General features: G+C 39.3%; 1 long non-coding RNA gene across 1 annotated transcript; it reads right to left on the bottom strand.

The window, feature by feature from the left end:
• Positions 1-23,620: 23,620 nt before the first annotated feature.
• On the bottom strand, positions 23,621-52,751 carry LOC124790079. The gene is made up of 3 exons (XR_007016216.1): positions 52,627-52,751; positions 49,075-49,220; positions 23,621-23,710 (listed from the first exon to the last, which is right to left on the bottom strand). It is a non-coding gene; the product is annotated as an uncharacterized LOC124790079 (long non-coding RNA).
• Positions 52,752-56,319: the final 3,568 nt, after the last annotated feature.

The following is a 56,319-nucleotide window of genomic DNA, read 5'->3' as shown; positions in this document are numbered from 1 at the left end:
TGCACTCGTCATGTAAACAAAACACCGACAGACTTCACTGATGTCTTTGACGTCCAAAAGTAACTTCAAAACTGACTCCCTGCAGCATCGCTTTATATAGAATTTTAACAATAACTTCCGAAATAAAGATTATTAATTTGTACAATTTTGATTTACAAAACATAAAGAAACTGATGTTACAGCCGAATAAGGTATAAAATACAATATTCAATGACAATATTTTGTAGTAATATCTTTAGTTTTCCATAAGAAAATCATTCTGAACTTTAATTACAATAATGTCTCTCGTATTATTTTAGTTACGTAAAGTTTGGATTTGGTTACTAATATTCAATGGTAGTACAGAGCTCGTGCTTTATCCGATTACATACATAAAATGCACAAATAAGGCCTCAAATTCTGGAAACTGGAAAACTGAGAGGTGTAAACAATTGGAGAGGTAATTAGAAATGTAATTACAAAGAATTTTAATTACAGAGGAAGACATAAAAATAAATAACAAATGAAAATACATCACTTGGTAATAACTTCCAAGCGGTTTCTCAAGAGCATTGATTTTACAAGTTAACATCTCTGCAGTCTAGAGTTATTTATTGCTAAGGATTTATTACTTCAATTTCTTGATTAGTTACTTAATTTAGTATATGTACATAATTTTATCAATGACAACAATCCACTGATAATTACAACAACGCACGTCCTTCCAGAGCATTCCACATGCCTTCGCAATGAATATCAAGTTTTTTATCTAATAGGACAGAATGATATATATGAAGACAGACATACAAGGCATTAGGAAGCACTGAATTGTCCGATAACTATCCGGATGCATATTTAAAGAAAAGGTTGGTATTGGACATTTCATATGAATTTTGGGGAAGGCTGTATCATTATAACTTACAGTACAATTTGGAAACACTGCTTTACACTATGACTCGTGTGCACACCATCCAATCATGGGAGCATTGTCGAATGTGGAAACCAGGTGCAGTTGTAATTGTCAATGGCCATGGCTATGTGCTCTTGTGCTGCATTAATTCACTTGTTACTGGAATGAGTTTCGTGTTAGCTGGCAGTGAATGTATGTAAGGTGAAGTGTTGAAATTGAAGAATTGTGTTATTGTATATGGAGTACACATTTACAAAAATGCCCCACATCTGCAATAACTCGCCTGATAACTTTTGTTACATCAGTGATCTGATAAGGATGTAGACCTTCCTAAGTGTAAAGTCAAACTCTTGGTCTCACGACTACGGCATGAGAACTCCTCACTGACACAGTATATATAGTATCTCTCTCTCTCTCTCTCTCTCTCTCTCTCTCTCTGTGTGTGTGTGTGTGTGTGTGTGTGTGTGTGTGTGTGTTTTCTAGAATGGCAGAAAAAACTTTAGTGTCATTTCAGTACTGAAGGTGACATTACGTTATGCAGTGTCATTGACGGTTTGCTGGAAGACCTGAACATTACGTACAAACCAGGTGAGAGGGGAATCGCGATAGATGGCTCAAAAAGAAGCCTGGAGGCATAGTAATAAAGACCATCCATTGCTGTCACATGTGCTGCCTTAGGTAAAGAAAGTTATACCAATTTCAAATCTGTAGTAAATTTTGTTAATTAAAATGAGCATGAATGGTGTATGTGGAGATTTCAAAGACTTTGCAGTGCTGTTAGGTTTGCAAGTGGGTTTACACTAAATATTGCTGCTACCTGTGTGAGTGTGACAGTCACTCATGAGATGAAACGCTATTTGCGTCCAGGAACAGCTGCGGTGCCTGGGTAAAAAAATATTGCCAAAGAAACTCTAGTGAATCCAAACAAAAATGTTCCCCACCATTGCACTTTAAGTGCTTCCACCTTCACTGCACAGTGTCTGGGTCACAGTTTACTGTGCAAGCACCATGAAGCTGAGGGGTGGCATACAGACCATGTGCTCTTGTGAAGTGGGTGTGACAATGGAAACTGCCTCTCCCACCTCAAAGTGTTCCCCGAGCACTGTGGTGCATTCAGTGATGATCACAGTAGGCGGTTCCACATGGACACTTTTCATGGAACTGCAATACTAAGGACAGTGGACTACTGCTGTGTTGGCTTATTTCTGCTGGATGTTATAGAGAAATGCTCCAGGCACCACCCACAATGGGAAGGCAAAGAAACAGCTTGAATAACCGAGGTAAGTTCAGTTTGTGTGTGTGTGTGTGTGTGTGTGTGTGTGTGTGTGTGTGTAAACAAAGATGATGTAACTTACCAAACGAAAGTGCTGGCGTGTTGATAGACACACAAACAAACACAAACATACATACAAAATTCAAGCTTTCACAACCAACGGCTGCTTCCCAATGAATTTTAATTGTGGTATTCATATTAAGCACATCACAACCTATAAAGACTGTTTACTTTGTTTCCTGCAAAAAATTCCACTGTGGACCTGTGAAATAAGTAGTCATGCATGGTGGTGCATGCCAAAAGTTCATTAAAATAACGTAAAACCACAAGAACTGACACATTCTGCATGCCAACAAGACACCATTCAGGCAGGTAACGTAATGGAGGTGTTCTAATGTTGGAGATGCTTTCGTGAATGATTTGTCAGACATTGCTGATTTGTGCATATGTACATTTGTGCACAGGTGATATTTCACATATAGCAAGACAATGCAGCAGTGCTCACAGATTGTAACAAAATGATCTTGAGGAAGACTCCAGATCTCAAGGGACTGGAGTGGCATTGCAAGTCACCTTATATCAATCCTGTTTATCGCATTTAGGATACTATTAAGTGACCCGTGCATGTGTTGGACCCAGCTCCAACCTGTGTCGACAAGTTGTGACAGTGGATGGCTCCATAACCCAATTGCTAACATGTGGAATACATGTTACAGCTCTTATTGTAGCAAAATGGACAGCTAATAACTACTAGATATATTTCATCACATGGAAACATCTCCTTTTCTCTGCTATTAAGTGGATAAATCACCACTCACTGGACATAGCACCTCTAAAGTTTGCAAGTAGAGTAAAGTATTGATACTACAGCACTAAATTTAAATTTTCATTCTGCTACCTCTGCTGTAATGCTCAACAAGTTTAATGTTTTGTTATACTGTGAAACAGAAACTGGTGGCTGGAGGGGCAAGTGTAGAAGATTTTCTGCATGATTCTCCCAGTTGAGATCTTGTGGTACATCTCAATTGTCAGAAATCATAAGCCATTGAGCCTGCACGTATCAAGCTGAATCTGGCACATCAAACAGTATAGCCCACAAAACCACACATGTACGAAACAGACATTCACAATACTTTACATGGCACTCACTTGGAAATGACATGTTTACTTATATCTGCCAATAGAATATCACAGTAATGAGTTCCAGCCAGAAGAAAAAGTTAATTCTTTCAAACAATTTATTATGGTTACAGAGTCATATGTCAAGGAAAAGATTTGTATATGTGTTGTTGTGGTGGTCTTTCAGTCCAGAGACTGGTTTGATCCAGCTCTCCATGCTACTCTATCCTCTGTAAGCTTCATAATCTCGAAGTAACTACTGCATCCTACATCCTTCTGAACCTGTGTAGTATATTCATATTTTTGTCTCCCTCTATGATTTTTACCCTCCATGCTGGATGCTGCCCTCCAATACTGAATTGGTGAACCCTTGATTCCTCAGAACATGACCTACCAACCGATCCCTTCTTCTAGTCAAGTTGTGCCACAAATTCCTCTTCTCTCCAATACTATTCAGTACCTCTTTATTAGCTATGTGATCTACCTATCTAACCTTCGGCATTCTTCTGTAGCACCACATTTCGAAAGCTTCTATTCTCATCTTGTATAAACTATTTATCATCCATGTTTCACGCACACTGGACGACGGTTCAATCCCGCGTCCGGCCATCCTGATTTAGGTTTTCCGTGATTTCCCTTAATCGCTTCAGGCAAATGCTGTGATGGTTCCTTAGAAAGGGCGCGGCCGATTTCCTTCTCCATCCTTCTCTAATCCGAGCTTGTGCTCCGTCTCTAAAGACCTCGTTGCGATGGGACGTTAAACAGTACTCTCCTCCTCCTCCATGTTTCAGATCCATACATGGCTACACTCCATACAAATACTTTTAGAAAACACTTCCTGACACTTAAATCTATTCTCAATGTTAACAAATTTCTCTTCTTCAGAAATGCTTTTCATGCCCTTGCAGGTCTACATTTTATATCCTCTCTACTTTGACCATCATCAGTTATTTTGCTCCCCAAATAGCAAAACTCATCTACTACTTTAATTGTCTCATTTCCTAATATAATTCCCTCAGCATCAACTGATTTAATTCCATTCCATTAAAGACACTGTCTATTCTGTTCAACTGCTCTTCCAAGTCCTTTGCTGTCTCCGACAGAATTACAATGTCATTGGTAAACCTCTAAAGTTTTTATGTCTTCACCATGGGTTTTAATTCGTACTCCGAATTTCTCTTTTGTTTCCTTTACTGCTTGCTCAGTATACAGATTGAATAACATTGGGGATAGGCTACAACCCTGCCTCACTCCCTTCCCAACCACTGCTTCCCTTTCGTGCCCCTCGACTCTTATAACTGCCATCTGGTTTCTGTACAAATTGTAAATAGCCTTTCGGTCCCTGTATTTTACCCCGGCCACCTTCAGAATTTGAAAGAGAGTATTCCAGTGAGCATTGTCAAAAGCATTCTCAAAGTATACAAATGCTAGAAACGTAGGTTTGCCTTTGCTGAATCTATCTTCTAAGATAAGTCGTAGGGTCTGTGTTGCCTCACATATTCCAACATTTCTATGGAATCTGAACTGCTTTTCCCCAAGGTCGACTTCTACCAGTTTTTCCATTCGTCTGTAAAGAATTCGTGTCAGTATTTTGCAGCTGTGAGTTATTAAACTGATAGTTTGGTAATTTTCACACCTGTCAACACCTGCTTTCTTTAGGATTGGAATTATATATTCTTCTTGAAGTCTGAGGATATTTCACCTGTCTCATACATCTTGCTCACCAGGTGGTAGAGTTTCGTCAGGGCTGGTTCTCCCAAGGCTATCAGTAGTTCCAATGGAACTAATGGAAACAAGGTCCCAGGACTAGACAACACAACATTCCCATTTGTATGTATATTGTAGTGAAATAATAACATTCTTGAGCCTTTCCATATTTAATGTATTTGTGGAGGAATTATATGTTCTATTTTTAATGTGTTAATTTATAAAACTATTTTATTCAGATTTGTTTCCATCTGGAACTGTGTGCTCCACAATCATTTTAATAATATTCAAGATAGGATGAACAGCAGCTTTGGTTGTAAATTTGTATCACTTTAATACAACTTTAAATAGATTAAACATTTATGACAGATGCTGCCCTTCATCCTATCTTTAATACTACTTTAGTTTTTATTACATGAACATTCAAGCATATTAATTTTAACTTCAGTACCAAGAAGACGATATGTGTTCTTGCTCCCCACAAATAAAATTGACAAACATACCAATGCAAGAATCACGTGTCCAGCAGTTGTTATGCCACATTTTGATAAACTGCTGTGAGGAGGGAGTAAAGATGAAGACAGGAATGGGAGCAGAAATAAGGAACATTGCTGATAACTTTGAAGAGGAGGAGGAAAAGCAACAAGAAATATAATAAAAAATTCTTGGACTTTTTGCTGCATGAATTCTGAGTAAAACCTCAAGCTTTCAACAATTACCATCATTATCTTCGTCAGAGCAACTGACTGCCATGGCTGCTGCTGTGGTAAACTTGCACAGCCCATGGATGGCATCTGATTGATTGGTTTAAATTATAATGCTACAATAGATGGTGCCAACATCAGCACTGGGACACACACACACACACACACACACACACACACACACACACACACACACACCGAGAACCCACTTCCACGCACCACGTGGTCTTGCACATTCTAATTTAAACAGTTTATGGTGTCATAAGAGAATTCAGTATGTATAAGCCCGGATGAAAAATTTATTTCATCGAAAAGAATTTTGTTTTTACTTGCGAGGCTGTGCTCAGCAACTGCTGATTCCTTAAGTTCTTGATTTTTAATGTGCTGTTGACGTTCTGCACAGCAATCAGAATTGGTACTGAGGGACTGATCATTGTAGGTGCTTCCACACCAACAGGAAATATAAATCCCAGGGACCCTGAGGTCAAGACTGTTCTTTGCTGGGTACAGCATTTCTGGTATCCTCTTATGTGATCAAAAAAGAGATCATTCCTCATCTTCCTGTCTATTTCGTAGATGTATCACCACAGAAAGGAATGAGCACAACTGGTAGCTCATTGTTCAGTATTTTCACATTTCCTTTTCTTGGAGAGTAGCAATTTTATATCATTGCTCTGTAGCCATTCTTCCGGAAAATGTTCTTCAGACAATTAATTTTGGAATCCAAATGCTCCTCATCAGAAATAGTTTTTAGCTCTGTATATTACTATATGTAAAATGATTCTCAACTGTACAGGATGGTGCAACCTATGGGCACTGAGAAAAAAATGAGTGTGCATCGGCCTCTGGTACACAGAGTGTAACAGTTGCCCATCTGACTTCTGTTGCACCAACACATCTAAAAAATTGCAACTTTCCTTCTCTCTCATCTTGACAATAAGCTGGGTATTTGGATTTGTGATGTTCATTTGCTCAAGAGCTTTCACTCCATGTGGCCAGACTGTAGACTTTTCTTCAGCATAACCATAAAAAGAAGAAGGAGGAAATGAAGCCAAATTTAGTGCATGTTCCTTAGAATGTTTCATGAAAAAGTTGGCCACTGTTGGAGACAACGGAGGACCTATAAATATTCTGTCAATCATTTCATAAAATTAACAGCCATACAAGAAGTAGGTGGTCATCAGAGCATTTTAGAACAACTTTATAGTTTCAGGAGAAAGTGCTGTACCAAGTCTCAATGTGCCTTCCAAATGGACTTTTGAAAATAGAGAGATCAGATCAAGGCCGTCTAAAACTATCATTTGGACCAACTCAGATTTGATTTTCTCAATGAACATCTGGGAGTTTTTAATGTAATGTTCACAGCAGCCAACCAACAGAGTCATTAACTTGGTTAGATATTTGGTTAACCTCTAGGTGAAAGAACCAATATCACTAAAAATAGGTTTTAATGGCACACCCTTTTTTTTTTAATTTAGAAAATCTGTGCTGCCTGGGAGGTCTAAGAGCTCAAGCTTTGTGTTTTTCATGACATCATCTGGTAGACCAGAATTATTCAGCAGCTCCATCATTTTTCTGGCAGGATGGGGTCCCATTTTAGGTATTTGTGTTTATTGTCCTCCAGCAACAGTGACACTTTACTATGTGTTCAGAACATCATGGGCACATGAAAATTTGAGAACTTCAGAAATCAGCAGTTGCTGGGCACAGTATCACAAACAAACATAAAATTCTGTTTGGTGAAGCAAAATGTTTCTCAGACTTCTATATACTGGGCTTCTGTTATTAAAGAGGTGATAGAAATAAGAATGTGTGAGAACAACTTCAACTAGGACAGTGGATATAATTATAGCAGTGCGTGCAGTCGAGCTCTCAACACAGAGAAGAAACAGAGAAATTTGCTGAACTGTTTATGCTCCTACAGCAGTGGCAGTGTCACCAGTGCAGGTATTGACACCATCTATGACAGCACGACGACATAAGCCAACCGATCAGGAGAGGTCCGAGAACTATTTAAGTCTATCACAGCATCAGCAGCAGTAGTAGTACCAGCAGCAGATGATGATCGTAATAATTGAAAGCATGAGGTTCTAGTGAGAATTGATGTGTCAAGAAGCCTACCAACATTTCATTCAAGAATGTCATCATGAGAAACTTCGTTCTCAAGAAATTAATAGTGAATTAATTTTTTGTTTCTTCATTTTCTTGTTTTTCAGAACTAAGTGTTTCTGAAAATTCAGGATCCAAGGAATCATTTGAAAAAATGGCAATGCTTTCACAAAATGTTCTGAGACAACTTCATCCAGAAATTCTGCATAGTGTACACAATTGTCCCAGTCTTCCACAGTAACATTGTCAATGGCATCCTCAAGTAAACTCTGCAGATCTTTAATTCAGAATGTGAAATACCTGGATATGACTCATTTTGCTATTGCCCATATATTTTATATGGATTATACTGATACTGGTACTGCCCTAAGGGGGAAGTCTCAAAACCTCATGGCCCATTTCTGCTGCTAAGTAGAAATTAGTTGTGAAGGTTCTTGTAGTGTCTGAATTCCTCCATCTTCAGTTTCATACAGCAGTCTGAAATTGACATAGTTTTCCTTCCTAGCTACTGTGTAATTTCTTCTTTCTTTGTGTTGTGGAACTTTCTCTGCATTTTTTGAGTGACAACTGGCATTATCAGTGAGAATCATACACCCTCTCCTTTAAACCATGTAATAAATCTAAGAATCAATGTTTAAACACACATCACTATTCACCTCCTCACGATAACTGCCAGTTGTGCTGGATATGAATATTAGATTCGCACTTCTGAAGAAGACATATTCTGGTGATCCTACATGACAAGTCGTAAATAAGATTTCTTTGCCACTTACCACTTTCAAGCTGCCACTGCCCTTTGAATCACACCCAATGTACTAGGAGGTTATAATTAAAGTGCAGCTCCTTACAGAGGTCCAGTTGGGCTGCAATTATCATATAACAGTGAAACTTCATAGATATGCTAACTCATTAATATGTGACCGATTTACGATGGAAAAAAATTAGTTCCAATGTTGGCCACTGTGTGCAAATCTGGCACTTCACACTGTTTGTATGATCGTATGACATTCACAGCACCATTTGACAAACCATGAGGTTAGTGAACAGAATGTCTATTGAGAAGAGAGACAATGTGCTGTTAGTGAAACTGTTTTATGTAAATGGCAGCAGTTACAGTGCAGTATTGAAAGAGTTTCTCTGACTGAAAGGTTTTAGGAGAGGCCTGATTGGATTAAATTGTTTAAAAAAGATGATGATAAAATGTGAAAAGGCAGATGATCTTGGTGTTGCACCTGGAAGGGGAAGGCCTCCTATCATCCTACCAGGGTTGAAATTATTCATGAGGTTGCTGTTACTATAATTAATCATGCATGATGCGCCCCTGCTAGTGCTAGTGCTCGTGCTCGTGCTCATGCAGTGTCACAAGAATTGTCCATCGCATGGTCAACAGCACAGAAAGTTTTGCATTGTATTTTACACTAGTATTGGCACAAGATCAAGATTATACAGCATCTAAAACATCATGGTTTTGCTCTTTGTTTCCTGGTATGGATCAAAGTTGATGGCACGTGGCTGGGCATTACTCTACGGAGCAATGAAGCACATTTTACATTACAGGGTGCAGTGAATACACAAAATGCTGAATTTGGGGTACATTCAAACTATGTGTTGTGCATGAAAAGCCATTTCACTTGTTGTATGTGACCGTGTGATGTGGATTCACAAGCACCTTTTATTCTTCGCCCAGTTTTTTTAATTAATTTATTTTTAAATCAATGTTATGTCTTTCTCACTTGTTTTACCTTTCTTGTCCATGTCCCGTTCCTTATCCATTATGTATTGAAACATTTCTATACACCTTTCTTGCATTCAGAGTGCCAGATTTGCACCTAGTAGCCAAAATTGGAGCTAATTTTTTTCCAGCATAAATTGGTTCTGCATTAATGCATTAGCATGTCTACCAAGTTTCACTGCCATACAATAATTACTGCCCACATTGGACCTCCATGAGAAGCTTCATTTTCATTATACCCACCCGATACTTCCTGGCACGATTTTTATTGAGTCAGGTCTCATCAAGATGATAACATAGTGAAAATGATTATCTTCCTCAATGTTATGCCTCCCACCCCAGCCTCCTGAAAATTTGGTTAAGTATTGTATCTGTCCACCAGGTTTTTCCCTTCCACTGTTCCCTTTTTTGTATCTGAATCCCAAAGAATTAAGAATTCTGTCGATTAAATTGTGGCCCTGTGAAACTAATCTCCCACCTTTTGCCATGGCAGATATCAATATGACTATCAAATTCTAATACAGTATTATGAAAAAGGTTGTGAAAATCCTTCAAATTGCTGACAGTTTTTCATCACTAATCTTTCCTTGGTGACTGAAATTTCATTACTGGTCACAGGTTTCCATTCTCCATGCTTTTGGCCACATTCTGTGCCCTGTTTGAAGCGAATTGCCACACACGTATGCTGTTTGCAATCTCTCATGCCGACAAGATGTCTCTTCTGGATGGTATTTAAAGCTTCAGACAAATCTGTATCCATTTGACTCATTGTGCAATGTAACTGAGCCAACCTAATTCTTAAAAAAGAATACCAATAATGCACTACAAAAGTCAGAGGATGGAAAATCTAGGTTGGAATATCAACAGTACTATGAAAAAGACATATTGCTATCTACCTTAAAGATGACACGATGAGTTGCAGATGATACAATGAAAAGACTGTTGCACATCGAGCTTTCGGCCAAAGCCTTCTTCAGAAAAGAACACACACATTCACACAAGAAAGCACACCCATGCGCACACGAGCACTATTTCTGACCATTCTGGCCAGAATGCAGTGATGTCGTGCTGAACACTAGCAGCAATCCGGAGTAGGGTGGGGAAGGGGGAGGGATAGCAAGGGACGGGTGGGTGGAAAGGAGTCAGCAGTGCCTGGTGGATCACCCAGGGACTAGGTGGTAACTGGGCAAGGCTGTCGGGTGCAGTGTTGGGATTCTATGGAAAAGGGGGGGGGGGGAGATAAAGGAGAGCAACAGTGAAGGGGAAAAGAAAAGACCAGTGGGTGTGTTGGCAGAGAGCAGAGGACAATGAGGGTTGAGTGGATGTAAATTGGGAGAAGGGGGTAGAACTTAAAGGTCAGAAACTGTCGTATGGAGAGTGTGCGGACAGTAGGTAACTGGAGGTTGAGGCTGGGATGATTTCAGAAGAGGAGAATGTGTTTTAAGGATAACACCCACCTGCACAGTTCAGAAAAGCTGGTGGTGGAGGGGAGGGTCCAGATGGCCTGAGTTGTGAAGCAGCCATTGGAATCAAGCTTGATACCTTCAGCTGTACGTTGTGCCACAGGCTGGTCCACTTTGCCGTTGGCCACAGTTTGGTGGTACCATTCATCCTGGTAGAAGCTGGTTAGAAGTTGTACCAGTATAAAAAGCTCTGCAATCATGGCAGCAGAGGTGGTATTGACATAGCTGCTTTCACAGGTGACCAGGCCTCTGACGGGGTAGGATAAGCCTCTGACAGGATTGGAATAGAAAGCACTCGGTGAGTGAATTGGGCAGGTCGTGAAGCTGGGTCTTCCACAGAGAAATGGTCCCTGTGACAAGAGGTTGGTGTTGGGAGTGACATACAGATGGACGGGGATGCTGTGGAGGTTGGGTAGCAATGGGACACCACTTGAGGAGGAGTGGGATGGATCTTCGATAGGAAGTCCCTCATTTCAAGGCTTGACAATAGATAATTAAAGCCATGATGAAGGATGTGGTTCAGTTATTCCAGTCCGGTGTGGTATTGGTTACTGAAAGGGCTGAAATGACCTTCACAGCTGCTAGTTTCACTGTTGCCTTGTGCAGTAAGATTATTGTGTACATCTAGGTATTGGTATATTTCTGACATTCTCACGATTGTTTGTACCTTGTTTTGGTTCCTTTTCATCTTCAAGAGATCGTAGAGAAATCACATAAAATAATGCATGCACAGAGAAATATGGAAATTGTGGGGAAACAAAAGGAAGAAGGGTGATTGAGTGGGCTATTAAAGGCGGTTGTTAAGACAGACAGAGTGAAGTCAAGATACAAAGGAATATATCAATAACACACAAATGTAGGAAAATTAATGCATTTAGTTGATGGGAATAAAAACAGTTACCCCAATATTTAATACAATTTTATCTTAAGCATAACACTGAGGTAATAAGAACAAAGTATCCTCTACTGACTTACATCAATGAAATAGATAGAAATTATCCTCCAAAACCGAAGTAAATTTATAATCCATTTTTCACATATATTTACACTCATTTTAAGGACTTACACACTTTGTTACTTTTTCAGTCTTAATGTTGAAAAGGGAAGTATCCACTCACTGTGAATTTAGCAACTGGTATGGACCTTCTTGTATTGATACAACATAGTGTTCTTCCCTCTGGAAGGCCGATAATGAAGATACTAAGAGTGTCACTGTACTGACAATGAGTGATACCTTTGCAAACACCACCATAAGTGCAACACCTGTGAGGATGCTGCCAGCCATTGGTAGCAGGGCACCTAAGCGTGCTGCGACAGCAATTAGCAGTGGGAAGAGGAGTTGAATGCGGTGGCCCAGACGTGGCTGAGCTTGAGTGTTACCTATGTAAGAAACACAGTTTGGTTACTTAATTAACAGACAGTATTGAGAAAAGTGGCACAAGAGCTGACAGTGTGTAAAAAAGATGATATTCATTTTTCAACAACAAAAACCTGTTAATGCCGTGATGTGAAGATGTTCTCTTTGTGATTGTGTTTTGTCAGTACAATAAAGTATCTTTCTTGTCTTAAGGGCACACATATTCTCCACTTGTACCTAAAGCCCTTTCCAATCTTTTTTAATTAACTGATTGAGAACTTACACTCATGAATAATGCAGTTACAGATAGCTGCAGTACTGGGTAAGTGGCAGAAAGGGGAGGGGGGGGGGGGGAGGGAGGGACAGTCAGCATTATGATGGTCGCCTTCAGGTCCAGTGTAGTGGCTCTTGCAAGGTCAGTTAAGTGTATGACATAAAAATGAAATATTGACACATCTGATTAAATCTAGATAGTGTTAGAAGGCACTGGCCTTTTCATGTGTCACTGTGTCCAGGGTGTACTGCAAGTTCTAAATTAAGGAAAAATCACTATTTCCAGAGTCAGCATATTGATGACATACATCGTAATAGCAGATATAAGGGCTGCCAGGCAGCAAAGCAACAAGGGAACTGCCATAATATTCCAGAACAACCATGTCATTATAGGATAAAAATGCCATCAATTTACGTGTACCTCTGATTGCTACACACACAATGAACAGTAGTAGTACTGATGCAGAAAAAATGCCTTTGTACACTGAAAAATGGAAAATGTCTGGCCCAATTAATTGTGGTACATGCCAGTTTCAGGTTAGGAGCACAACATACAAAGCAGTTCATGCAGATGGCCAACGGAGTATAATTCGGAAGGTGAAGGCATTTTCATGTGAGCGTTCTATGAAAGAGATGAAAAGGGATGATGGTGTGGTTGCAGTCTGAAGCCTGATATGATGCAGCTCTCAGCTCTAATCAGCGCTGTGCAAGCCTCTTCATCTACCCATATTTAAAACAACCTACATCCACTTGAACCGGCTTACTTTACTCAAGCCTTGGTCTTCCTCTACAATTTTTACCCTTTCAAACTTCCCTCAATTTGTGGAATTCATTGATGCCTCAGGATGTGTCCTATCAACCAATCCCTTCTTTTATTCAAGTTGTGCCCTAAATTTCTTATCTCCTAAATCTGATTTAGCATCCCTTAATTAATTATTGGATCTACCAATCTTGTCTTATTTTATTGTATCACTGCATTTCAAAAGCTGCATTCTCTTCTTGTCCATATTTCTTTACTGCACAAGGCTACATTCCAAGTAGATATTACAGAAAGAGCTTCATAGCATGTAATTTTATATTAGATATTAAAATATTTGTCTTTTTCAGAAACACTTTTCTTGTTATTGCCTGTCTGTGTTTTATATCCTCTTGGCTCTGACTATTCACAATGTCACTTTGTTGCCATATTGTGACTGTTGGCATGTCTGTTAAATGTATTGTGTAAAAACTCATTTACTAGTTTTAGTGTCTCTCTTCTTACTATAATTCACACAGCATCACATGATTTAATTAACAGTACTCTATTACCCTTTGATACTATTGCTGTTACTCATTTCATTACCTCTTCTCAAATCACCATCCATTCCACTCAACTGATCTTCCTAGTCATTTGATGAATTACAATATCATCAGCAAACTTCAGAGTTTTAATTTTTTTCCAGTGTTCCATGCTTTCCTTTACATGGGGCATAGTATGCTACAACCCTATCACACTCCTTTCTTAACTACAGCTTCCCTTTCATGGCCATTAACTCTAGTAACTGCAGTCTGTTTTCTGAGCAAGTTGTTAACAATCTTTCACTCCCTGTAATTTCTCACCTACCTTCAGAATTTCAAGTAGTTTATTCCACTCAACATTGTCAAAAGCTTTTTTTAATCTACAAATGCTAGAACTGTAGGTCTGCTTTTATTCAGTCTATCTTCTAATGTAAGTTACAGGGTCATTTTTGCCTGTTATGTATCTGTGGGAACCAAACTGATCTTACCTGAGGGGAGCTTCTACCAATCTTTCTTTCTGTAAATGATTTGTGTTAATATTTTATGACCAAGACATGTTAAAGAGAGAGTTCAGTAATATTCACACCAGTCAGCACTTTCCTTCTTTGGAGCAAAAATATTACATTCTTCTTGAATGTCTGAGGGTGTTTAGTAAGTCTCATGTACCTTGCATTTGTGTTAATATTTTATGACCAAGACATGTTAAAGAGAGGGTTCAGTAATATTCACACCAGTCAGCACTTTCCTTCTTTGGAGCAAAAATATTACATTCTTCTTGAATGTCTGAGGGTGTTTAGTAAGTCTCATGTACCTTGCACTTGTGTTAATATTTTATGACCAAGACATGTTAAAGAGAGGGTTCAGTAATATTCACACCAGTCAGCACTTTCCTTCTTTGGAGCAAAAATATTTTTAGTAAGTCTCATGTGCCTTGCATACCAGTTGCATAGTAAATAGAAGTTTTGGTATGCCAGTTGGAATAGTTTTGTCATAACTAGTTCTCCCAAATATATTACTAATTCTGAAAGAATGTCATCTACTCCAGTGCCTTGTATCAAGTATGCCTTTCAGCGTTCTGTTGGATTACTCCCACCTCATCTTTATCTTCTTTCTCTTCTCTTTCCACAATATTATCATCAGTTACATTTCCTTTGTATGGCCCTTCCATATTCTTTTCACCCTTCCCTTCTTTGCTTAGTAGCAGCTTGCCATCTGAACTTGTAATATTCATATAAAGCTGCTTCCTAAGGTTTTCCTTAATTATACTTTATGTGGCATCTATCTTTCCCATGGTCATGCATGTTTGTACAGCTTTGTTTTTCTCCTCTAACTATTTGTGCGTTGTCACTTTACACCTCCTTTTGAATGTATTTTTAGGCATCTATATTCTCTTTTGACTGTTTTATTTGCTGCATTTTTATATTTTCTTTTTTTGCCAATTAAAATAAAAAATGATATATGTGTGTACTGGAACGAATCACAATGTATAATGTTTCCAATCTTACATCATTAATTTATTCACATCACACAATGAGCCATTAGTGCTCAACATCAAAGTGTACAAATCACTTAAATATTATTCATGTTAATAATACTATTAACTGGGTTATTGCTAATTTATTGAGTTACCAAGGTCTTCATTAGGTCCAGAAAATGTCTTCCTACATAGAAATAGAAAGAAAAGTATGGTATACTTCTTGCAAATGTCATGTAAACATTTTAATGATACTATGCCAGTAAGTTGCTGCAAATGTGTCCACTTGATACTGTGCTGGTCAAGCATCTATCCTTGTATTTGTAGCACTTTTCTACATTGTTTTAAGTGATGGTTCATTTTCCATAATATTCTAAAGTGAGGTTAAGAAAACACAGCAAACTAATGCATAGCAACTCTAAAAGTGTGCTCCTTACAGATAATCAGCATGTTATATTTGCACAAGCCATCACATTACATATTTTTGCAAGTTGTCCAATGCTCCATTTGAAACTCTCAATAACTAGTGGTTATTTCAATTTATCCAGGTCCTATCTTCTTCATTTCCTACCTTCCTATAATTTCTTCAGCTTTAGTGTGTGGGAAATTAAAAATTAGAATCCATGCTTCTACTAAAAAGAGATCTTTGGTGCCATTGCTAGCGGGACTTTTTGTAGCTGGTTTGCAAATTTATATTGTGTAACAGTCCATGTTGCATTTGCTATTGAAAGTAGAACTTTCTCTTCAATTTGAAACCTTACCCACTCTTATTGTGGGACAAAAGAAAACAACATATAAGCTGTAGTTCATAACCAATAAATTATGGCCAGACTACAAGCATCTACCACTGAAAATTTTTTGCAGTTTAAAATCTAGTTTAGTAATCTCTGTTATATCATTATAAAATCTATCTGGAACTTTCTGGTGTCTCTAGGTCTCTTCCACACATACAGTCTTATTTCATGTTTCTTGAAACACATGTTAACAATGATTGATTTGTGCTCTGTGCAAAATTCTACCAGACAACCTCCTTTCTAATTTTTCCTCTAATTCCATGTTCTGCTACTATTTTTCCTTTTCCACTATTGAATTCCAGCCTCCCATAACAATTTAATTTTCGTCTGCCTTAATGATCTGAATAATTTCTTGTGTCTCATCATATGTTCTTTCATCTGTGGAACCAGCAGGCACACAAATGTTCACTACTGTGGTGGGAGTTGGTGTTGTGTCTGTCTTGACTACAGTAATGTGTTCATTATGCTATTTGTAGTAGCCCAACTGCATTCCTGATTTTAATACTAGTTCTACTCATGGTCACAGCAGAGCCTCATGTCTAATGCTAGCCTGGCTTGGCCCAGTGTTGAAGCATCCATCACTATCCATGTGGTATTCAATTTGTTAACAATGTTTTCCACTTCATCATGGTACACATATCATGGAAATAAAACACAGAAACTGGGTGGAGAACTACAGTGCTGCAATGTGTCAAGAGTCATGGAAATTAAACTATCTGGCAAATTAAAACTGTGTGCCGGACTTGGATTTGAACCCAGGACCTTTGCCTTTTGCGAGCAAGTGCTCTGATAACTGAGCTACCCTACTAAGCCTCACAACCCATCCTTACAGCGTTACTTTTGCCAGTATCTCATTTTTTTAGTCACAGAAATGTAGTTTTATGCAATATTTTTCATTCAAAAATCATAATTGGTATTCTTGAACAGCAGCCCTTGTTCAAATACTCATGATGTAGACAACTAATTTACCCAACCCCAAATGGTGATTCCTATCACTTTGCTTTGTGTATTTCTCTGTGCAAGTGGCTGACATGACAGGAATTAAAGCAATAGTTGTATGCTCCTGAAATACCATCTAGCAAAAATACTACTTTAAAAAGAGCATGGTTTATTGAATTATGATATTAATCTTCATTTTAGTAGCTACATCTTCATCTACATGACTACTCTGCAATTCACAACTAAGTGCCTAACAGAGCTGGATATTTAAAAAAGTATTGTACGTGCAATTAAAAAAAGCTCTCAGAATGGAAACTAAATTTACTATGAATGTTCTTCTGAACAATATAGATACTTTAAATAGGGAGCAACTAATGAAATGTAATCTTAGTGATTTTTCAAATTTGTGGATATTTCCAATTTTCTGCCCTATGTCTACATCCTTAGTCTGTGAACCACTCTGATGTGCATGGCAAAGGGTACTTCCCATTGTACCAGTTGTTAGGGCTTCTTCCCATTCCATTTCTGTATGAAGTGTGAGAAGAATGACTGCTTCAACGCCCCTATGTGTGCTGTAATTAATCGGTTGTCCTCATGATCCCTATGAGAGTGGTACATAAGGGGTTGAAGTACATTCATAGAATTATCTTAAAATTTAAAACTGGTTCTTGAAACTTCGTAAGTGGGCTGTCTCCGGATAGTTTGCATCATTTTCAGGTGTCTGCCACTAGAGTTTTGTCAACATCTTTGTGACACTCCCATGGGTCAAACTAACCTGTGACCATTCATGTTGTCCTTCAGTGTGTACATTCGATATCCCCTGTAACTCCTGTCTCTTAAAGAGTCCCACACACTTGAGCAGTATTCTAGGATAGCCCATCAGATGATTTGTAACTAATCTCCTTTGTAGACTAATTGCATTTCCCTAGTATTTTACCAATAAACCAGGGTCTGTCTCCACCTGTTTTACTTACAACTGAGCATATGTAATTGTTCCATTTCATATCCCTACAATGTGTTACATCCAGGTATTTGTATGAGTTGAGTAATTCCAACTGTGACTTGTTGATACTGTAGTAATAGGGTTTACTTATTATGTTTTGTGTGGTGTATAGTTTTACATTTCTGAACATTTAAAGCAGGATGCCAGTGTTTGGACCACTTTTAAATCTCATAGAGACCTGACTGAATATTTGCACAGCTTTTTTTAGGTAGTGCTTCATTATAGATAACTGCATCATCTGCAAAAAGTATGAGGTTGCTTTTAATATTGTCTGTGAGGTCATTGATATACAACATGAGCAAAGGGTCCTGACACACTTCCACTGGACACATCCAAAGTTATTTCTGCATCTGTAGAAGACTTCTCATTGAAGAGAACATACTGCATCCTCTCTACCAAAAAATCCTAAAGCCAGTCATAAATTTAACTTGATTCCCAATAGGACCATACTTTTGATAATGAGTGTAAATGTGGTACTGAAACATATGGTTTTCGGAAATTAGGAAATACTGCATCTACTTTACTGCCTCGAGCCATGCCATTTGGGATGTCATGTAAGAAAAGTGCATTTTTGAAACCTATGCTGGTTGTCATGGAGGAGGTCATTCTGTCCAAGAGACCTCATTATGTTTGTGTTCAGAACATGTTCTAAGATTCAACAACAAATGGATGTCAAGGAGATTGGATGGTAGTTTTTTGGATTATTTCTGATACTTTTCTTGACAGGTGTTATGTGCTTTTCTTCAGTGACAGAGCACAGTTTTTTGTTTGAAGGATATATTGTAGATTGCAGGTAAAAGAGTAACTATCTCCTCTGCAAATTCACAATAGAATGTACTAAGAATTCCATCTGACTGTGAAGATTCATTCAATTTCATCTGTTTCTCAACTTCACAAACAATAATATTTATGTCACTCATCTTTCCAGTAGTGCGAGAATTAAACTGGGGCAATACCCCTGGATTTTCATTTGTAAAGCATCATTTGAAGGCAGTTATTCAAGGACTTCTCTGTCATAATAGGAATCTCCATTCTGGACTCTAGACAATGATTTGAAGTCTGTGTGAGTCTAAAACAGAGGCTTCTCTGGTTCTGTGTCAAGATTGCATGTAGAGTCCTTGGCCTATGCTGCACAGTTGAGACTTATGAAGTGCCCAGATAGGTCAGGTGTGTGCTACACACCAGAACTGGCCACTCAGATAGTAGAGTATGTGTGCAATGCATATGGGTTAAAAAGGATTGGACTAAATTCCAAGAGATCTAAAAGAAAAACCAGTATGAGGTAAACCAATATTTCAATATACCACATAGTAAATCCAGAGTGTGAGAATCTCAAAATATTAGTTGTTAACTGCCAAAGTACTCTCAGTAAAGTCTTAGAACTATTGTCTCTCATAGAAAGGACTTGTCCTTACAACTCACTAGGAATTGAACTGAGAGTTGGTTGGAACCCGAAGTAAAAGGTAAGGAAATTTTCGACAACACATGGGAGTATATTGGATAGATAGATCAGACTCTCCAGGAAGATAAGTGTTTATAGTGACAAGAAGAAACATTACTTCTAGGAAGGTCCAAAATGATTCCAACTAAAAACTAATATGAATAAGAGTAGCTTGTGTCGGTAGACTTATGAGGGTAGTTTGAAAGGTTCTCAGAATGGAATAGAAACAAATGACTTACCTCAGTGGAATTTTTTTTATATTAGTGTAGTATTGTCTGATAACTGTTCGACCAGTGGGTAGATAATCTGTCAGCAGAATCTCTTTTGTATCCCAGAAAACAGATGCAATGACCTTTCCAGCAGACCATACTGCCTTTGTTTCCTTTGTTGGTGGTGAATCAATATTTTCCACTGCTTTAACTGTTGCATTGTCTTTGGGGTATAGTAGTAGACTCAAGTTTCATTTGTGGTCACAAACTGGTGAAAAAAATCTTGTTGGTTGCTCTGAAAATGGGTCAAATACTATTCTGATGTGTTTCTGACTGTATGTTGAGAGTTGCAACACCCATCTAGCAAATAATTTTCCCATATCTAATTCCACCACCCAAAATTTTAATATGCCCATTCAGATGACATCCCTACAGCGTCAGCAATTTCTTGTGCTTTCAGTCAGTGATCCTCCATGACCATTTTATGCTCCTCTGCAATAATTTCTGGGATAGTCATACATTTTGGCCAACCACTGTGTTGACTGTCATCTAAGCTGTCCTGACTAAATTTAAATTCATTTGCCTACTTTCCATCAGTTGAATATGAAGGAGCAGAGTATTCTGAAAATTGGCACAAAGTACTTAATCACTGTTCAAAGTTTGATTTTTTTATTTATTTATTATTTTTCTTTTCCATTTTCACAAATTGCTATATGGGAACAACAATAGAGACACATCTGCACCACAGATCTGTACACAGACCACTGACATGTTCCATGATTAATCATAAAGGATGACCAGTTATTATGCTAGTGCTGAAATTTGGAGGTTCTGTGAACTTTTCAAACTACCCTTTAAAATTAATCATTGGATGTTTTTTTTTATCAGTCACCAGATTAAGAAACATTGGTCACATAGTCATTCAAAGGTAGCCTAAACTCAACAGCATGGAAATAGCCTGAATATATGGTAACAGTAGGTGGTGATTTTACCCTGTCCAGTATTGACTGAGAAAATTATACATACATTACCAGTGGCAAGGACAGTTCTAGTTACAAACAGAACCAGTCTTTTTGATAGTGCCACCAGTGAGAGAGGGATTAAGGTTTGTGTTTGGTCGAATTGTTAATGTGTCACTCTCAACTTATTTGAGGGATGAACTGAGAAAATTTAGTTCAGATTTGGCAAGTGCAGAACAGCTGCAGTTAAAGCTGAAAGGCATTAGAAGCTACAACCTTGAGAAGTATGTTCCAAGTAGAGTAATAAAAGATGACAAACACCCACACGGATTTAATGATACTATTCATATATTGTTGCAAAAATAGAGGCTACTAGACTGTTACTGCAAAAGAGACTAGGAGGAGAGCTTTCTCGGATATGGGACAAATCAAGTTAAAAATTAACAGGCATAATCAATTACTGCTGGCTACTTCTGTAAACTCTTATCTACTCTCATTGATAATTGTGGCAATTGCCTTATATGTTAAGCAAAAATGAAAAACAGCTACTTTCAGGAGGAGAAGGCACCACTGTTCCTCCTATACATTTAGCTGCTGTTTTCATGTAATACTTTGAACAAACAATGGAAAATCCAGGAACAAAGCATTTTAGCTTTATAAGACCATTATTAGCTGTCTACAGACCAGAAAACTTGGGATATAACTGATACAAATATTACATTCCAGTCTCCAAGCATTCAGATATATTGTGTGGGTGACAAATGAGGTATTACTCTGCTTTGTATTTAAATATGTGGAGATTTTCTGGTGTCTGTTGGTAATCTGTTATAGAATTTTGCCCTAAAATATAAAAATCCATTCTGAACTCTACAGAGGGAAATTGTTTCTATTTCTAGTACTGTGGTTGTGAATTGCTGAGTTCATCCTAAATTCGTTCTTGGTATTAATCACAAATACCATTATGGAATATATGTATTGGCATCTAAGGGCAAGAATCCTTAGGTTCTTGAAGAGGCTGGCACCTCAGATGGAGATAGCAGATGTGCAGGATATGAATGCAGAAGGGGTAATGGCAGGTGTAGAGGCTTGTGACACATGGGCACTGGAGCCAGTGAGGCATGGCAGACAATGGAAGAATGGAGTAGAATGTGCTGAGTGGGTGACTCAGGCAGGTTTTCCAGCTTGGTCTTCCACAGAAATATGACCTCTCTGGCAAGGAGTTCGGAGGTGGAGTGGCATAGGCATGCACTAGGATGTAGTGTAGGTTGGGTGATCAACAGAATACCACTTTAGGAGTGGTGGGAAGTATCATGTGTATGTTCCTCATTTCTGAGCATGATGACAAAAAATCAAAGCTCTAACAAAGGATGTAGTTCAGCTGCTCCAGTCCAGGGTGACACTGAGTGATGAGGGGGGTGCTCCTTTGTAGCTGCTTCTTGTGTGTGGTGGGAGGATGAAGGATGCACGAAGATATGGCACAAGAAATCTGTTTGCAGGCCAGGTTTTTGGGGGTAATGTCTGCCTGTGAAGGCCTCTGTGAGACCTTCAACATACTGGGCAAGGGAATTTTTTGTCACTGCGGATATGCTGTCCATGAGTGGCCAGACTGTGTGGGAGCAAGTTTTTGGTGTGGTAGGGTTGACAGCTGTCGAAATATAGTTACTGTTGGTGGTTAGTGGGCTTATTATGGACAGAGGTGTGGATGGAGCAATTACAGAGATGGCAGTAGATGTCCAGGAGGGTGGCACCTTGGTTTGAGAAGTGAATTGAGGAAAATATGTTGATGATTGGGTGTTTGGCCCTATGTCCAGATCATGAAGATATCATCAATGAACCAGAACCAGACAAGGGGTTTGGGGTTTTGGGTGACTAGGAAGGTTTCCTCTAGATGGCCCATAAACAGGTTGGACTAGGAAGGTGTCATGGCTGTGCCACAGATTTGTTTATGTACCTTTCTCTAATCTTCCCCTACCTGTAAGTCAGTTTTATTTGTTTGGAATTATGTAATACGAGTTTTTACAAAATTAAGATTTAAGCTGTGGGCTGTGAACCAGTTGTAAGCCTGTTCCATTATTCTCCTGGCCCTGCTGGCACTGATGTGTTCGGACCTTTTATCAATATCCTTGCAACATCAGCAAACATTACAGTTTTTGAAGTGTCCACCAGTGTCCCCAAAAAATCATTTATACAGATCAATAATAGGAACAGACCTAGTGCTGGACCTTGTGTTAACCATGCTTAATGTTTTCCATTTCTGAATTGCGTCTTATTACTGTTGTATCATTGCTAGTGTGATCTTCTGTTTTCTGATGTTATAATAAGACTCCATCCATGTTTGAGGAATGCCATACCATTTTAGTTTTCCTAGTAGACTGTTACGTTCTACACAGTCAAGGACCTCAGCAAGATCACAGAAAATGCCAACAGCAAAATTTTTGTTGTTCAGTTCTACTAGAATTGATTTTTTGAGATTATATGTTGCATTTTCAATAAAGAAGCCTTATGGGGGGCAAACCAAGCTGTTGTTCAAAACTTATTCTAAAAAGAAGAAAAAGGGGTTCACTATTCTGTTTCTCAATAATTTTTGAGAAAACAGGAAAGAGTGAGCTCAGACTATAATTAGAGGTCAGTTGCTTATCTCTGCTTGTGATATTGTTGTTACTGCTGCATACTTCAGTCTTCAGAGAATACTACTTGACTCACCTACTGATTATGAATATAAATTAAGTGGGAACTGCCAAGTCAGTCAGTAAGATCTAATGGTTGCTATATAAATGTAACTCAAGTAAGAATAACATTATATAAATATTTTATCGAATATACATTCACTGCATTTTTGTTACCTATTAGCATACAGAAATAATTTTAAAAGTGAGTATCTCACTTACTTTCATGCTCCAGGTTTTCAGCATGATGTTCACAAGCTGCATATGCCAGCAAGATAAGAAGCATAGTGCATTTAACCAAATGCATCATTGGGCATTTTTCTGAAAGAAACACACAGTTCAATCACATTTATTTCAAGCAACATTTATGCATCTTTCTGTTAGATATGGTATTTCATTTCAGCAAATCTAATCTGGCAATATTAATAGTATTTCAGAAGACCAAATCACTTACCCAAGATTAAATTACAATTGCTTTTATTTATTAGCTTTTCCTTTTGTCTCTTCCCAAACAGAAAATATTTGAAACCCTATCATAATAGTTGAAATATTCCTACAATGATTTTAAAAAGTTATTCACATATTGCATTTTCATAGTGCACTAATTTTCTACATTTATTTGACAAAGTAATCATCTACACTATGCATGGAAATGGTGATTTCAATATCTCATCCCTGGAGAATGGTTTCATGTGAGAGAATTTCTTTACTTAAAAAAGGGGGAAAGCAGACTGGAGTCTAATGTCACATCAAGTTTAAAGTTGTACCACACTCAGCATTAGCTCAGTTAAAAAGGATTTCTTTAGCCATGGCCTTGGTGAAACCGTCATGGCAGTCCTATGAAGTGGTCTGAGAAAACCACAAAAATGAAAATCAGGTTGTCAGGTCATGTTTTTGACTTCTTATCCTCCATATTTCATAAGAGCCCTAACCAGAAAGTAACTTGGATTTTCATGTGGCATGAGAAGAACTAGGGGAAATGGAACAGTCACTGCACTGATTCATATAGTACATTATTGTGATTAGAGCAGCAGTGGGAGAAAGCACCATTTCTCTTTATTCACTTACAGTAGTTGTTCAGTGTGAGAACTGTAATTAAAAATATTGCTAAATGTAAAATCCATTCTCTGATATGATGAAAATCTGAAAGCTGTAAGCATCTCATTGCAAAATTTGTGCTGTATGTGGACTGAGTGTGATGAGAGCAGATTTTATCAGGAAAGAGGCATACTTAGAACCAATGATTAAACTTGAGGCCCACCCTCATTCCTTGAATGAGATGTATCTTGTCCTTAAATACACACGTCAGAGAAAAGAAGTTCGTGACAGAGAGTAGGTGATAAGTGGTGAGCACCCCACTGTTGGGAGGTGTTTTAAATTGTAGGTACTGATACTAGAGCTAATGATCTAGTGACTGTATGGAAGTGGGTAGCAGTCAGACGGCCCTACCTGCTGAGATGGAGATAGGAGTTCTGTGGAGTGGGTGGTGTGGAAGAAAGAGCTCCACGAAATCTAAGAATGTGAAATGTCAAACACAATAAATGTATTGTAATGGTTAATTATTGAGTTCAATATCAAATCTGTTATGTATGTAGTACAGAGAGGCAGCTGTCCCCATGTGTCATTTACTGAGTTGTGATTTTGAAGATGATATAATAAGGTGAATTGAATATCACCTCTTATTTATATGGTGGAGTGAATGAGAATTAGAAGTTAATTTTCAGCAGCTTTATCTACAGCCTGTAAGGAGGCGAAGTCTGAGCCAAGGTGGAGGAAGAAGGCACACAGATTCAGGGCACATATAAAAGGAGTGTTCAGGTGGCAACTTATTTACATATTTGGTGCTTGAAGTGAAGTATAACAAACCATCAAGCAGCCCAAGTCAACCTGAAACACTTCAAGTTAGTACATTCTTTTGCAGTAAATTGTGCTTCAGACTGATAAGCAGATAGTAATGTAAACAAAGGTCAAAAACTCAACCTGGTGGAAGCCTTGGAAATCAACAAACATTTGGCCCACAGTCCTCATTTAATGTTAAATGAATGAACATGGCTCAATACTTCCGCTCTTCTAATCTTCACTCAATCCTCCCACTGTTTCTCCATTATCCTGTATTTACTTATTTTATTGTGATTGCTTATGTACTCCATATATTCTGTTTAGTAGCAGTTGTCAGTTCTCTCTTTTATTTCATTTTTGTATCACTTTTTCTATGTAATACCTCTTCAAGGAAGTATGCTAGACCCATACTGTACTTTGTTTAACCAAGCAATGGAAGCTCCAGGTAGATGTGGGATGCAAACAGCAATCTGGAGGGGTGGGAAAGGGGAAGGGATGGTGTACGGTAGAGGAGGGACACAAATGCTGTCTCATGGATTGTGCAGAGACTAGAATGTCAACAACAGGTGCAGTATCGGGAGCTTGTGGTGTGGGGGAGGGGAGGAGGGGACGGGGGGTGGGGGGAGGGGGAGGGGGGGAGGGAGGGAGAGAGAGAGAGAGAGAGAGAGAGAGAGAGAGAGAGAGAGAGAGAGAGAGAGAGAGAGAGGGAGAGAGAGAGAGAGAGAGAGAGAGAGACGAGTGGGAATAGACAGGTGGGTGTGTTGGCAGAGGGCTGCAAATAAACAGGATGGGAGATGAGAATGGGGATAGAGGAGGTGGGAACTATTGGGTGGAGGGTGTGAGGACAGTATGTTACTGAAGGTTGTGGCTGGGATAGTTATGGGAGCAAAGAATTTGTTGTAAGGATAATGCCCATCTGCACAGTTCAGAAAAGCATGTGGTGGAGGGAAGAATCCAGATGGCTCACATAGTGAAGCAGCCACTGAAATTAAGTGTGTGATGTTCAGCTCCATGTTGTGCCACAGAGTGGTCTACTTTGCTCTTGTCCACAGTTTGGTGGTGGCCTTTCATTTGGGTGGACAGCTGGTTTTTAGTCATAATAGTATAAAAAGCTGTGCAATGATTTCAGCAGTGCTGGGAAATAACATGGCTGCTTTCACAGGTGGCCCAGCCCCTGATGGGGTAGGATAAACCTGTGACAGGACTGGAATAAAAAGAGCTGGGCGTGTGAATTGGGCAGACTTTGCACCTAGATCTTCTACAAGGGTATGTTCCTTGTGGCAAGGGGTTGGGACTGGGAGTGGCACAAGGATGGACTAGGATGTTGTGGAGGTTGGATGGGTGATGGAACACCACTTTAGTAGGAGTGGGAAGTATTTTGGGTAGGATGTCCCCGATTCCAGGGCACGATGATAGGTAATTGAAGCCCTGGCAAAGGGTGTGGTTAAGTTGTTCCAGTCTGGGCTGATACTCCTTTGTGGCTGGTTCTTGGGGGTGGTGGGAAGATTAATGGCATGAGCGGAAATGGCACAGGAGATCTGTTTGCGGACTAGGTCCTTTAAGGCCTCGGTGAGACGTTCAGCATACTGAGCAAGGTAGTCTTTGTCACTGCAGATACACTGTTTCCAGGTGGCCAGCTGTATGGGAGGGATTTTTTGGTGTGAAAGGAATGACAGCTGTCAAATTGCAGGTACTGTTGGTGGTTGGTGGGTTTAATGAGGACCGAAGTGTGGATGGAGCCATCAGAGAGGAGGAGGTCAACATCTAGGAAGGTGGCACACTGGGTTTAGGAGGACCAGGTGAAGCAAATGGGAAAGATGATGTTGAGACTGTGAAGGAACAAAGATAGGGTGTCTTGGCCATGACTCCAGATCATGAAGATATCATCAGTGAACCTGAACCAGACTAGGGGTTTGGTGTTTTGTGAGGCCAGGAATGTCTCCTCTAGATGGCACATGAGGGTGCCATGCAGGTGCCCATGGCTGTGTCACAGATTTGTTTATATACCTTCCTTTCAAATGAGAAGCAGTTGTGGGCTATGATAAAGTTATAGTGTGTTTAAAATTAGTTGTGACTTTTGATGTTTGGCTCACCGGAGGGTACGTGATGCCATTGCCCAGGTAACACCAATGGCAAGCCGGGTTTCTGTACCCTGCTGCCAGCAGTTTGGTGGGTAAAGTGCACCTGTTGCCATGCTGGGGATAAACAGTATGGTGTGGTGTCATGCTTAAGTTGCTTCTGCATTTTTAGCTCTATCTGTGAAGTGGTTTTTTTTTTGTCCTTGTGTTCTGCAGTGCTCAGGTGTTGTGAAAGAATGTTTTTGTGTTAGCGTTGCATTGATAATAACAGTGCAGCATGTCTGAACATGAGATTCACAGTAAAAGAGGTTGTCCATGAACACATTCACTGCCTGCAAAGATAATGAGCAGTAGAAAAAGAATTTCAGTTTGAGGCAGAGTTCACGAATTTGTGTGCTCTGTGCGAAGTTATTTTGAGCTCTAGTACAATAATAGCAGTCCGATTTTAGATGTTGCAAGAGTGGTGGAAGAACAGCTGCTGCACTTAATATTCATCAGTCAATGGTGTTGAGAATAGGCAAGGACAAGGAAATAAAGGAATAATTGAAGAAGTGACACCAGGTTATTCTTTATTAGAAACTCCTGGCAAAGAAAGATGTTACAAGAGACAGATAATGAAGATGGATGCAATTCGGAAGCATGTGTAAGCTTATTATCAGTGCAAGGAATATCCTATCTTAAGCAAATTTCTTTCCAGCCTCAAAGAAGCAGAGCTGTTCAATGGGAGTATGTCGTCACTTCAAAACTGTTTACACGATCTCAGTTTCCAGCATGAAAACTTTTTGTCTTGGGCATTTATAATTGAGAGAAGTGATATTGTGGCTTGGAGAGGCAGATATCTGTATGCAGTGAGGAATGTTTCATTTGAAGACATTGTGTGGTTGGACGAGATGTGGGTTAATATGTGTCAGACATTGACAAAGTGGTGAATGGATCGCACAGCACAAGGAACAACAAAAGCACTGATAGGCAAGGGTGGCAGGATAATCGTCCTCCACACTGACGCTGCTCATACTTTCATTCCAAACTGTTCGTTGCTGTTCCATTCCAGCAAGCAAGGTGACTATCATGAGGAAAAGAATGCCAAAGTTTTCATGGAGTAGTTTTCTGATGTTCTGCTGCAGAATATTCCTACAAATATGACAATAGTAAAGGGCAATGTGCCATATCACTCCATTGTGGTACATAAAGCTCCAACAATGCAGTGGAGGAAAGCAGATATTTTGCTCTGGGTGCAAAGAAATGTTCCATCAGATGAAGTTGAACTTGGCATGAATAAGGCAGAGTTAATGGAACTTGTAGCACTTTACAAGCCAAAAACTCCATGCTATCAGGTCGACGAAATAGCTACCGATAAACGGCATAATGTAATCAGGTTTCCTCCATATCACGTACATTTAAATCCTATTGAGAACATATGGATGCAGGTGAAAGGTAGGGTGGCAAAAAACAGCAAGATGTTTACACTCAGTGAGGTTGAAACACTGACAAAAGAAGCCATTGCAAGTGTTATGCCTCAAGATTGGTTTTGAGTTGTCAGCCGTACAAAGAAGGTAGTTGAGGAGAATGAATTTGTGAAGGATTGCTGGAAGAAAAGATTGAAGAGATGGTACTTTCTGCCAGCACTAGTACCAGTTCCGAGAAAGAGGACAGTGATGGTTCTTCCCTTGGGGTCACTCCACTTACACCACACCTGTGATTATGTATTAAAGATCATTGATTTAGATATGTCATTTACCAGCTCTGCTGCAATCATTATTGTCATTTCTTTATCACCAGCGTTCACGACATAAGGTTGGCATGGCTTTATTGCTGGTTGCTGATGTGCTGGCACACGCTGGCAACTACACTTTCCCCTACTCACCCTGTGCGATGCTGTCAAAAGTCACAACTAATTTTAAACACACTATAGCAAGGTGTATGAGCAATGAGGTAGTGCTAGTGGCAGTGGTTTTGGAGTATGAAGGATGGTGCGAAAGGTAGTGTTCAATAGTGGTAAGACAATGGGCATGTGGGATGCTGGGGTGTAGGGAGGTGGCATCAACAGTGATGAGTAGGGATCTAGGAGGTAAAGGGGTGGGGATAGTGGAGAGTTGGTGAAGGAAATGGTTGGTATCTTTGATGTGGGAGGCTAGATTATGGGCAGTTGGCTGGAGGTGTTGGTCAATGAGGGCCGAAATTCTATCAGTGGAGGCACAGTAACTAGCCACAAAGGGGTATCTAGGATTGTTGGGTTTGTGGATTTCGGGAAGCATGTAGAAGATAGTTGTCTGGGGTGTCAAAGGTGTGACAAAGGAAATGGATTCAGGGAAGAAGATCTGGGAAAGGCCTAAGGTTTTAACCAGGGCTGGAGATTGTGCTGGACTTCTGGGACAGGATCACTCAACCTCAATAATATCCTAGTCCATCCTTAAGCCACTCACAGTCCCAGCCTCCTTGCCACTAGGATCATATTGTTGTGGAAGACCTAGGTGCAAAACCTGCCCAATCCATACATCTAACCCTTCCTATTCCAATCCTGTTACAAGTTTATCCTACCCCATCAGGGACCACGCCATCTGTGAAAGCAGTTATGTCACTTACCAGCTCTGCTGCAATAATTGCATAGCTTTTTATATTGGTATGATTCCAACTAGCTGTCCACAGAGATGAACGGCCACCACAAAATTGTGGCCAAGAGCATAGTAGATCACCCTATGGCACAATATGCAGCTGAAAACAACACACTTGATTTCAATGGCTGGTTCACTACCCAAGCCATGTGGATCCATCACTCCACCACCACCTTTTCTGAACTGCACAGATGGGAGTTATCCTTACAACACATTCTCCGCTCCCATAATTATCCTGGGCTCAGCCTATGGTAACATACTGTCTCCTCACCCTCCACCCAACAGTTTAAACCTCCTCTGTCCCCATTCTCATCTCCCATTCTGTTTATTTGCAGCCCTCTGCCAACACACCTGCCTGCCTTTTTTCACTCCTCTCCTTTTTGCTCCTTTTTACCCCAACTCCCTGCCCCACAAACTCCTGACACTGCACCTGTTGACATTATAGTCTCTGCACAATCCACCAGACAGCATTTGCCTCTCTCTCCACATGTACACTGTCCCTTCCCCTCTCCCACCCCCATCTCCAGATTGCTGTTTGCATCACACGTGATGTTGCATCCCGGCCCGAGATACCGGAGCTAGCAGCCGCATGTGTATGAGGTGTGCTTGCTTGTGTGTGCATGTGTGTAGATGGTATGTGTGTCTCTCTTTTACTGATGAAGGTTGTAGCTGAAAGCTATATGTAAGTGTCTTTTAATTGTATCTGTCTATGACCTGATGAGTCTTCTTTATGGTAAGTAGCATTCTGTCTCTTCCCACCATGTACTAAGTTTATTCTACTGAGAGTGTTGATTTAGATTGTTGTGTAGACCCTGTTTTGGGAGTTTAATGTTAATATTTTCTCCTGGTTTTCTCCCTTTTATATATACACTGTTCAACTTTTACCTTTTAATTACATTAACTGCATGATAAACATGAGCTTTGCTCTGTGTTCATGAGTGACATCTTTTCCAGTATTGTTTTCAAATATTGTAACTTGTTTGATGATGACAGTCAGTTAAAGCCTGATGATGGCCTTGGAAGCTGAAAACTGGTTAACTAAATATGTTAATCATTTAGAACATACACAATGTTGTACTTTTCCTTTGTAATCCTCAGACATAATTTTCAACTCTTAAAATGGAAAAGAACAACTTCCACAACATGACTGAACTCATTGATAAATAGAAATAAAACATGAACTAATGGAAAATACGAGATGATGCAGAAATTCTAAAGAAAGTTCCTCAAGGATCCATTCTTGGGCCAATTCTCTTCCTCCTGTGCAAAAATGACCTTGGCCTGAACACTGAGTCACAAATAACTAATTTTTTCAGATGACATAAGCATCCTTATCACAGAAACCACTTTAAATGGATGGTATGAGGGGAATAAGCTATCAATAAGCATAAAAAACAACAGCACTATATTTCTGTATAAAAGGTGATGCATGCAGCATCAGTTTGACAATAAACTGGAACAAATTACATCCTCAATGGAAACAAAGTTGCTAGCCATTTGGGTTCAAAATTACTTAAAATGGCAGACAACTACAAACAAATGAAATGGAACACCAAATAAAATATGTTATAGATACTTTTGCTTTCTGTGAGAACATGTTTTCACACCATCCAAATTGCCTTTTTTGCTCCATTAAAACAGCGTCCATTTGTATCATATTATATTCTGGGGATTCACACTGTCTGAATTGCCTACTTTGCACAATTGTAACAGCATCCTGCTGTACGAAATTATATTGTGGGACAATATGCTACTTCGTCAGCCATTTTCTTAACTCAAAAAAGACCTGTAAGAGATATACAACATGTTCAACAAACAGGTTCTTGTAAGCTTCTCTTTCAAATGTCATAAGTCCTCCCACTTCACTGTATGTATATACCTGGGACAGGATCACTCAACCTCAATAATATCCTAGTCCATCCTTAAGCCACTCCCAGTCCCAGCCTCCTTGTCACTAGGAGGGCATGAATAAGGCAGAGTTAATGGAACTTGTAGCACTTTACAAGCCAAAAACTCCATGCTATCAGGTTGACGAACTGCCCATCTATTAATAGGTGTTGGTGACCGAATGATTCATCTTTACTCTATGAACCACAATTTTTACTGGTTAATCTACACTTGGTTCTCTCCACTGCTTTATGTTAAGTCACCAAGATGATATTTTAATTCATTCAACTATAGTTTCTTTGTGAAAATTGTATATTGTATTAACTAAATGAACTACCTCTTTTGGCCTAGTTACACAAACTTAATTATTACTGTATGGCTTCAGTTCTGGGTTATAAGCCATTTCCAAGTACTAGAAATTGGGCTTATAATCTGAAACATAGGACAAAGAGTAACAATGAAGTTTGGGTAAAAAGGCTAGAAAAGTGTTTCATGTAGCGAATACTATAAGATATCCTTCTCCACCTTTTTCCTCTTTTACCTTCAATCTCCCCTTCTATTATCAGCTGTGGAAGTATATACATTGGGAAGCCAAAACACTATTACCACTGCCCACCACCACATTGTATGTGCCCTGGTGGCATTGCGGACACATGACAAAGTAACAAAAGTGTGTAAGTGGAGCAGACATGAATGGAGGATCACCTTAGCAAGGATATGGACTGCAACTGGGGAAATCTATTGAGATAAGTAACTTTGAAAAAGGGAAGATTATTATTCCACAGAGGCTGTGAATGAATATCTCTAAAGCAGTGAAGCTGGTCAATTGTTCGCATACTACTGTCTTGAGCATCTATGGAAAGAGATAGCAGGACAGTGTAACTACCACTAGGCGATAAATTGTTGGACGTCCATGACTCTTTGCAGACCATGGGATTTGAAGGCTTGTCTGCTCTGGAAATTTGGATAAATGGTGATCTGTGGCATCTCTGCTGAAAGAGCACAATGCTGGTACAGGCACAAGTGTTTTGGAGCACATCATTCATCATATATTATTGAACATGGAGCTCTGAAGCAGAAATGTGTCGACTCTTTGGGTGAATCACATTGTGGCTACACTAGGTCGATAGTCGTCTCCACAAATGCTGTCATCAAGGTGAACGGCAACTCGAAATGTGCAGCGCACCACGGGCACAGCCTGGTGGGAGCAGTATTATGTTATTGGAGACATTCTCCTGCAAGGGACCTGTGGTAGTAATCGAAGATATGCTGACAGCTGTGAACCACTTACATCCCTTCAAGCTTGGTGTCTTTCCTGATGGTGATGTCTTCTTTTAGCAGTATAATTGTCCGTGTCTTGGAGCCAGAACCATGCTACAGTGGTTTGTGGAGTATTATAGTGAACTCATGTTGATGTCGTGGTGGCCAACTTTGTCTGATGCAAATCATATTGACTCCATCTGGCTTGCTATCGAGCACCATCACCACATAAGCAAATCAGTGGACCGTTATTTACACAAATTATGTGTCTTATGCATAGACATCTAATGCCACATACCTCCACAAACCTACTAACAAACTGTCAGATCCCTGATACACAGAATCAGTGATGTGTTTTGTTCCAAAGATGGACAGACAGGCTTTTAAGCAAGTGGTCATAATATTTAGGTTCATCAGTGTATTTGATGTTCCAGATGTTACTTCCTCCGTATAGAGTTTTTCTTCTTTTAAACATTGTTAACATTTCTTGCTTTTTGTGTATTCTTTGCACTAATTCAGTGTTAGTTATTCATGTTGTCTGTGGCAGTAAATCCACATTTCAGAGGCCATGATCTACCTTTCTGTTATCATATTTAGTGTCCATCCTTCAGAGCTGTGTAGAAGTGCAGACAAAATATAGCATCTTGTAAATCAAACTCTAAGGTATAGGTCTATGTCCATACTTGTGAGAATTTCCTTAAATTTTATTATAACATTATGGCCATTCTCTATGTGACATTTTTTCACCATGTCTGATCTCCAATCCTCACAGCGCCATGTTCCGAGGTACTTAAACTTGTCTACTCTTTGAATTAAGGAGCTATTGAATCACTGATTTGCATTTGTAAAGAAGTCAGGCTATAGAGTGATAATCATATAATGAGTCTTTTTGTTGTTGATATTCAGACCTAGATTACTGCTTAACCTCCTCCTATGTTGATAAGTAGTTGATGATCATCTGAATTATCAGCAATCAGCACTTATCATCAGCATATGCCTCTTTCTGTATCATGAGGTGCTTCCTGTAAAATACTCTCTGAGTACAAATTGAATAACAGGGCTGACAGAATGAATCCTTGATGTCCTTTTCTGCAGATATTAACCAAGTCAGTAACCCCATCATCAAACATAACCTGTGTTGTCTGATTCCAATGTGTGGAGGGTGTTCAGTAAATAATGATCATAATCATTTTCTGATGACATACCTTTCATTATTCTCACAAGTTTGATGGCCCTTTTTGAAATAGCCTCCTGAGGATGTGATGCGCTTGTCCCAGTGTTTCTACAAGTCTGTAAAGGCATGCTGGGAACCATTTTCTGAAAGGACCTGCAGAATCACAGCCTTCAGTACTGCTTCAGATGATGGAAAATGCCTCTCGTATAGGTGTTTCTTCAGGTTATGGAATATAAGAAACACACACGAGGCTAAATCCAGACTATTGGAAGGATGCAGGATGCTCTTTGCATCAGTTTCTGCAACATATTAAGTTACAACATTTGAAATATGTAACTGCACATTATCACAGTGCAGCATGAGCCTGTTTCATGGATATGTGGTATTTTGCACTTCATATGGACTTGCAAAGTTTTTAGGACATCCCTGTTGTATTTTCCAGTTATTTATGTGGGTGCAGGAACAACATACTGATAAACCATTCCATGAATATAAAAAAATGAGATGACCTTACCTTTCTCAGCAGAAGTAACCACTTTTGCTTTTTGAGGGTTGGTGATGTGTTAACCCATGTCCCCCTCTAGCACCACCTGTACCTGGCATGACTGTGGCCACCTATGTGTGCGGTTGCCGCCAGCCACACTCTCTCATTCTTTATTCACTCATCATACTGTGTTCAGACTGCTTCTCTACATACTGTACTATTGACTGTTATAATGGACTGTTCTTGTGGTTTTCTCTGTGGCCTGTGTATATGGCGTCAAATAAATCAGTTGATGAACTTTCCAGACTATTTTTATGTTGTTAGTCACAACAGGCAATGAAAGAGACTTACACACTGAGCTTTGCTGTTTGTTCTCAGGATCTAAATTATGTAGTGAAGTTTTATCAGCAGTGATTACCTTTGAAAGGAACCTCAACTTCAACTTCATGCAGACCTACATGCAAATTTCCTTTTGTTTGGGAATCAGAAGTCAGACACTACCACACACAAATACATATCATGTAAATTCTCTGTCCTCAACTTGTGGGTGCCACCCAATGAAATTTTCAGTATTTCAGAATGTGTTTATATGGTTATTTGTAACTGGGGTTCTGGGTCCACCTTCCTTTGAAATTGATTGTCCCCCTCTTTAAATATTTAAATAATATTCAAGCTGTGCTGCAGAGAGAACAGACTCTTCATAGACCTCCTATAAAACTGCATAGGCCTCAACTCATATTTTGTTGAGATGACAGCAGAATTTCATAACAGCATGTTGTTCATCGTGCATTGCCTCTATTGACGTGGTAGACAATATCGAACATGCCTCAGCATGCCTACCTCTCACAGGTGGAAACCAGGAATGCTGACAATGAAATTAGTATGGCATGTTTGTTACACATGAAGCTGATAAAACATCAATAAGACAAACTTCTAGTGTGATAAATTGTGACCGTAAAAAATGATTATAATCATATTAATTATTGAATAGCCCTTCTGAATTCTCTGTACAGCAGATTTCTTACTCATTTGTATGCATTCTTTTAAGGATATCCATAAGGTGCTCTATCAAAGGCTTCTCCATAATTTATAAAACAAGTCCTGGTCATAGCAGTTTGAACCAGAAACTGTAGTGGTGCTATTCCTTTTCTTGCACTTAAACCTTTCCTAAACTCAAACTGTGCCTCACCAATGATTTACTCACATTCATATAACTTTTGGTGGATGACTTGCAGAAATATTTCAAAGGAATGGCTCATAAGGCTAATGAGTCTATGACCTTCATATATTTGTGCATTCCTCTTTTTTGATAAGGGATTTAACATTGATAATAACCACTGAGCATAGTAATAACCTGTATCATAAATTTTGTTAAAAAGTTTGTGTAAAACTCTGATACTTTGTTCAGCAAGAAGTTTAATGGTCTCTTCTGGAATTTCATCAGGTTCTACTGCTTTACTGTTTCTGAGTTTCATGTGGCTGAAAACCCAATGAAGCAATAGGACCTGATGACATTCTGGTGGAAAAATAAATGTTAGAACTTGTGAAATACAGGAGACTTGAAAAAAGACAGTGCAAAATTGGCTTTTTCAAGAATGCAACCTCTTTTATAGACAAAGCTCTGTGTGTGTGTGTGTGTGTGTGTGTGTGTGTGTGAGAGAGAGAGAGAGAGAGAGAGAGAGATCTAGCTGTACCTCTCAATCTGGAAAGATTTTGGATCAATAAATCAAATAAACAAGTGTATCAGCCGTTGTCTGAAGTTAAAGACTATATAATGTGGTCCTACTGCTTCCTATCAGCTTCTTTCATTATGTGGCAGTAACACTAACACAATGTTCTTATTTTACATGATAGTCTTCAACAACATAGTGTCACATTTTAGATGTGCACATTGTGGTCACAGGTTAGCAGTCAAAAGACCATAGGTTTTGAATTGTATATCAAGAATTTATGCTATTTCAATCATTCCATCCACTGTGCATCTGTTATGTATTTGTCAGAATGTCAGCTCCATTTACTGCAGACTTAATGTTATGTGTGTGTTTGGTACCTTTACTTTTGGCTCAATAGCTCACAAATGATCTGATGATTACTAATGGATAAATAATTCCATTCTGTTTGGTCTAATTGGTAACGTTAATTTTCCCTATTATGCAGAGTCCTGTAAGAACTATTCTTCCTTTCTTCATATCTATGAGTGTCCAGCCTGGTATTTTTTATTTTGCCTAATTTGCTGGACATAATGATCTCAATATCATGATAATACTAGTTTCTGTTATAGCCGTGAATTTGTCTCCTTTTAGCCACAAAACCAACAATTTGATCATTAAATTATCTTTACTCACTATATGGCATTTAATTGTTTAAAATATCTGTACTGGTACATATTTTGATATTTATGAAACTTTGTGTCCTGTATTTGGTACTTTATTATTTAAAAGTTCTGAAATAAACATGGTTGTTGTTTAAGGAAATACACTATTCACTCATTTTCATTTCTTACTGTAACATTTCAATTACCAAGTGGTATTTCCTTTTTTCATCCCTAGAATCACAATGCCCTTTTTGTTCCAAAGTTTTTCTGCGGCTGTTCTATAGTGACATTGTCTGCCTGTGTTCTAGGAATTTTACTATCTTTACTGTACCTTCTTTACCACGCATTAATATTTTTTCCTTTGATTGCACATTATCATCACTGCAGTTAGAAGTGTAGAATAGAATAGAATTTTTAATGTCACATGACATGTTGTATACAGTCATTTGATTGAAACATTGGGGACTCATCAATGGCAAATTTAGTTTAGTTTATTTAATTGGGATTGTCTTAACTGTGACTATCTCATTCATTCTTTAAGAAAAGAGCAAAGATTCTTCTTATGTCACAATGTTTGATTAAAAATGCTATATTCAGTTTAGCTTAATCTTTGGTTTTATTTTGGTTCTACAAGAGTTCTGGCTGCGTTCAGAATATGTGACAGAACTGCCCAGCTTTTAATTCCTGACAGTGGGGTCTAGAGAAAACTCACTTGGGCTAACCCCAGCGCATATGTATCGCATTTGCTTCCCTTGCTATCTGTATTCACTTATCTCATAAACTACATTTACGTTATTCCTGACTTTGATCTACTTGTTAAAATTTCGGCATGTGTTTCACTAAGCTACTTAGGAGGACATATTCTTTCAGTACCTCCTAGTGGCAATAATACACGCCTGGAAATGGAAAAAAGAACACATTGACACCGGTGTGTCAGACCCACCATACTTGCTCCGGACACTGCGAGAGGGCTGTACAAGCAATGATCACACGCACGGCACAGCGGACACACCAGGAACCGCGGTGTTGGCCGTCGAATGGCGCTAGCTGCGCAGCATTTGTGCACCACCGCCGTCAATGTCAGCCAGTTTGCCGTGGCATACGGAGCTCCATCGCAGTCTTTAACACTGGTAGCATGCCGCGACAGCGTGGACGTGAACCGTATGTGCAGTTGACGGACTTTGAGCGAGGGCGTATAGTGGGCATGCGGGAGGCCGGGTGGACGTACCGCCGAATTGCTCAACACGTGGGGCATGAGGTCTCCACAGTACATCGATGTTGTCGCCAGTGGTCGGCGGGAGGTGCACGTGCCCGTCGACCTGGGACCGGACCGCAGCGACGCACGGATGCACGCCAAGACCGTAGGATCCTACGCAGTGCCGTAGGGGACCGCACCGCCACTTCCCAGCAAATTAGGGACACTGTTGCTCCTGGGGTATCGGTGAGGACCATTCGCAACCATCTCCATGAAGCTGGGCTATGGTCCCGCACACCGTTAGGCCGTCTTCCGCTCACGCCCCAACATCGTGCAGCCCGCCTCCAGTGGTGTCGCGACAGGCGTGAATGGAGGGACGAATGGAGACGTGTCGTCTTCAGCGATGAGAGTTGCTTCTGCCTTGGTGCCAATGATGGTCGTATGCGTGTTTGGCGCCGTGCAGGTGAGCGCCACAATCAGGACTGCATACGACCGAGGCACACAGGGCCAACACCCGGCATCATGGTGTGGGGAGCGATCTCCTACACTGGCCGTACACCACTGGTGATCATCGAGGGGACACTGAATAGTGCACGGTACATCCAAACCGTCATCGAACCCATCGTTCTACCATTCCTAGACCGGCAAGGGAACTTGCTGTTCCAACAGGACAATGCACGTCCGCATGTATCCCGTGCCACCCAACGTGCTCTAGAAGGTGTAAGTCAACTACCCTGGCCAGCAAGATCTCCGGATCTGTCCCCCATTGAGCATGTTTGGGACTGGATGAAGCGTCGTCTCACGCGGTCTGCACGTCCAGCACGAACGCTGGTCCAACTGAGGCGCCAGGTGGAGATGGCATGGCAAGCCGTTCCACAGGACTACATCCAGCATCTCTACGATCGTCTCCATGGGAGAATAGCAGCCTGCATTGCTGCGAAAGGTGGATATACACTGTACTAGTGCCGACATTGTGCATGCTCTGTTGACTGTGTCTATGTGCCTGTGGTTCTGTCAGTGTGATCATGTGATGTATCTGACCCCAGGAATGTGTCAATAAAGTTTCCCCTTCCTGGGACAATGAATTCACGGTGTTCTTATTTCAATTTCCAGGAGTGTATATACTTGCCTTAACCTATTGCTCACTGTTTGCAGAATGAAGACTTTCATGACTGGTTGTTTTAGCTGCTGGGGAATCTTCCGGGGTGTATGTTCATGGTACATGAAACATTGAAGTTCCTGGTGTTTCATGCACAGCTGCTCTGGGCATCTCCAAAGGTGATCATGAGTGTTGTTGACTACTGCATCAGACATTGGAGAATGGCTTAAATACAATGAAAAAGGGGAATGCTAGAAATTAACTGCTGATAATCTCAGAGCTGAGCACCCGTAAACCTCAAATACAAACACTAGAAGTTTAGTTTTTGTTTTGGAAGGTTGGAACATGAAGTTTTTTTTCAGGAAGTAACACGTACTGACCAATATTTGCATAAGAATTCCAACCATCATCTGCAAAAAAAGAGGGGTATCATTAAAAGCTTGGCGACAACAGGTCCAAAAGAATTTGCATTACCGAAACAACTGCATGCTGAATTAGAACATCTGAATAAGCTTTCAAGAAAAAATGGCTACTCAGAAAAAGAAGTAAATAGAGTTCTTGACCAAAGGACAAGTATGAAAAACAGTGATGGAAGAATACACTTTCTCTCCTTTTCATTAAAAGAGTAAGTGATCACGTACAGAAGATTTTACTGATACATGACATCAGTCCAGCTTTCAGACCAACAATGAAAATATTTCAAGCCCTCAAATCTGTATAATAATAATAATAATAATAATAATAATAATTTTATTGTCATTCGGCCATTACAGCAATAGACAACGTCATATACATACTAAAATACAATTAATAGTTTGAAAGAAACAACAGGTTTCTTGTTAACATTATAGTATTATATTACAGTTGATAAATTCTCTTATGTCATAGAATGGGTGGAGGACTAGCCAGTCATGAATTGTTTGTTTGAATAATTGTTCAGGTAATTCTTGAACAGATTGAGGAAGATTATTAAATAATTTGTACCCCATGATTTCGTAGCTGTTGAGTGACTTTGACAATCTGTGGTAAGGAATATAGAGGCACCTATTCCTTCTTGTATTGTGGTTGTGTACATTTTCTCTGGGTTTTGTTTCTGGTAATTTCTTCTTCGTATAAATTAGAACATAGTATATGTACAAGTTTATAACAGTCATGATTTTCTGTTCACAGAACAATGGTTTACAGTGTGCCTTATATGCAGAACCAGTAATTATCCTAATAGCTTTTTTTTGCAGTATTAATATGTCATGTACACAGCTAGAGTTCCCCCACAAAATAATTCCATATGTTATTATACTTTGAAGGAATGAAAAATAGGATGTTCTAACATATTTTTCAGGAACACAATCCATAAGTCGCCTTAACAGGTAAATAACTCTTGACAATTTACCACTAATATATTGTACATGTTGACCCCAAGATAATTTATCATCAATGTATACCCCCAAAAATTTGACATAACTTGGATCATCTGACAGAAGCTTGTCTCTAAGACTACAGACCATCTGCTGTGGTTTGTTTTCATTCAACAGGAACCCATTGGCCTTGAACCAATAGGATGCTTGGTCAATTGTCTTTTCTGCACAAATTTTAAGGCTATTGAAATCCTCATTAGTATGAAGAAATGTTGTATCATCTGCATACAACACAGTGGTGGACTTGATAAATGACGGCAGATCATTTATCATTATCAGGAACAAAAAGGGGCCCAGCACAGATCCATGCAGAACACCTATCTTGACTTGCTCTATACTCGACATTTCTCTCCCTACACAAACAACTTGCTTACGATTCTGGAGATATGATTTTATTAATTTAAGGCTGTTGTGTCTAATGCCATAGAATTCCAGTTTTTCTAGGAGTGGCTTATGCTTTACACAGTCAAAAGCTTTGCTTAGATCACAAAATGTGAGTTGAGCATAGCCCTTATCCTCAAACACTTGATGTAAGTATTTGACTACAAAGTCTATAGCATCCACAGTAGACAACTTTTTCCTAAAACCATACTGAGATTCACTAATTATTCCTAATTTTTCAAAATAGACAGATAGCTGTTGGTAAATTACACATTCCAGTATTTTAGAAAAAGCTGGGACTATGGAGATTGGTCTGTAACTGGAAGGTGAGTCCATATCTTCCTTTTTATATATTGGAATTACCCTAGCCACTTTGAGTTCTTCGGGAAAATATCCTTCAGATATGCATTTATTTATACAGAATGTTAAGGGGTACACAATATAGTCTATTACTTTCTTTAGTAAATTACAGGATATGTCATGTATATCTACACTGTCTGTAGATTTCATCCGTTTTACAATGCTTAGGACATGACTAGGTGAGACCTCGGAGAACATAAACGTACCTGTGTCTGTTGGTATTCTGCAAACATTTTTAGAAAGTAACTCTGATGAACTGATATCAGGTTTGATTATAGTATTTCCTACATTTTCAACAGATTTAATAAAGAAATCATTGAATTTTTGGGGACTTATATTAATTTTTTTGCTTCTCACATCTTTAGCAACACCATTTATTAATTTCCAAGCAGCTTTGCACTTATTTGTGGAATTATCAATGGTATTGAAATTATGTGCTTTTTTCGCTTCCACGATGGCTTTTTTATACTCATTCCTGCATCTTGTATAGGCTAATCTGGCATGTTCTGTTTTCTGATTGCTACATATATTGTGCAACACCATAACTTGGTTTTTCATATTTGATAATTGTTTAGTGAACCATGAATTTTGTCTGTTTGTAGCCCTGTTTGTTAAGCCTTTGTCAGTTAATTTGCATTTCTTTATGGGGATGTTGTCATTAAATTGTGTCAGAAATGTTTTAAAAAATCTCTCAAATAATAGTTTCCCTGACAAATCAGCACTAAGACTATAACTTGTGTCACCATGACATTGGTTGAACCAGTCTCTCTCAGCAAGGGACTTACAGAGCTGAACAATTTTGTCATCTGTGACAGGCCTGGTGATTATAACTTTTGGGACAGGCTTAGGAATATTATTATTATCAACACAGAACCTACTTGTATAGTTTAAAGATACAGAGTCATGATCTGAAAATGGAAACGCTGTAACAGCACATGTTTCTTCTGTAGTTTTAAAGTTGACAAAAATATTGTCAAGACATGCTTTATCTCTTGTGGGCCTGTTATTGATTGAGTGCAAATTGCACTGTCTTAGAAGGTTTTTCAACTCAGTCACAGTACGTTTATGCGTTGTTATATCAAAATCTGCATTCACATCTCCACCAATTACTATGTCATAATGCAACCATCTGGTCCCTCTTAGTACATCTAACAGCATGTCCAATTTTTCTAGAAATACATTGATGATACCCTTAGGTGACCTGTAAAGGGATACTATTACTAACTTAAGACTGTCCATAACTATACCAGTGGCTTCAAAGTTCTGTTCCTCACATAAATAATCTAGGTCCAACTTAAAAAAGGAGCAGCTGAATGACTGATTAATATATATTGCCACACCACCTCTTATATGCAGTTTTCTACAGTAACTATTTGCTACATTATAGTTATCAAGTTTGACAACTGGAAGTACACTCTCAGTAACCCAATGTTCACTCAGACAGAAAATATCAAATTTGTTATCTAGTCCAAAACTGTTTACAATAAATTCTTTATCTATTAGTCCTTGAACATTCAGATAGCAAATTTTAAGATCATAATTGTTGTTTATTTTAGATTGAACGTTTTGGTGAGGTGTTATGAAATTTGTTACACTACTTATCTCGTGGGCTTCTTCATCTTGCTGCCTTCCACTAAAAAATCATTTAGACGGACAGGAGGTGCTGTTTTCTGTCTACCCGTAACACTTGATGCTGCTTCTCCTGCTGCAATTCTCATTTCTCCTTTTAGAGGCACTATAGTTACTGTTGCTGGTGAAACTTCTGCTGTTGATGCTACTGTTACTTCCTTTTCCACTGCTGCTACTGATAATGCCACTGGTGACTGTGACGCTTTACATGTTTGCACAGTTGTAATTTTTTCATCGTAGGGTGTATCTGCAGATGTTTCTTCCTCATATGCTGTTGGTGCACTTTTCTTTTCTGTTGTCATTGGCAGAAAACCTGTTGCAGGTAGTGCTATTTTTACATAGGCATCCACTCCTGCTGTATTTATCACCTGGAGAATTTCTTTGGCCAGCACTTTCTTGCCTAGGTTGTTTCTGTGCAGTCCATGTCTAGTAAAATGCTCTCTTACTGAACTCGTTGCTTCAATGAAAGTTGTGTGCACAAAACCGCTACAAATCTTCCTGAATTTCCAATTTGTCGCGATGATTTCTTTGTTTACACACGAGTCTTCTGTTAAGTCGTGTCCGTAGGGAATGTTTACAACAAATACCTTCGCCTGTGAAATTTTTCCTAGCGATTCTTTCAGTGTTCTTACAGCAAGGCTGCTTTCATTTTTATAGACATCATTTCCCCCTCCGATTATGACACAGTTGACGTCACTTTTCACAGAACTTTCACAGTTTTTCAGCACTTCTCGTAGAGGAGCACCAGGTTTCGAAATTCCAATCACTTTATATTCTGACTGCATATCAGACATGATTGTAGCCAGTCCCTTGCCATGACTCGTCGATAATATGTATATTTCTTCCTTCTTCTTCTCTGTTTCCTTTTTTGTCTCGTGTTCAGTTTTATTACAAGTTGCTCTCACACGATTTTTTCGTTTAATAGTATTTGATGGTAACGTGTTTCTGCTGGCACTTTTTTGTTCAACAGATCTTTCCGAGCAGTTACCTGTTACACTGAGATTTTTTGTCCGTGATTCTGAGCTGTCTGCACTTAGAACATCGTATTTATTCATTAGTGGAACACGAAAAACATTGGTATTTAAGACAGGTCGAGAGATTTTCTTAGGCCTAGTATATACACACTCTCGTTTGCCTGTTTGCGTATCTGTGGGAAGGTCCATATAGTCGATCAAACTTTTCAGCATTTCTGCATATTGTCTAGCTTTACTTAAGTCACTTTGCAGTTCTTCCCTCACACTTATTTCGAGTCCAGCGTTGCACATTTCAAATGCAGTTTCAAGACCGTTGCACTCAGTTCCACAGTCACATGTAGGCCTATGTTGACCGAGATTTGCTTCCACGAAACAACAAGACTGATACCATTTATGTGCCACTACACATATTTTAACACCTTTTATCACTTTTTTTTCACATAGCATACAATTCACTGATGGTAATTTACCGATATTCACGGAGCGATTTGCCACTACATCCATATGCGCTGCCATCTTACAGTGACCAGTATATGATAGACACACTCATCTATCAGAAAGTGGTGTATATAACTGTGTACATGTGGTAAGGTCTACACTGGAACTACAAAAATAATCATGAATACATCCTGAAGGAACACAACAGGCTTTGCCAACTACATAATGTAGAAAATCAGCTATAGCAGACTGTGTTATTAGCCACAAATAGGCAGAGGAGCCACTCTCTGAAAATCATGTGTAAATTTCTACGATAATGATTTTCTATGGTGTTTCTCTCTAACATCTGGCCCAGCAGTTGGCAAGGCCTAGTGGAACCAAGTGCACCTGTGAAAACATCCAATGCAGATCTGGACAAAACGTCAGGAACAAAATTGTTTCAAGGATCATAACTGTACAACCCAGAAGATTGGCAGAAGCTATTGCTCACTATGTTGATTATTGTAACTGGGGAAGTAGGGATGGAAATGAGTTGCAATTTTTAATTAAATTAATTAACCTTCCACATATATACTGCCATCTCATTATTAGCTGTGCATCTGCTGGCTACAAGACTGCTGGAATAGTCTCACAAGTGGTAAAATTTATGAGGATAAAATGATTGACTTACAAGTAGCCAGCAGTTACATACATACATTTATTATAGAAATAAATAATTAACTTGCTTTCTCATAGTCTTTTGTGATGGCATGTCTGAATAAAATATTCTCTCCTGACAGCAACAGCAGAGATAGGCATCAAAAGCTCTAGATTTTTACTCAAATTGACACAAAAAAATACTATTGTAAGCTCATTAAATCACACAATTGCATGGCTTATGCACATTGATTACATTTCTTTGAACAGACACCATTTAGGATAACTGAAAGAAGGTATGTGTGCTTCAAGCCACATAATATACCAAACCATATGGGGAAGGTAGCAACAGACTCTGTAAATTAGACACCTTCACAGGAATGAGTAAACAAGCTCAGTTAGACTAATAACAGTAAACCAACCAAATAACATCATGGTTCCCCCTCGTCTTCACTCTTTCTGGAGCCAGTGTTCATGATTTGTATAATGTTGATTAGGATTATGTTGTATTTCAGAAACTGAAGCTGACGTAAAACTTCTCTCTTTCTTCTTTCTTCATATTGGTCTTTAGGCACAATGATTCAACTTGGCACATGGGGTCCCCCCCCCCCCCTTTTTTTGGTTGAAAAGTTAACCCACAAGTTAATGGATATAACAGTGGCACTGTACATGAATTATATACATCTGTTCTACTTACTAATTAACTGCAGGCAATTGGGATCTACTCAGGTTGAATAATACACATGTGAAATTTCAGATACAACTCATCAGCAGAATATATATTATCCTGATGATATGGCTTCTTACAGGTTTAGCTGTCCAAATTGAACTGGCAAGTGGGTTGCTGTACTGTCACTCATCTATCCAACAATCCACAGCTATCAATGGCAACTCTGTCATCAACACATTGCTCAAGGGATTTGTGTCTGGCAGTGGGAATTTTGTTTTCTCCAAATAGAGGAACTCACAGTACACCCTTGAGACAGTGTCCTATGAGAACCCAGTGTCTGCATGGTTCAGAGATCAAGTTTCCCAGATGTTGGTACTCACAATCTTGCCATAATCAAATACAATTGCACATTCTATTCTCAACTGTCACAGTGAAGACCAGTGGAAAGTCCAACAACATCCTAGTTATGCCACATGGAGTAAACTCTCTCCAACACAACACCTATTTCTAATTCAACTGCTTTTGAGAATATTGCTACACAATTTATTTGCAAATACCTGAAGTTGAAGAAGAATGATTAATACTTTTCTGTGGCTGCTCCTGCACAGAAGTCATTTGACCACAAAGGCTGGTGATTGGTGATGCAGATAAACTGTTTGCCAATGTTGTTTGTCTTCTATCAGTAGAGAACAGGGAAGTTGAGGTATCAAGGAAATGTGTGAAATTTTTTGGCACCTTGGCTCCCAAGCTTTATATTAGTGGGATTGTGGTTTATTCATCTCATGATGTACATTTGTGATCCATGCATGCATGACTGAAGGAACAGACACTACAGTGACTACAGCAACTATGAAATACATGAACTGTGAATATGGATCATTAGCTATATAATATAATGATGACTATGAAAATTTGTGCCACGCTGAGATTCAAACCCGGGTTTCCTGCTTTTTGTGAGTAGTCACCCTATCACTTGGCTACCTGAGCATGACTCATGGCCAGACCCAAACTTCCATATTACTTGAAAGTCACTTGCCCACTGGCAGCAGATAAATACAATACTGCAGTGCCTGTGTTAATCCACATTACGTCATAACTCACATTAACAAAGGCACTGCAATATAGTATTTATCTGCCAACATTGGGCAAGCAACTTTCAAGTAAAAATGTCTCACCCATATGGGAATATACATAACAGAGTATGAGTACAGGTTGTAGACACATGGCTGATGGCATATGGAAGTTTGGGTCTGGCTGTGAGTCGTACTTACATAGTTAAGTGGTATGGCAACTGCTCGTGAAAAGCAAGAAACCCAGGTTCAATTCCCAGTCCAGCACAAATTTTCATTGTCGTCTCTCCATTCTATAGCTAATGGTATTCCATATTCTAAACTGTGAATACATTTCAAGTATCTAAAAATGGTTCAAATGGCTCTGAGCACTATGGGACTTAACATCTGTGGTCATCAGTCCCCTAGAACTTAGAACTACTTAAACCTAACTAACCTATGGACATCACACACATCCACGCCCGAGGCAGGATTCGAACCTGCGACCGTAGTAGTTGCGTTCAAGTATCTAATGTCTTGTGTCTCACTGCTGTTCTTGGGGACCATCAATAATGTGTATTAGCACTGAGATGACCACTGGTAATGACGTGCATCACTTTGCTGATAATGTACATTATTTATACCAATAAATATGATTAAGAAGACTTCAAAACACTAAGCTCTGTTTGATTTGTGATGTTGTTTTACTTTACCTTAAGATTTCATTATTACATCTATGTACATTAAACTCGTGTACTGAGATATCTATATGTATGAGTACTGGCACCTCATTTCAACACAGTATACTACAGCACAACAGATAGGATGTTCCACCCATTGTGCCTGAAATTTGAGACTTAATTGTGAGCCTACCCTATTTTACTGTTTAACAAATGAGAATTATTAAATATGGGAATGAAATAATTCACAGTTTTTCCATATTGGCCATTCTTCCAACAATAAAAATGTTTTCTAGCTTACGTGAACACATTCAGTTCAAGGTAATGAACTCGGGGTGAAAAACCATCTATCATAAAGTCACAGCCCAGTTCAAGGACCTACTTTTTAAAAAATCTGCTGTTGCTCTCACAGCACACACTGACGCTGAGATCGATTTTGTTCATATCTATTGCTATAATAAGTGCACAAATCAGAAGTAACTCAATGGAGAGGGTACTTGGTTCTACTGAAGAGACAACCACAATAATTCTGAAGACAACACAAGCCCTTCATTGCGACAGGTTTTGGACAGTCAAAAATGTTCTCAATCAAAGACTGGACATGAGAATGAAAGAGAAGCTATGGCTAGTACCAGTCCACAAGTATGAAACATGGTATGCATCCTTTCCATGGTGTATGGGTTATCACGCTGACTGTACATGCGGTAGGTACATTGTTTGATTTTAGTCCACAATTCTGATTACTCTTGTGTTACCCGCATTAGGTGTACACCTGTAGCAATATCTGTTTTGGTGTTCTGGATTTTGGAAGAATCCAAAGCACCATGCATTATGTAGTACATACGTATTGTGATTTTACGTGGCGTGCTATGATGTGCAACCCTCACTGCAGGTGGGTTTGTAATGTCATATATTACTTGACAGTAATGGTAGTTAGCACAAAAATGTGAGAGAAATTTAATTACCCAACCAACATATGATTGACATCAGTTAATGGGATCTAATCCTGTTGCTTCCATGTTGCTGGATATTGGGGACTTCAGAAGTGAATTATTTTTTTATGGAGCACAAATGCTGTTTGAACACTAAATTTCTACTCAACTTTGTTTGTTGTCTACTTTATTTGCAGTTGATTCCAAAGCATTTCATGTGATCATCTGCAGGCACTTAGACACAATTATAGAATTGCTAGGGCTACATATGCTGTGATGCTGAATGAAACACATTTGACTATTGAGAGGCCAATGGATGTCACCTTCAATGACCAATGTAGCAGAATATTATTGAAAGATCCCTCATAAAACACCAAAAAAATTCTAATCATATGTAAAGGCTGTTAGCAGTACCAAAGTTAGTGTGCATATACTCGTAGATGAAATAGAAACTAAAACTGAGAATAGCACAGCAAAAATCTAGAAATGCTGAACTTCATTTTCAAATATTCCTTTAAAAGGCAAAATCCGAGAGTATTGTCCCAATTTAATTCTTGCGAAGTTGAGAGATATACGTACCACACTAGTATCAGTGATGCTGGAAAAACACTGCTGCAATCATTAAAATTGAACAAAGCTCCAGGATCTGATGAAATCGCTGTTAGATTCTATACCTAATTTGTGACTGAGTTAGCTCCTCTCTGAATCATAATATACCATACATCCTGCAAACAAAAAGAAAGCACAGATCACATTCAATCTACTAAAAGCATAGCAGAAATGATCCACAAAACTACTGTCCAATATCCTTGACATGCATTTGATGTATAATCTTAGAACGTATTCTGACCTCAAATATAATGAGATCCCTTGAACAGAAAGACCGCTTTCATGCCAACCAACATGGATTCCAAAACATCAGTCGTGTGAAACCTAACTTGGACTTTTCTCACATATCATCTTGAAAGCCATGGAACGCAGCAGTTGGGCAGATCAAGCATTTCTTCACTTCCAAAAAAACATTTGTTTCAGCACCACACATACACTTATTATTAAAAGTGTAATCACATGAGGTATCGAAAGAAATTTTTGACTGGAGTAAGGATTTCTTGGTAGTGAGACATAGTACATTATCTTTGATGGAGTCATTGGCATACGTTGAAGTAACTTCAAATGAGACCCAGGGAAGTGTGTTGGAATCCTCACTGTTCATGTTTCGTGTATTTTGACCTTGCAGACAATATTCACAGTATAACTTCATATGTTGTACGCATGACACAGTTAACTGTTATGAAAGAAAGTGCACAAATTTTCTGTCAGATCCTGATAAGATTTCGGAGGGGTCCTAAGTTTGGAAAGTTTCTTTAAATGTTCTAAAATGTAAAATAGCGTACTTCACAAAATGAAAAACCATAGTATCCTATGACTACAGTATCAGTGACTCACAACCGGAATTGGTCAACTAATATAAATACATGGCTATAACAAACTGTAGGGATATGAAATGTAATGATCATATAGACTCAGTGGTAGATAGAATGTGTGGCAGACTACAGTTCATTAGTAGAATACTAGTGAAATGCAATCAGTCTACAAAGGCAACTCATGATCCATCCTCAAGCTTTACTTCTGTCATTACCTCATCTCCTACCTTCCAAACTTCATAGAAGATCTCCCACAAAACTTGCAAGAACAGCATTCCCAGAAAAAAGGATATTGCAGAGACATGGCTTTAGCCATAGCCTGGAGGACGTTTCCAGAATGAGATTTTTACTCCACAGCAGAGTATGTCCTGATATGAAACTGTGGATAAGCCATGTCTCCACAATATCTTTTCTTCCAGGACTGCTAGTCTTGTGAGTTTTGCAGAAGAGCTTTGTGAAGTTTGGAAGGTAAAAGATGAGGTACTGGTGGAAATAAAGCTGTGAGGATGAGTCACACATCATGCTTGAGTAGCTGTTTGTTAGAACACTTATCTGTGAGAGACAAAGGTCCAAAGTTCGAGTCTTGGTCTGTCACACAGTTTTAATCTTCCAGGATGTTTCATGTCAGCACACACTCTGCTGCATTGTGAAAAGCTCACCCAGTCTACAAGGACGATGGCTTGCAAAACACTCATACTAAAATGTTGCTCAAGTATGTGGGATCTGTACAAAACAGGACTAACAGGGGTACTGAACATGTGCAAAGAAGGGCAACATGGATGGTCACCTTTGTTTGACCAATGGGAGAGCATCATGGGGATGCTGAAAAAACTGAATGGGTAAATACTTGAAGACAGATGCTAAGTATCCCATGAAAGCCTACTTATTAAGTTTAAAGATGCAGCTTTATGTGGTGAATCTAGGAGCACATACACCCTACTACAGTCCCATACATATCACTCCTGCAGGAATTACAAATATAAGATTAGTCTAATTACAGCTTCCACAGAGGTATCCAAAGAATCAAACTTCCCATGTTCATAACATAAATGAAACAGAATGAAGACCTAATAACTGTAACAATGTAAAGTACTCTCTGACATGCACTTCATAGTGGTTTGTAGAATACGGATGTAGAAATGGTGTACACTGCAAGTATAATCTGTTGCTGTCTTATATTTTACTGCATTAGAAGTGGCTGTGGTACAGGAGCAGAATATATTTGTATCAGATGGATACTATTTCAGTAACTGTCTTATATTTACCCCATTAAAGGTACAGAAACACGTGATACGTTTGGTGTATACCATGTCGATAACTATGTGTAAGTGTCTGAAGATGGAAGCCGTAAAACGCTTCTAAATCAATTGAAAATATAGTAAACAACACACATGAAGGGCAAATTTTCGTGAAAATAGCGTTTGTGAGCAATAACCAAATTGAATGTAATATTTCGAAACCGTATGTAGCTGTAGTCCGAATCTGCCTACAGAGGAGCAGACAGTAACAGTTTACTTTATTTCTTGCCTCGAATGTAAAGTCTTACGAAATAAAACTAAACAGCGCACATGCATCCGGTTTTGTCAATCTTCGCTACCTAATAATACAAGGCGCAGTATCAGCGTTAGTGCACGGCTGCCTCTAAACAGGCGGCCGTGCTTAGTGCCGTTGTGGTTGTTTTCTCTCATTCAGCAGTCCTTCGACAGTTAACAAAAGCAAAAAGTTTTCCATCACTATTTCAGCCAGTTTGTGTTTATCATTTCTGCTGTGTCTGAAGCGTTCTGGAATGGAACTCTAATTTCAGAGAAAAGGTCTTCGGCTTTTAATGTGCCTTATCTTGTTTCCACCTGGCATTAAACAGAATAAGACAGCTGTTAAATTTACGAGGATGGCACCTCAGATGAAATTTGTTGTAAAGTAATTGTGAATATGGATTTACTATGTTTATTTTCATTTTATCGTTGAATTTTGGCATCTGAAAAGGTGAAAAAACACTGCGTTTACACTGCCAACTCGACCGAAGCGACAGTGCAAGTGCAGAACTTTTTCACCGGTGCAGGTAACAAACATTTAATGACATTAGTACAGAATACATCGTAAATTCATATGAATCATAATTACTGGGTTTAATTTCATCAGAGATATCTCTCTTCTGAATTTTTTTTGTGGCAATACACCGTACTGCATAAGGTACCGTTACTTCGGGAGAAAAAGATGTTTTCATGTGTCGGAAGAAGGCAGTCAGATTTATTCAAGTGTCGTGAAAATGACAATGCATCCTGTACCGTAGGTTATTTTCTTAAATAAAACTAGCTATTTGAGTACTGTGTCGCTTCCACTGTCATCTATACTCAACTACCTGTCACACATGTACACACGAAAGGAAATCAACAGACCTACGGTACAAATTGAGTCAGTCAGTTCATCAATAAAAAACCTTCCATACACGAATGGCTAGCACACTACTAGCTTTGGCAAAACTTACAACACCGGCACTTATAAACAACCGCGAATTAAACTTTTCAATGCACTAAGTCACTTTCACAAGCACACGCTGTCTCACCAGACATTTTCAAGATTGTAAAAGGATAAACAATTGGCTAAAATTCATGGGTGTAAAAGTGGAAGACCTTAAATTGTGACTCTGTTTGCTGTTTAGTATGGTTACACGCTATGGGAATTACAGAAATAAACGTAAGCTGTTAACCTTGTTTCCATATTTCCACGGCACTGAAATTTAGCATTGAAATGTGTCTGACGCAGTAGAAATAAACGCATCCAACGCATGGAGACAGTTTTTTTTACTATTAATACTGAACAAAACTAAGATGCTGTTTCGGTTTCTGATAGAATTGCAAAGCAATGAATTACCCTACTCTACTCGTGCGCTATTGTAGGCCTAGTGCGCGGGACGGATCTACGCGCTTCGTAGGCCGATCTCTTTCGACAACGCGAAAGAAAAAGTGAACAAAATATCATGTACCTTGTCGCCGATGAAAAGTGAATATCTGCTGATCCAAACGGCTCAGAATCATTAAAAGCAAAGCAGAAAAAATTAACGAGTAGAAGTTTAACTTCAAAAATCAAAATTTGGTGTGCGAGGAAAATAATTGAACATCTGACTTGTGTTTAATTTATGATGTGTCCTTTATTTAACTCCACGGAGAACTTTTCTGCTAAATTCTCCTGCCGGAGGTACAAAGTATGCGTATGATCATTAAAGAACTTAGCAAATAAAGGCGTCATATCAAGATAGTGTAACGTGAATTAAACATGGACCCGACTGTAGTTCAAGTATTTCGAATTACAACTGATTGATTATAAAATACGGTTGACTTACCTTAATCATAGACCACACGCTCTTTCAGAAGGGCTAGCTGTCAGCGAGTTTTTATATAATTTCATGTAACCTGCCGCAGGCGTTCAGACTATACTTTCTGACTCGCTACTGTGAAGAGTGAAGATGAACTGAGTGTGGGCGAAGAGAAAAACGTCAAGCGCCGGTTCCTTTGCAGCACGCAGCATCTGGAACGTGTAACCTAGAAGACGCTTAATAAGAGCGGCTCCCGCCTTAATTACGTTTCGTTTCCCGCGGGCAGCAAGATGATTTGCACTCTCATTAGTTTCCTCGGGAATAATAAGTCTCTTCAAACATCAGGGATTATGTGAACCTGTATTTGAGTCACTAATGGACGAGATTCATGGACATTACACGCTTAATTACACATTTCAATGAATTACGTGCTCTGCGTGCAGCTGCACCAGTTACGTAGAGATTTATAGAAGGAGTCTTCCGCATTTTGACGTGCGCACTTGTAATGTTGTTTGGTTTTGTTCTGTCTCGTATTTCTGTGTAGTGCTAGTACACTGCTGTGCAAAATTTATGGACGAAAGTAAATTTCGCATGATGTGTCACTGCCAAATAACATAACTCGATGAAACATCGACCAAACTTCGAAAGAACTCCTACAGTATAGTATAGTGTAGTACAGTATGGAAGGTAACTGAAAGAAACACACTGTGAGACGAATAGAAATGACTTTTATTCAATGACAATAGTTACACTGAAGTCACTGCGATTCAAGATGGTACATACCCTGGACATTACAAAAGGCAGGACATGGTTCTTAATAGGGTGAGTGGTCACTACGGATGGCAATGCGTGCTCTGCAACATGCTCCCATGCTGGCCACAAGGTTGGTAAAAAGTTCTTGTGGCAGGGCATCCCATTTCTCCACCAGTTTGATTAAAAGCTGCTGGATGGTCCTTGGTGCATGTGGACATACTGCATCTCACCAATGCATCCCACACATGCTCGAAGGGATTTAAGTCAGAGAAAGGGGGAGGCCAGTCCATTTGCCGAATAACCTCTTGTTCCTATAGTTCGTCCACCAGCACTGTTTGATGCAGTCATGCATTGTCATCCATAAAAATGAAGTCAGGACCTAATGCTCCACTGAGAAAATACATGTGGGGGAAGGAATACATTCTACATCTACATCTATACTCCGCGAGCCACCTTACGGTGTGTGGCGGAGGGTACTTATTGTACCACTATCTGATCCCCCCTTCCCTGTTCCATTCACGAATTGTGCGTGGGAAGAACGACTGCTTGTAAGTCTCCGTATTTGCTCTAATTTCTCGGATCTTTTCGTTGTGATCATTACGCGAGATATATGTGGGCGGTAGTAATATGTTGCCCATCTCTTCCCGGAATGTGCTCTCTCGTAATTTCGATAATAAACCTCTCCGTATTGCGTAACGCCTTTCTTGAAGTGTCCGCCACTGGAGCTTGTTCAGCATCTCCGTAACGCTCTCGCGCTGACTAAATGTCCCCATGACGAATCGCGCTGTTTTTCGCTGGATCATGTCTATCTCTTCTATTAATCCAACCTGGTAAGGGTCCCATACTGATGAGCAATACTCAAGAATCGGACGAACAAGCGTTTTGTAAGCTACTTCTTTCGTCGATGAGTCACATTTTCTTAGAATTCTTCCTATGAATCTCAACCTGGCGCCTGCTTTTCCCACTATTTGTTTTATGTGATCATTCCACTTCAGATCGCTCCGGATAGTAACTCCTAAGTATTTTACGGTCGTTACCGCTTCCAATGATTTACCACCTATGGCATAATCGTACTGGAATGGATTTCTGCCCCTATGTATGCGCATTATATTACATTTATCTACGTTTAGAGAAAGCTGCCAGCTGTCGCACCATGCATTAATCCTCTGCAGGTCTTCCTGGAGTACGTACGAGTCTTCTGATGTTGCTACTTTCTTGTAGACAACCGTGTCATCTGCAAATAGCCTCACGGAGCTACCGATGTTGTCAACTAAGTCATTTATGTATATTGTAAACAATAAAGGTCCTATCACGCTTCCTTGCGGTACTCCCGAAATTACCTCTACATCTGCAGATTTTGAACCGTTAAGAATGACATGTTGTGTTCTTTCTTCTAGGAAATCCTGAATCCAATCACAAACCTGGTCCAATATTCCGTAAGCTCGTATTTTTTTCACTAAACGTAAGTGCGGAACCGTATCAAATGCCTTCCTGAAGTCCAGGAATAGGGCATCAATCTGCTCGCCAGTGTCTACGGCACTGTGAATTTCTTGGGCAAATAGGGCGAGCTGAGTTTCACATGATCTCTGTTTGCGGAATCCATGTTGGTTATGATGAAGGAGATTTGTATTATCTAAGAACGTCATAATACGAGAACACAAAACATGTTCCATTATTCTACAACAGATTGACATAAGCGAAATAGGCCTATAATTATTCGCATCTGATTTATGACCCTTCTTGAAAATGGGAACGACCTGCGCTTTCTTCCAGTCGCTAGGTACTTTAAGTTCTTCCAGCGATCTACGATAAATTGCTGATAGAAAGGGGGCAAGTTCTTTAGCATAATCACTGTAGAATCTTAAGGGTATCTCGTCTGGTCCGGATGCTTTTCCGCTACTAAGTGATAGCAGTTGTGTTTCAATTCCGATATCGTTTATTTCAATATTTTCCATTTTGGCGTCCGTGCGACGGCTGAAGTCAGGGACCGTGTTACGATTTTCCGCAGTGAAACAGTTTCGGAACACTGAATTCAGTATTTCTGCCTTTCTTCGGTCGTCCTCTGTTTCGGTGCCATCGTGGTCAACGAGTGACTGAATAGGGGATTTAGATCCGCTTACCGATTTTACATATGACCAAAACTTTTTAGGGTTCTTGTTTAGATTGTTTGCCAATGTTTTATGTTCGAATTCGTCGAATGCTTCTCTCATTGCTCTCTTTACGCTCTTTTTCGCTTCGTTCAGCTTTTCCTTATCAGCTATGATTCGACTACTCTTAAACCTATGATGAAGCTTTCTTTGTTTCCGTAGTACCTTTCGTACATGATTGTTATAC

Source organism: Schistocerca piceifrons, chromosome 3, assembly GCF_021461385.2.
Source record: "Schistocerca piceifrons isolate TAMUIC-IGC-003096 chromosome 3, iqSchPice1.1, whole genome shotgun sequence".
Lineage (NCBI taxonomy): Eukaryota > Metazoa > Arthropoda > Insecta > Orthoptera > Acrididae > Schistocerca > Schistocerca piceifrons.
This window is presented reverse-complemented; position numbering and strand designations above follow the sequence as displayed.